This window comes from Salvelinus namaycush, chromosome 40, assembly GCF_016432855.1.
Source record: "Salvelinus namaycush isolate Seneca chromosome 40, SaNama_1.0, whole genome shotgun sequence".
Taxonomy (NCBI): domain Eukaryota; kingdom Metazoa; phylum Chordata; class Actinopteri; order Salmoniformes; family Salmonidae; genus Salvelinus; species Salvelinus namaycush.
In genome coordinates, this window is record NC_052346.1 from 6,022,086 (window position 1) to 6,075,070 (window position 52,985).

At 42.1% G+C, this 52,985-nt stretch overlaps 1 protein-coding gene across 3 annotated transcripts; it reads right to left on the reverse strand.

The window, feature by feature from the left end:
* Positions 1-7,388: 7,388 nt before the first annotated feature.
* On the reverse strand, positions 7,389-40,105 carry LOC120033302 (SH3 domain-binding protein 4-A-like). Of its 3 annotated transcripts, XM_038979581.1 has the most exons (6): positions 39,998-40,105; positions 23,750-23,963; positions 21,795-23,618; positions 21,211-21,320; positions 9,676-9,864; positions 7,389-9,383 (listed from the first exon to the last, which is right to left on the reverse strand). In XM_038979581.1, the coding sequence occupies exons 2-6, from the start codon at positions 23,871-23,873 to the stop codon at positions 9,159-9,161; spliced, it is 2,472 nt and encodes an 823-aa protein (XP_038835509.1). In that variant the 5' UTR covers positions 23,874-23,963; positions 39,998-40,105; the 3' UTR covers positions 7,389-9,158. The 3 variants fall into 3 exon arrangements, with proteins under 3 accessions (XP_038835509.1, XP_038835507.1, XP_038835508.1); XM_038979579.1 differs by having other exon boundaries at positions 21,211-23,618; XM_038979580.1 differs by having other exon boundaries at positions 21,211-23,618; positions 40,003-40,093.
* Positions 40,106-52,985: the final 12,880 nt, after the last annotated feature.

Consider the following 52,985-nt stretch of genomic DNA (forward strand, 5'->3'; position numbering starts at 1 on the left):
GAAACCGGAGTAAAATGGACACCACACACACACACACAGACACATACGCAAACATGCACACACACACAAGCACGCACGCATGCATGCACAGAAACACACACACACACAAGCTGTTGTGAAGCATGATTTGCATATCATCTTTAACCCAAAATGTAGTTAACAGGGAAAAATGTACTTTATTCTATTCTATACTATTCTATTAAATTATATTTGTTTATAGATTAAGTCAAACGGGGCAGCCTGTCACCTACACACAATTTCTTAGAGGAGCTTGAAATGGTGTGTGGATTAGAATAATATACATATTGAAATGGTGTGTGGATTAGAATAATATACATATTGAAATGGAAAGCAGAACACGCAACACATCTGAACACATGGGACCCATTCTGTTGCTAGGCACTGGCAGTTTCAAGAGCCTTGAAGTGTCCCTGAGACGAAAGGAAACGTGTCAAGGTATAGACACAAGGATACATTCAATGGAGAATAGTAACACCCAGTAGACTTAGTTTTGAGCTCAGACTTAAGCAACGATAAAGGTTAAAACCATAGAGATACAATGCAATACAATGCAATTTCATTCTGTGGCTAAAACACAGAACAGCCTATTTTTAATTTAAATTTAAATTCATACTTTTTTTAAAGGGGTGGATCAGCTTTAATATAGCGGAAAGATTGTTGCTTCCATCAATGTAGTTGTCTGCATCATTTCCAATCCCCCATATATGACATAAACATGAATATATATATATATATACACATATATACATACATACACATACATATATACAGACATGCATATACAGTACATACTTTTTTTAGAATATACCTTTATTATTCCCCGCAAACCCTGCCACCCTCCCCCCAATTGGAGTAAACTAATAAACAATAACACTTAGGCTTCTACCTTCAGTTTATACATCTTATACACATTTTACAGACACAATCTATTTTACAATAGTTATATTTTGTTTGTTTTTAGTCCTTCCTCTATTTACTACTGTATATACATTTTAAGGACCCTGTATGTTTGCATTGGTTATCTTGTTGTTATTAGTCCCACCCTTCAGCTCCATTCAACTCATCGCATCTGTCTCTTAACACCATCCATTTTGGATTTATTTTTGCCATATATTTTTCAACTGTGCTGTGATGCATCACAAAAGTACTGAACCTTTCTATTCTCATAGCTTCTACAGATTGTAAATTAAAGAGAAACATTTTTGCTAAAATAATTATTATATTATTGATTGATTGACTATGGCTTTTCAAATCACCCAGTATTTCTATCTGCAGCGTTAGTTTTAGGCAAATGTTGCAATTCTTCAACCATTCCTGGGCCTGTGACCAAAAACGAGCTACATATGGATAGTACCAAAATAAATGATCTAATGACTGCCTCCTCACAGCAGAATCTGCAGAGCTGGGAAGATTGTATCCCCCATATATATAACGTTCTATTGGTTGCAAGAAATTAGTATAATCATTTATACTGAAAAATTGTATGTTTTGGGTCCGGGTTGTTTTGCGTGTCAATTCATAAACCATGTGCCATGGAATAGGTACATCAAAAATCTCTTCAACTATTTTGCAATTTATCTTTCTTACTTTTTCCCCCTTCTACTTGCCTCTTCCATTTCTGTGGTAATTCTGCAATTAGTTGGTTGTAATTTTGGGTAGAGCAGACATTTCCATATGTCTGTGTTAGCTGCATGTGTGACATAATACCACCAGTCCTATTTATGATATAATTTACAAAAATTATACCTTTTTTAAACATTTTATCGAAAAATACTTTTTTTTTAATCAATTAGTATATTTGTTGTATTATTTGTTCTGTATTTTCAGGTGGATTAAACTGAAATTGCGACCAACTTTCTAAGGCTTGTTTAAAAAAATAACAATATTTTGGAGATTATTTCCTTTTCAAACAACCGAAAGTGAGCAGGTGTAATCTGAATAAAGGGAAAAAGGCCATTCTTGAACATGGGGTGAGACATTCCTACCAATTTACTAGAGAACCATTTCGGATTAAAGTATAACTTTTGTATGACTGATGCCTTTAGTGAGAGGTCTAATGCTTTAATATTTAATCATTTCTGCCCTCCGAATCCATATTCGTTATATAAATAGGCCCTTTTAATTTTGTCCGGCTTGCCATTCCAAATGAAATGGAATATTTTTTTGCTCATATAATTTAAGAAGCAGGTCACTAGATGTAGGCAAAACCATAAGCAAATAGGTCAACTTATTTAGAATGACTGTGTGGAAGAAATCTACTGTAGGCTAAATGAAACTCCAGTAATGTTTTTAGAAACAATTACTACAGCACTCCTAGTATAATAATCACTTTCTCATTTGCAGAGGTTAGAAGAGGGGATGGTCTAATAACCTCCTATTGATTATTTTTAATTTTTAAATGTAACCTTTATTTAACTAGGCAAGTCAGTTTAAGAACAAATTCTTATTTACAATAGCGGCCTACCCCGGCCAAATCCGGACGATGCTGGGCCAATTGTGCGCCGCCCTATGGGACTCCCAATGACGGCCGGATGTGATGCAGCCTGGATTGGAGAGAGAAATAGAGAGAGAGACAGACATAGAGAGAAAGAGAGAGGGAGAGCGAGAGATGGAGAGAGAGGGGGAGAGAGAGAGGGAGAGAGTACCAGTCTCCCTTCGCTGCTGAACCAGTGAGACCTCTAATTAAAGTGTCCCCTTTGTGCCATGGGTGTCCTGTCCTCCTCCCGTCCACCTGACTCCTACTCTCATGTGCTGACAGTATAATTTACAGAACTCTACAAGACTCCATGGGACGTTACGTGAGAAAGTGAACAGGAAAAGTAACAACAAGGCCATTTGGTATACTGCTTAGGACAGCATTTTTATATGACCAGGCCTAGAGAGTAAGACTACTATAACTATCCTACACTGGTTTCACCTGAAACTAGGTTAGCAGGCTTTTGTTTCCTGGTTAGGTTATTTATTTCCACAGATAAAATCTTTTTGAATATTGTATAAACATTGAATTGAAATCAACAGGATTTAAGATAATCACGGTGTGTAGTGTTGTAGAGTGACTAGACCCTCCCCCTCTCTCTCCCTCAGTGTCAGGCTGTTGGCAGTAGAAACTCAAGTGCTTTCCCCCTCTTCTCAGACAGAGGCAAGCTCACTCCCTTGGCAAGTGTTTATATGGAGAGGTTACCATGGAGACAGCAAATCATCAAAGCAGCACATTCAGCCAATATGTTCTCCCTCCCTATAAATTACAGTACTTTATGAGTGAACACACACACATACACTGGTACATGGACACACTGGCATACACACTATAGAGTCACATACACACGTGCATACATGCACGGACGCACACACACAGAGTCAGGGACAGAGGTGATTATTCATGATCCCAGGGAGACAGGATATGAAATCAAACAACATTTAGTAAATGGGACAAGCATTGCCCTCAGCTCACAACATCTTCCATCTGTAGACTAATGATCACATCATCCTTACCTCAAAAGGGCTTCCTCCATTATAAAACCCACTAGCCTAGGCACCTCTTTTGACTATAACAGTTAATTTACAGTTTGAGAAATTAAAGAACACATGAGGTGAAACATGGGCCTGGGAAACTAAACCCCTGCCCTGTCCCAAGCTTCAATTCCTCAGCTTATCTGAGAAAGTGACGATTGTAGGCCTGCTTTGCATTTGTACTTTGCATTTGCGTGAGGATTTCTTTCACAGCCATCCTCAATGTCCCAATACACTGTGTATGGTCTGGACTGGCCTTAATGTCTCATGGGCATTCATTGGTTTATGCATGATTCACAAGCAGAGGGTCGAACCCCAGACAATGGTGTGACCCTCTCTCTGAGCACGCACGGTGAAGGCCATTGAGCTGTAACCAGGCGACGGGCAGGGAGGAATGTTTATCGCCGTGGTGACTCATATGGAAGCAGGAAGAAGGGAACTGCAGGTGCCCCTCCATCACCATGGGGAGTCTGTCTCCGTTAGGGAGGAATAATGATCATAGATTGAGTTTAATTACAGTTTTTTAACAATCACTTTGGCACTAACTTCAGAACCTTGATGTCATTTTTCAAAACTCTCCACACAAAACTCACAACTCAAAACTCTAACACTTTTTCCAATTGCTTGGATACAATACACATAAAGCTAAGATCATTTGTTCATTGAACTAAAATCAACTGTTCAAAATGACACAACTTAACATCAAAGTATTACCATTTCAAAATGCAATTCACACATTACATCTGAAATGACTGTCTATTAACTTCATTACAATGATCTAACTATCAATTGATGCAACTGCTCAAAATGATAAGTAACTGTTGCATTACTCTTAATGCATAGTTTTATGGAAACAGACAAACAATATTCCATGTTTAGATCATGAAAGTTTCAGGATAACAAGATCCATTGACACCAATTACCGTGGAACATGAACCAATTGGACTATATTATCTATGGGTGTAATATTTCATCATCATTCTTTATCAGACACTGTTTCTATGGTCCCATGTACCACTTTTCCAGACCATGTTTTCAGATTTGACATTACTGTACACTCACCGGCCACTTCATTAGGTACACCTATCTAGTACTGGGTAGGACCTCCTTTTGCCTCCACAACAGCCTGAATTATTCACAGTGTTGTACGTTAAGCGATGCCCTCCTGCACACCACTGTTTTAAACAGCTGTTATTTGAGCATTTGTGGCCTTTCTGTTAGCTTGAATGAGTCTGGACATTCTCCTCTGACCTCTCTTATTAACAAAGTGTTTTGCCCACAGAACTGCTCACTGAATGTGTTTTGTTTATCACGCCATTCTCTGTAAACTCTAGAGACTGTAGTGCGTAAAAATCCCAGGAAGGCAGCAGTTTCTGAGATGCTGGAATCACCATGTGTGGCATCAACAATCATACCACGGTCAAAGTTGCTTAGATTACGCATCTTGTCCGTTCTAATGTTAGGTCGAACAACAACTAAAGCTCTCTACTCTATATATTCTATATATTGAGTTGCAGGCAGCCACATGATTCGCTGTTCGAATGTAACCTTCCTTGATGGGCTAAATCAGGTCTGTAGAGCTGATGGAATGACCTATGTCATTGTGTGGGATAATGTCAGGTTCCACCATGCTCAAATGGTGAAAGCATGTTTTCAGGCCCATCCACAATTTACCACCCTGTACTTACCCCCATACTCTCCTTTCCTTAACCCGATTGAGGAATTTTTCTCCACATGGAGGTGGAAGGTATATGATAGGCGCCTTCACGAACAAGCCACCCTTCTCCAGGCCATGGATGACGCATGTAATGACATCACGGCAGACCAGTGTCAGTCCTGGATTCACCATGCCCGAAGATTATTCCCAAGATGTTTGGCTAATGAAAACATCCATTGTGATGTGGATGAGAACCTGTGGCCAAATCCACAAGACAGGGTTGATGGAAATATATAAGTACAGTAATCAATCTTTTGTTTTGCTTTTTTACAGTAAACCAGGTGAGGAACACTGCAGTTGGCCTTTACTGTAACTGTTTTTTCTATTTTTGTAGCTAATTCTTTTTGCTTTGATTCAAAGAAACCTATGTTGGGATTTTATTGTATTTCATCAATAAATTTCATATTTTGTTCAATGATTCCACTGTGTCTGTAGTATTCTCTCTACTAGTCCTTTTACAGTGATGTATTTACGTGTAGTAGCATAATGAAACATGTATCACATATTTTGTACTACAATATTTAATGATTGTACGAACAACTACACAGTGAAACTATCGGTATCTTGTGTGTGGGTGATCTAAATGAATGTTCCTATGGTAATTCATGATAAATTCGTTATTTGAACCAATGATTCTGCAAGTGCAAGGTTTCTGTAAAGATATGAATGCACAATGCAATGTTTTGAAAATTGGACAGCCTGTGTTACAAGTGATGACCGTTTTGAGTTTTGTGTCGAGAGTTTTGAAAAATGACCACAAGGTTCTGAAATTAGTGCCAAAGTGATTGTTAAAAACTGTAATTAACCCCATTATTATTATATAAAGGTGTGACAGGACAGACAGCTACACAATAATAGACGTGATCTATACGTTTAGGAATGCATTGGTGTCTGGCTACTCTTCTCCATCTCCTCTTTTTTGCTCCCCCTCTTTCTCCTTCATCCTCTCTTTTGATAGATGAACCTTGAGCCTGTCCTCTCTCTGTCCAGACTGTGGAGAGGTGAGGGGGTGGCACATTTCGATCAGACCTATGGAAATCACATTGATTCAACTGCTGCAGTGCCCTTTGCTAGGCTCTAATGAGAGCTCTACCTTCAATTTTGGGCACGGAGAAAGTTTCATACATTCAAACATCCTTCTACTGAACTATGTGTAATACCTCGGCTTGGGTAGCCACTCTCATATCGCTTGAACTCAGATCAACCAAGGCCTCCCATGAACTCAAACAACTAGTGACGCAGGTCCTAATCCAGGCACTAGTCATATCCCGTCTGGACTACTGCAACTATCTGTTGGCTGGGCACCCCGCTTGTGCAATCAAACCCCTGCAACTTATCCAGAATGCCACAGCCCATCTGGCTTTCAACATTCCCAAGTTTTCCCAGGTCAAAAAATGTAAATAAAAGTTGCACTTGTCTTGCTGATAGCTTCTTTACTGAGGAAGAATTGACTTACTACGACTGTGATATGTGGTCGTCTCACCTAGCTATCTTAAGATGAATGCACCAACTGTAAGTCGCTCTGGATAAGAGCGTCTGCTAAATTACTCAAATGTCAAATGTAACGAACAGACAGTGGCTGCAACCCAATCTCACTTTTTGACGGCATAATTTGACATTTGACTTGCAATTAGACTCTGGCGCAAGTTGGACGAACGTCAAGACGGGACATTTGTTTGTGAGATCCTGTTGCATACAGTATTTAATCCATCCATATATTACAGTGATTTGTTGTTCATTGTAATATCTTTGTGTTTTCATGAATTCCAGATTGTTTTAGCTTAATTCATTAATCAGTTACCTCATTAAAAGTACCTTTTTTTATGGGAATACAAAAAAAAAAGGTGGGATTCCTTTTGCAAGTCTACAATTAATTGTGTTATTTAAATTCAGTATGAGATTGATCTCCTGAATCAGCCTGATGCAAGTGCTTAGGAATGCCTTAAATTAGAAAACAAGCCAACTGGCCACTAGCCCAATAGTCCAATACCTCCTCCTCAGAAAACACTGTAGCCTAGGCTACTCTCTCACTCCTTTGTGTAGGGCCATACTGAGACAAATCACGTTGAATAATGTCTGTGAATGTCGAATCACGGAACACAAATTCCGACCATGAACCTGCCTGACAGAAGCACTTTAGAATTGTCAGTCATTTTATTGAGTCAATACGAACCAACGGGTAAAGACAACAACCAATAGAGGCATCGATGTGCAGAACTTGTCAATCTGTACCGTCACAGACCAGTGTGACCATTTAACTACGCAAATAATACTATTAATATTTCATCTGAAATTCACAAAACATACAAAATACAGCTCTTGCACTGAAAACACACAGTAGCGTTACACGAAGAGAAAGACTATAAAGATTAAGAGCTCCGGAGTTTGAGCTTTTGATTGATATCATTGAAAATGCAAAACACAGCAACCAAAATACATTCATGAGCAAATCAAGGACAAAAAGGCTTCATTAGTTCACCAGCTTCAAAATGGCGGACCAAACAATTGAAACCATCACAGCCAATTTAATTCCTCAAAATAATTGTTCATTCCGTTACTGCCGGTTAAACAAATGAAATGAAGAGACCATGTTGTGAGGTAATTCTGCTTTTCAACTTTCAGAAAACAAAGAGAAAAGATCCTTGTTGGATACATTATGTAATTATTATTCAGCTTTTTGTGGCACGCATTTTGTCCTAAAGTGAACATAGAGGAAACTAACCAAAGGGGGGTTATTCTGAACTTATGATACTTTTGTGTAGAACAATAAGCTGTGATAGCTAGGCTAGCACCTAACTGTTTTGGCAAGCAAAAAGTACAAAGAGGAGTCAAAAAGAGATTTGAAGCACAAGAACACTTAAGGGGGATAGAAATAGAAATCCAAAGAGGTTGCGTATAATATAATGCACTTCATAAATCAAGTTTCTGTACATTTTTCATTTGAAATATATCTATATATTTAGTGGAAAAAAAGCAATAAAAACGAGTGCTATGCCACTTTCTGTAGAAAAAAAATGCGTAGCAAAAGACGATACAGATTAAAAACCCCCCTTTAGAAATTGATTGTAACATCAACCATTATGAAATCACATCGATATTGTGGCTTAATAATAATCTAGTGTAAATTCCAATAAGAGTGTTGAGTGTTTAAACCCTCTAGAGAAATAGACCTACAGTTTATATCTATGTGCTCTGTGTGAAGTGGTGGTAACTGGTTACAAACCATTGTAGTCCTGTGCAACAGGATGGGAGCAGGGTCAAGAGTTGAACGTTCAAGGTATAACAGCTACGGTCAAGGTCCGATTGGTGATTGGTCATCCTGAGGGCTGGAGGAGGCCAGTAGTAGTCCTGCTGGATCCATAGTGCCAAGCTCCAGAGACTCAGTGTGCATCCTAAATGGCACACTATTCCCTATATATCGCACTACTTTTGACCAAGTTCTTGCAAAAACTAGTGCACTACTATGTAGGGAATAGGGTGCCATTTCTGACATAGCTTCAAAAATCTCTGGGTGTGAACTCTAACTTCAAGTTAAACCAAACGTTCACCTAGTCTCCCACTGACGTCAATGCATGACTAAGTTAACATTTCACGTCAGTGGAAATTAGGAATCACCCCTCAGCTCCTGAGACTCACTACTTCCTACATAGTGCATTGCTTCTGACCAGGCTCCAGCCAAAATGTGTGGCCTACTATGCCTGCATTTACACAGGCAGCCCAATTCTGATCTTTTGTTCACTAATTGGTATTTTGACCAATCAGATCAGCTCTGAAAAAGATCTGATGTGAAAAGATCTGATGTGACTGGCCAAATGACCAATTAGTGGAAAAAATATCAGAATTGGGCTGCCTGCGTAAACGCAGGCTATTTTGGGAATAGGATACCATTTCAGACGTAGATGGTTTAAGATCAAATGGCATAGTCCCCCTGTCCTACAGGGCTGAAGGCAGAGCTACGTAACGTATCTAGGCTGTTGACCAGAATGAGCGTTCCGGTGAGGTGCTTCCAGCGCTTGGTTATGGGATTCTTCATCCGGTCCAGGCCCAGGTGCAGCTCCTGGATCACGTCCCGGTAGCTGTCCCCAATTTGAGCCGCCCAGGTCAGCAGGAAGTCATAGGCTGGCTTCCACATTGACTGTCAACATAGGATCAATCAATCAATTGACTGTCAAAGAACAAACGATCAATCAATCAATCCAATGTACTTGTAAAACCCTTTAAGATCAACAGAGGGGACAGAGAATCATTCCAAATGTGCGTCTAAGGTCAAGTCTGACTGGCTGATATAAAAGAACACTGCACACAAGAACCAGATGGCAGGGTTAGCATTTTCTCACGTCCATTTTGATTACCGGTCTGAGGCAGCCAACACCAGTCACACCCAGTAAATGTTACAGTACCTAGAAGTAATGGGCTGATAATCTCACCTCATTGTCCACCAGGCCGTTCTTGTCCCTGTGCGGAGCCTCGTATTGCTCCATCTGCTGCTTGTTCACCCGGGCCAGCTTCTCCGCCAGCTCTCTCCAGCGCGGGGCCACCTCCACGGCCGTGGTCAGCAGGACAAAGTCCATGATCAGCCTGGCCACCAGACCCTGGCAGTCCATCTTCAACAGGGCCTAGAGGAAAGGCCACACAAAGACAACTTGATTTACTAATTCAGGCTTTTAATTCCTGCTGGAGCATAGGTCGTCGACAACAGAAGACAACATTTAGCCACGACACAACAGTTCAACAACACACCCCAAGGATCAGCAAAGACACACCATTGTGTCACACGGTGTTCACCATTAAAGGGGGTAAAGACATGACTATCTAGACATAGTGAAAGGAGTGGGGAGGAACAGCATTAGGGGGCCAGGGTATTGTCTTGATACAATACATTTGCGTCTCTAACTACGGCTACACTATCCCTCCCGACTCTCTACAAAGCCTGCTGTGAACTCTGAGGGTGATTTATAGCACGATTCAGAAGAGCCTCTCTAGGTCTTACCACACAAACACACATATGTGTTGAACAAGAATAAAACCAGGAGGCCAGAGAAAATACACTAGTAGTCCCCTCCTCTCTCCACCAGAAACACCACAGACGAACAGGGGATGAAAGAAACAGAGAGACAGTTAATCAAGTCTATCAGGATCCCACGAGGAGGTGGGCTGACATACAGCATGTCTGCACTGTGTAGGCTACAACCCAGGAGGGCTATAGAATATCAAAGGATAATGGAAAGTACAACCCAGTAAAAACAATATGTTTTATGTACAGGAACTCGTGTTTTCAAGTCTGAGCCAACCAGTTTAAGCCTGCCAATAAGAGACCGCATATTTTTCACCACTAAATCTTACAAAACAGTTAATACATAAACGTTTTTTCCACTTCAAAGTCTCTTTGGAGAGTTTGCCTGCCACTTGACAGGATCTACTGAGACAGGTACACTATCTATATCTTGCACAGTACTGTATGTAAATAGAAGAGCCAGCATTTGTTTGCTTTGCAGAAAGAGAATGAGGCACACTGAGAGCTGAGTGCCTTCTGCATCCCAAATGGCACCCTATTCCCTATATCGGTGTTTCTCAACTCCAGTCCTCCAGTACCGCCAACAGCATATATTTATGTTGTAGCCCTGGACAAACACACCTCATTCAACTCATTTAGGGCTTGATGAATAGTTGAATCAGGTGTGCTTATCCAGGGTTATGTTGGGGTACTCGAGGACTGGAGTTGGGAAACATTGCCCTATATTTATTACATTTTATTTAACCTTTATTTAACTAGGCAAGTCCCCTATGGGCCGTGGCCAAAAGTAGTGCACTAAATAGGGAATAGGGTGCTACTGGGACACATGCACTGTCTTCAAAGCATTCCAGTGCTACTCCAGTCACCTCGGCCACCTGGCCTGACTCTGAACAGCACTGTTTTAATGAGCTGGCCTCTGTTCTGCACTGACTGCTGTATCAGGACTCACATTTCTGTCAAAGTTACTAAAATAGGACTGCAGCATAACGTCCACCATCACCACCACCTGTCTGGCTACTGGGCCGGCTTCTACCGCCATCTGCCAACAATGGCAACTGAGTCAACCGTGAATGACACAGTGGAGGGACTCAGTTCAATCACAGACCTAATGCTGTGTCATTCACACCATCTGACACTGGTCTGGCAGGGACAAGTAGTCAACATGGTAGCGTAGTCACTAGGCTAAGTCCCAAATGGCACGCTATACCATGTATCAGGGGTATTCAACTCTTATCCTACGAGGTTCGAAGCCTACTGGTTTTCTGTTCTACCTGATAATGAATTGTACACACCTGGTGTCCCAGATCTAAATCAGTTCCTGACTAGAGGGGAACAATGAACAAAATGGTGTGGAACTGGCTTCGAGGTCCAGAGTTGAGTTTGAGGGCCCTATACAGTGTACTACTTTTGACCAGACCCTTATGGAGTGCCCTTTGGAACGCAACTCTCGTTACCATGTCACAGTTATGTCATATAGCCTTCAACCAGCAGGAAGATTAGTTGAATCACTGTCTCTTAAAACCTCTTAACTCAACATCCATCTTCATAGTCCTTCAATCACTTCCTGTCAGGGAAACCTCAAACCGAGTGACATGTCATTTTCCCATACAGTGCTGAGGAGTTGGGTCATTTATTCCATGGCAGCAGATAAACTTTGTGATAATGTACTATGGTTTATGCAGTAGTCTTTTATGAAACCAATAGCTAGTAATGTCATATTCCATTTTCTTTATCTTCAGAGGTACTGTATAAAAAAGGAATCCAGCTCTTTTGAATGACCTCTTGCACAGTTCAGTGAGCGATCTCATTTATTTTTCAAACATTCCAGAGTGCAATGGAGCCTTATAAAAACTTCCAAATCCAAAAGGCCTTATGCCATTCACGTTTACCTCTCGTTTCAACTCTTAACCTAAACCTATGATAAAACTACGTGACTCGCTGAAATGTTCTGAAGCATATCCTGTGTGCCTGCGCACACACACACACACTCAGACAGTTTCTCATCCGTTCAGAGAGCGGCACCTGAATGCCAGTGGTAAGCAGGCTGATGAAAATGAGGAAGCTATAGTGACATCCTTCAAAATGTCTCTGTGTGTGTGTGTGTGTGTGTGTGTGTGTGTGTGTGTGTGTGTGTGTGTGTGTGTGTGTGTGTGTGTGTGTGTGTGTGTGTGTGTGTGTGGATTACTCCATCTCTTTGACTTGATCCACATGTCCACTGGGGGAAAGCCCTGACAGACATGACTGACATCTCAAAAATACCCTGTGCACCAGAGCTCTCAGAGGCAGTTATCTCTCTAAGCTCCATTCCAAATGAGCCTGTCTGGCTCTTCTCCCTGCATTTAAAAGGCAGGGAAAGGAGCGTGCACACATACACACAAACACACAGTGTCCCTGAGACTAACATCAGGGGAGAGGAGAGACAGGAGAGGGGAGAACACAGTAAGAAGGACCCAACCTCCTCATTAAAGTCAACCAGGGACTTTATAGGTGAGGAAAAAGTTATCTACATCAGCAGTCTATAAACTTCTCTGTAGTTTGAAATAGGGAAAAGTAGGCCCAACGGCGACTTTCAGTCATTCTATTTAATGGTGCGTACAGTACATAGGATGATGGCAGTGGTGACTGAAATCATTGCCATATCTGTTTGTCAAAAGTGTTTGTGCAAAGTAATTCTCAACTTGCAGTGTCTTACTACACACAAAATGTATTACATGTATTTATTGTTTAATTTTGTATTCATTTGCTAGGACTGTCTGGGAGTGGTCTGAATAAGGAGGGGAAAACAGATAACTAGCTGTTATTAGCAGAGAGATTTGGAACTCCATCCCACCAAAACAGGCTGAAATGTCAGGCGGTCTTTTCAAACTCTTCCAATAAAAGGGCATTTTGGTCATTTTCACAATTCCACAGTATTATTCCAACCTCATAGTGTGGATATATACAGTTGAAGTCGGAAGTTTACGTACACTTAGGTTGGAGTCATTAAAACTCGTTTTTCAACCACTCCACAAATGTCTTGTTAACAAACTATAGTTTTGGCAAGTCGGTTACGACATCTACTTTGTGCATGACGCAAGTCATTTTTCCAACAATTGTTTACAGACAGATTATTTCACTTATCATTCACTGTATCACAATTCTAGTGGGTCAGAAGTTTACATACACTAAGTTGACTGTGCCTTTAAACAGCTTGGAAAATTCCAGAAAATTATGTTATGGCTTTAGAAGCTTCTGATAGGCTAATTGACATCATTTGAGTCAATTGGAGGTGTACCTGTGGATGTATTTCAAGGCCTACCTTCAAACTCAGTGCCTCTTTGCTTGACATCATGGGAAAATCAAAAGAAATCAGCCAAGACCTCAGAAAAAGAATTGTAGACCTCCACAAGTCTGGTTCATCCTTGGGAGCAATTTCCAAATGCCTGAAGGTACCACGTTCATCTGTACAAACAATAGTACGCAAGTATAAACACCATCGGACCACGCAGACGTCATACCGCTCAGGAAGGAGACGCGTTCTGTCTCCTAGAGATTAACGTACTTTGGTGCGAAAAGTGCAAATCAATCCCAGAACAACAGCAAAGGACCTTGTGAAGATGCTGGAGGAAACAGGTACAAAAGTATCTATATCCACAGTAAAACAAGTCCTATATCGACATAACCTGAAAGGCCGCTCAGTAAGGAAGAAGCCACTGCTCCAAAACCACCATAAAAAAGCCAGACTACGGTTTGCAACTGCACATGGGGATAAAGATCATACTTTTTGGAGAGATGTCCTCTGGTCTGATGAAACAAAAATAGAACTGTTTGGCCATAATGACCATTGTTATGTTTGGAGGAAAAAGGGGGAGGCTTGCAAGCCGAAGTACACCATCCCAACCGTGAGGCAGTATCATGTTGTGGGGGTGCTTTGCTGCAGGAGGGACTTGTGCACTTCACAAAAAAGATGGCATTATGAGGCAGGAAAATTATGTGGATATATTGAAGCAACATCTCAAGACATCAGTCAGGAAGTTAAAGCTTGGTCACAAATGGTCTTCCAAATGGACAATGACCCCAAGCATACTTCCAAAGTTGTGGCAGATGGCTTAAGGACAACAAAGTCAAGGTATTGGAGTGGCCATCACAAAGCCCTGACCTCAATCCTATAGAAAATGTGTGGGCAGAACTGAAAAAGCGTGTGCGAGCAAGGAAGCCTACAAACCTGACTCAGTTACACCAGCTCTGTCAGGAGGAAAGGGCCAAAATTCACCCAACTTATTGTGGGAAGCTTGTGGAAGTCTACCTGAAACGTTTGACCCAAGTTAAACAATTTAAAGGCAATGCTACCAAATACTAATTGAGTGTATGTAAACTTCTGACCCACTGGGAATGTGATGAAATAAATAAAAGCTGAAATAAATCATTCTCTCTACTATTATTCAGACATTTCACATTCTTAAAATAAGGTGGTGATCCTAATTGACCTAAAACGGGCAATGTTTACTAGGATTAAATGTCAGGAATTGTGAAAAACTGAGTTTAAATGTATTTGGCTAAGGTGTATGTAAACTTCCGACTTCAACTGTATATAAAACACAGGAATATCATGTTTTTGACTAGACTGGGTCTTTTATATGTGTACTGTAGTATTACAGGGATCATTTGTAAAAGAGACCTGGGTCTCAATACGACACCCTGTGTAAATAAAGGTTAAAGAAAGAAAGAATCTAGAGGTCTCTTTCTGCTACCCATAGAGATCCTCATATGATATTCATTGATGAGAGAAAAGCAGTCCACTTGTATAGTCTAATGTCTTACCACTCTGTGGAGTCTGCAGGTGTCTCTCTCTGTCTTTCTGGTTGGCCGTTGGGATCTATTTCAGTGATGAGCAGTGGGATGGCATTTCAATTGTCCGCTACCTGAGCAACGCCATCCATCACATTGAGAATTCTCAGCGGTGTCAGTTTGCGTTGGTCGCTCAACCCCCCCTGGCCTGCGATCTGGCCTGACCAATGTCTCCTTTCCTCTCCTCACATTTCAACTGACAACACCTGTCAGACCATGCTAGCGACTCAGAAAAAAGGGAAGGCAGGCTAGTAAATCCAATAGAGCACAGCGTTGTTTAGGCTAGACAGAGCTATGGATATGGTGCTCACACCTGTGGATGAACGCTTTGTGAGGAATTTGAATCATAGGCCACTTAGCTGATAAGTGATAATCTCAGTTATCTTCTATTAAGAGACTTTTATATAATAATCAGATACACTATATATACAAAAATATGTTGACAACCCTTCAAATTAGTGGATTCGGCTATTTCAGCCACACCCGTTGCTGACCGGTGTATAAAAACGAGCACACAGCCATGCAATCTCCATACACAAACATTGTCAGTAGAATGGCCCGTACTGAAGAGCTCAGTGACTTTCAACGTGGCCCCGTCATAGGATATCACCTTTCCAACAAATCAGTTTGTGTCACGTTCTGACCTTAGTTCTTTTGTATTTTCTTTGTTTTAGTATGGTCAGGGCGTGAGTTGGGTGGGTTATCTATGTTTTGGGTTTCTATGTTGGGTTTTTCGTTTGGCCTGATATGGTTCTCAATCAGAGGCAGGTGTTAGTCATTGTCTCTGATTGGGAACCATATTTAGGTAGCCTGTTTTCTGTTGTGTTTTGTGGGTGGTTGTCTTCTGTGTCTGTTTGTTCACGTTACGGGACTGTTTCGGTTTTCTATTCTATTCACTTTGTTATTTTTGTATTGTTGTCGTGTTCAGGATTATTAAATATAATGGACACTTACCACGCTGCGCATTGGTCCGACCTTTCTTACTCCTCGTCAGATGAGGAGGACGAATTCCGTTACAGTTTGTCAAATTTCTGCCCTGCTAGAGCTATCCTGGTCAACTGTAAATGCTGTTATTGTGAAGTGGATAGGTCTAGGAGCAACAACGGCTCAGCCACGAAGAGGTAGGCCACACAAGCTCACAGAACGGGACCTCTGAGTGCTGAAGCGCGTAGCGTGTAAAAATCATCTGTCCTCAGTTAAAACACTCACTACCGGGTTCCAAACTGCCTCTGGAAGCAACGTCAGCACAAGAGCTGTTCGTCGGGAGCTTCATGAAATGGGTTTCCATGGCTGAGCAGCCGTATACACGCCTAAGATCACCATGTACAATGGAAAGTGTTGGTGTAAAGCTCCAGCCATTGGACTCTGGAGCAGTGGAAAAGTTCTCTGGAGTGATGAATCATGCTTCACCATCTGGCAGTCCGACGGGCAAATATGGGTTTGGCGGATGCCAGGAGAACACTACCTGCCTGAGTGCATGGTGCCAACTGTAAAATTTAGTGGAGGAGGAATAATGTTCTGGAGCTGTTTTTCATGGTTCAGGCTAGGCCACTTAGTTCCAGTGAAGGGAAATCTTAACGCTACAGCATACATTGACATTCTAGACGATTCTGTGCTTCCAACTTTGTGGCAACAGTTTGGGGAAGGCCCTTTCCTGTTTCAGAATGGCAATGCCCTCGTGCACAAAGCGAAATCCACAGAAATGGTTTGTTGAGATCGGTCTGGAAGAACTTGACTGGCCTGCACAGAGCCCTGACCTCATTCTCATCGAACACTTTTGGGATGAATTGGAACGTTGAGTTCAAACTAGAGGTCGACCGATTAATCGGAATGGCCGATTAATCGGGGCCGATTTCAAGTTTTCATAACAATCTGAAATCGGTATTTTTGGGCGTCGATTTGCCGAATTATTATTATTATTATTTATTTTTTTACACCTTTATTTAATCTTTATTTAACTAGGCAAGTCAGTTAAGAACACATTCTTATTTTCAATGACGGCCTAGGAACGTTCTGCCTCGTTTAGGGGCAGAACGACAGATTTTTAACCTTGTCAGCTCGGGGATCCAATCTTGCATTGATTACATTGCACTCCACGAGGAGCCTGCCTGTTAGCGAATGCAGTAAGCTAAGGTAAGTTGCTAGCTAGCGTTAAACTTGTCTTATAAAAAACAATCAATCAATGACTGTCATTGCTCCAATGTGTACTTAACCATAAACATCAATGCCTTTCTTAAAATCAATACACAAGTATATATTTTTAAACCTGCATATTTAGCTAAAAGAAATCCAGGTTAGCAGGCAATATTAACCAGGTGAAATTGTGTCATTTCTCTTGCGTTCATTGCACGCAGAGTCAGGGTATATGCAACAGTTTGGGCCGCCTGGCTCTTTGCGAACTAATTTGCCAGAACTTTACGTAATTATGACAACATTGAAGGTTGTGCAATGTAACAGGAATATTTAGACTCATGGATGCCACCCGTTAGATAAAATACGGAACGGAATAAACGTTTTGTTTTCGAGGTGATAGTTTCCGGATTAGTCAAAGGTATATGGTTTAGAGAGAAATAGTCGACGTGTTATAATTCCTGTAATAACTTGCGGCTGAATTTGAAAGGGGTTCCTTCGTTATTTTACCGTTCATGTCTTCCATAGAGAATGTCTTGATCTACTTCAAATAAGGTCTGTGTTTCGTGCAGGCTTAAACCGCCTCGACGTTTTGATACCCGTGGAAATCTCACTAGGATAAGGTAACGTTTGTCAACATATTTTCATAAATCCACTCTACACATTTTTTTATCTTCGCTTATATTTAGCCAATATTGATCAGAGTTACCTTATCCTATGGATATCTACAGTTATAAAATTGGCACGGTGATGTAAGCCTACATGAAACACAGACCTTATTTTAAGTGAATCTAAAAATATCCTATGGAATAAATGAAGGAACCGCTTTTCAGATTTTGCTAGGTGTCATGGGAATTATGACTCACACTTTGGTTGTCAATTCTTACCATGCCCATTATTAAAATAGGATTTCCTGCATATAGAAATTAAAGTTTTTGTTTTCAACATTCATCACAGGTAACTTAAACTCTATTTTTATTCAAACAGTTGAGACTATTTGTCTCCTAAGCAGACTCTTCAGTATCATTGTCACTTCAGAGCTGTGTGTGTGTGTGTGTATTTATGTATTATATTAAGTTAAAATAAAATTGTTCATTGTTCATTCAGTATTGTTGCAATTGTCATTATTACAAAAATGTGTGTGTGTGTATGATATATATATACGTACATATATATATATATATATTTTTTTTTTTTATAAATCGGCCGATTAATCGGTATCGGCTTTTTTGTCCTCCAATAATCGTTATCGGTATCGGCATTGAAAAATCATAATCGGTCGACCTCTAGTTCAAACATCAGTGCCCGACCTCAATAATGCTCTTGTGGCTGAATGGAAGCAAGTCCCCGCAGCAATATTCCAACATCTAGTGGAAAGCCTTCCCAGAAGAGTGGAGGCTGTTATAGTAGCAAAGGGGGAACCAACTCCATATTAATGCTCATGACTTTGGAAGGAGATGTTTGATGCTTTTGGTCATGTAGTGTATTTTTTGTTGTTGTGTTAATTCAGACAAGCATATGACCTAACCACGGTTCTGTTCTGTCTAACGATGCCTACTAACTGAGCTTTAAAGCTTCTTAGTTTAGTTCTTGCACACACGTTTTGATTAACACTTTTAGTCCAGAGAAGTAATTACTACTGTGTGAGAATAAGGTCACCAAAAGGGCAAATTACTACCTTTGAGGCAAGGCCACAGAACCACAGAATGACCACAGAACAACAGAAAGACCACATAACTCTCACTACACTCACCATAGACTCTCACTATAATGACATAATGTGCTTCAATATTGTCAAACCTTTGTGCAACCATCTCCCCCAAAACCTATATACAGATCTCGTATCTTAATTTGAGCCAGTTTCACATCGCAGATAAATAATCTTGTAGCAACAGGATATGTCAATTCTTATGTGGAATATAATTAATGAAAAAAATGTATAGGATCAAGGAAATGACTAACTTTAGAAGCCTTTTTAAACCTTGAATACATTACACGTTTTCATTTCTTCTTGCTATGCAGGAAAATTCCTGCAACAACAGGAGGATCAAAGTAAGACACGGCATCTGTAGACTACAACACAGCAATATCAATGGTCCTCAAGATCCTTCTCTAATGTACAGTATTTCAGGGATCAGTATGGACCAACAGTTGTGTCACTGATGTTATATCTGGTGTGTCTTGGCCTGATCAGGATAGGCAACAGCACTCTGTTTCTACTGTGGCTAGAAGGCGATCAGGACTGGCTGGAATGAAAAGATAAGACATGGATCTAATTCAAAGACCGCTTCCAGGCCACCATTAGCAGAGATGCCAACAACCAGATGCCTCCAGGTTTCAGGGATACAGCTCATTCAACCTAGCTTCCTTTTCCACTGAAAACCGGATGTGGGAACTCCACTCGTGTGTTTTCTTTTACGCTTGCTATGTTAGGTTACTCCCAGGCTAGTGGGCACATTAAACAGATCTGTTTGTCCACCATAAATAATGTGTGTGTGTGTGTGTGTGTGTGTGTGTGTGTGTGTGTGTGTGTGTGTGTGTGTGTGTGTGTGTGTGTGTGTGTGTGTGTGTGTGTGTGTGTGTGTGTGTGTGTGTGTGTGTGTGAGAGGAGGGGTAGTACGAGGGCTTTGGGCATGGTTCATTGCTTTCTGGGACCAATCCATCGTCATCCCTTTGTCTACTCAGCTTATCATGCCTGATGGCAGAAAAATGGTTGCTTGTTTGAATTCTAGTCTGCCTTTGATCAGAATACCATTGAAAGGCATAGACACCTGATATATTTCATGCCAAAATAAACTGATATATGCTAGCTCTTACTGATCAAATGTTTCCAAAAGCAAGCATTGTGAAAACGACATCAACCTCACTTTCACAGACAGATCCAATTTCTCCACAGATCCAAATTCAAGCAACGGTTGCCTGTTTGTGACTGATGCAATGTGGGCTATAGTTACATTACCAAGCACTTCTGTCAAAAACTTTAAAAGGACAAGGGTGACTGGAGAGAGAGAGAGAGAGAGAGAGAGAGAGAGAGAGAGAGAGAGAGAGAGAGAGAGAGAGAGAGAGAGAGAGAGAGAGAGAGAGAGAGAGAGAGAGAGAGAGAGAGAGAGAGAGAGAGAGAGAGAGAGAGAGAGAGAGAGAGAGAGAGAGAGAGAGAGAGAGAGAGAGAATATGCTTGTCTGAATTAACACAACAACAAAAAATACACTACATGACCAAAAGTATCAAACATCTCCTTCCAAAGTCATGAGCATTAATATGGAGTTGGTTCCCCCTTTGCTACTATAACAGCCTCCACTCTTCTGGAGAGAGGAGGCTGAGAGAGGGAAGTGGGAGGCATGTTGAGTCAACACTTTCTGTCACAACAGCAACTCTGCCTGCTTTGAGGAGAATCTCTCAGGATATTGTCGCCTCTGTTTGTGAGTTGCACTGAAGGAGGTGGTGTAGCTGTGTTTTTGTGCATTGTAAGTCACACCACACTTATTCTCCCAACCAGTAGGCCTACTCTTAAGGCACCCTGAGGCGATAAGGGAAAACTGCTTACCACATGTGACTGAATAAGCTGAGTACAGTAACATATCAGCCCCCCCATCTCACAGTACATCACAGCCCATTGCCTCTGACAGAATGGGAACACCATGTCAACATCTGCTGCTGATGGAAAATAGGGAATAAACACAGAAGCGCTACCCATTTCCAGGTGAAAGTGGAATTTCCTATTTTTTAGCTTTTGATAAGGTTTCTGTATTGAACCATACATTTGAATCGCTTCTACAACCTAAGAGGTACAATGTGCACGATGAGGGGTTTCCACACACACACACACACACACACACACACACACACACACACACACACACACACACACACACACACACACACACACACACACACACACACACACACACACACACACACACACACACACACACACACATCAGAGAGAGAGAGAGAGAGACAGAGAGACAAACACACACACACACAAACGTACTGTCATGAGTTCCTTCTGGAAGGTCTTTCTCTCCTTGATGTCCACGTTAGTGCAGTCCTCCTTGAGCTTCTCCAGAACCGACGCAACCTTCTCAGGCTCGTTGTCCAGTTCTGTCCGACAGAAATAAGACAAAGGTAAGTTCCCATATCCCAGTGCATCTGCAAAGGCCTTCCAGTTCCCTATATTCTCCATGAGTACCGTCCTCACAGAGGCGTAGATGTACGTGAGAAATTTGCAAGGCTTCAGAATCTCCTCCACTAGCACGGTAGTCGTGAGGTCCGGACCACAGAAATAAATAGGCTTGACTTTCCCCAAAACCAGAACGTTTTTCGCATGAACAAGCCCGGTCTTTCCCTGATAATATCCAATATACCACTCTTTGGTCCACAGTTGTCCTCGTAGTTTGATTTTCTCCTCACTCAGCAAGGCGATCACGTCTCCCTTCTTGTATTCCAACAGGTATGTGCTCTTGTTTTGCCTGATCACAGTTTTGAGCAACTTGCCAAACTTCAGGTTGGTGATGCAGCGCTCCTGAAACTGTGGATATTTGGCAGTGATGGCCAGAGGTGACAGAAGAATCTTACCTACCACCTCTTTCTTCTTCAGGAACCTCCTGTGGCCGGTGTTCCGCGCTCCACTCTTCGGAGGCGGTTGCGGTGTTTGGACACAGAACTGAGCCAGGATACAGTCCAGGCCGTCTTTGACCTGAACCTGCAAGGTGAAGTCTGAGATGTCTTCAGGGTTGTTGGATGTGATCATGTAAATGAGTCGGCTAACCTTCCCCAGTTTGACCTGGGAACCCCGAATAATTCTGGCTTGCTCATTAGCCTTGATCATATAGGTAGACATGTTGGAGTATAGACCAACCTGGAGGTCCTGGGGCCGTCCCAGGAAAAACTGATGCTTCCCCCACAGCGTGAGCGCCACTGGAGGGGTGGAGTGGGCCTGCTTCCCCACCTCACTCACCAGTAGGGTGTTAGGGGCACAGTCATGCCCAAATAGGGCCACGACCGTCTTGAACGAAGGATGGATGTGCTTGGGCCCATAGACACCCAGGGTGACTTTCTTCAACACATTGTCCCATACAGTTGTATTAAGGTTGACGTGCTGGGCCTGCACCACTACTACCACGTACATACACGGCTCCAAGTTATCCAACTGGACTTGTACTGTGTCCTTGTATAGGTAGGCATGTGGGATGATTATATAGGGTCCCTCCTTGCAGTCACTCCGGACGCAGAGCACCTCGGCTACCTGACCGCTGTCTTTCTTCACCGTCACGGACACAGTCATCTCCAGAGTGATGAAGGACTTGGTCTCCATGTTGGACAGTTTGATTTCCACCACTGGGCTAACCGTGGAGCAGTGGTCATTGTTCAGCTCCAGTGGAGGGTCCAGTAGGGCCTTCATGGAGATCTGCTGGGTGTCTTCAGGACCCACGTGTCCCTCAGGGACATGGACGCTGATCTGGGTGTCTGGGAGCTGAACGGCCCCTCCACGACTGTCTAGTTTACAGACAATGTTGGTCTCCACCGGCTGAGTCTGTCCCCAACCAGGGCTCTGCCCCAGAGAGTCCAGGTCATGGCAAGATCTGGCCAGCTTCCGATGGTTTAGCCACGCAGTCCTGAAATCCTCCCTGCTCTGAAACTGCTCTGGCGAGGGAGCCTTGAGGCCAGTGAAGAACCCGGAAGAAGGCAAAGGGGGGTTGGATTGCGTCTGTAGGACGGACAACTCCGATAAACTGTACGATCGCTTGCTCCTGAAGAATGGGTTATCCCTTCGTAGTGTCTGTAAAACCTGTTGGTCCTGGTTGGGGCTGGTGGATGTCATCATGTCAAAGATGTTGCAGTTACTGAAGCCATTGATCATGGTGGTGCTGGAGGTAGAGTTAGGTACCGAGGGGGAGACTGGGGATTCCAGGGAGTCAAAGACCAGCAGGTCCGTGGACCTTCCCCTCTCATTACAGTTCTGGTCCAGAGAACCACGTAGATGAGCACTGTTGATGAAGGGGTTGGTGGAGGAGGTATGGAGGGAGAAGGGGTTGCTGTTAAAATAAGGCGAATAAGGAGTGGTCTTAACGGATACCCCTGTCCACTCCCCTAGGAGATCCAGCTCCTTAGCCACTTCGTCTGTACACTCCCCTAGATTGTCTATCATGCCACTATCACTGAGCGATGAGTTTCTACAGTTGATGGGCTGGACGTATGCTGAGGGGATGTAGCCCATCTCTGTGTTGTTGTGGGCATACCACCACTCTCCACCCGACGTGTCCATCACATAAAGCCGGTCACCTTTGGAAAACTTTAACGTGGTAAAGCTAGACGGGCAGTAATCTTTGATGGCGACTACTTCACGAGCAGTTACGAGGGACTCTGAATTGTCCAGCCGTAAGGCACTGGAAGAAGGCACTGGATGAAAAGAAAAAGAAGATCAAAAATTCACATAAACATTCTCAATTCATCCTCAATTCACATTTAAATCAGTATATCTTTAAATGCTGAATAACTGTCTGGTACATTAGTCAGTATTGAATCCTGACCTTTGACATCTGTGAGGCTAGCCTCAGAGAGCCCTTCGTTGAGATCAATGAGCGTGCCCTCTGATTTGCAGCGAGGGAGAACATGATTACTGTTGGTCACTCTGATGATCCGGTGGGCCGCCATCTTGGTGCGAATTGCCCGAGTTGCAGTCGCACTACCACTCTTCCATTTCTCCAATGATGATATTCAGTCTTTGGCAGCTCTCCATTGTATCTATACGAAAGGAAACAAAAAAGAGAACATCTTCATTAGCTGTGACTGATCCATTCTTGTAAGAGCCATAAATGATCAAATCATCACAGTTTACAACATGGTTTGATTCAGTAAGAAGTGGGGACAGTCTTGGCTAGGGACTAAAATGAATGGGATTCCAGTAGATGCCAAATAATATCCAGTGAAGAGAATAAACATTCTGAGCAGTGCACCCTGCCTTGGAACAGTTTAACATCTTATGACACTCATAACCCACTGTTCACACACTGGTTGAATCAACATTATTTCAAAGTCATTTCAACGAAATGACATTGAACCAATGTGGAATAGACGTTGAATTGACGTCTGTGCCCAGTCGGTCTTCTGCTATCTTAACACCTTTCCAATTACTTTACAGTCATTGGTGTCCTCAATATGCCTGAATTGGCTAATTCTGAGTTCTGTATCTGTGTGCAGTTGAGGATGATAATTGCATATTTTCCATCTCCATTCTGTTGCTTTGCGAAGCATAAATCCTCAGGGAGGGACACTGAATCACATGGAGGATAAACAGGAAATCATGGACCATTCCCTTCTTAAATCTTCTCAGATGTACAATATTCAGTAAAAACCTAAGTGCAGACTAGATACAGTGCCTTGCAAAAGTATTCTCCCCCTTGGCATTTTTCCTATTTTGGTGCATTACAACCTGTAATTTAAATGGATATATACACTGCTCAAAAAAATAAAGGGAACACTTAAACAACACAATGTAACTCCAAGTCAATCACACTTCTGTGAAATCAAACTGTCCACTTAGGAAGCAACACTGATTGACAATAAATTGCACATGCTGTTGTGCAAATGGAATAGACAAAAGGTGGAAATTATAGGCAATTAGCAAGACACCCCCAATAAAGGAGTGATTCTGCAGGTGGTGACCACAGACCACTTCTCAGTTCCTATGCTTCCTGGCTGATGTTTTGGTCACTTTTGAATGCTGGCGGTGCTCTCTCTCTAGTGGTAGCATGAGACGGAGTCTACAACCCACACAAGTGGCTCAGGTAGTGCAGCTCATCCATGATGGCACATCAATGCGAGCTGTGGCAAGAAGGTTTGCTGTGTCTGTCAGCGTAGTGTCCAGAGCATGGAGGCGCTACCAGGAGACAGGCCAGTACATCAGGAGACGTGGAGGAGGCCGTAGGAGGGCAACAACCCAGCAGCAGGACCGCTACCTCCGCCTTTGTGCAAGGAATAGCACTGCCAGAGCCCTGCAAAATGACCTCCAGCAGGCCACAAATGTGCATGTGTCTGCTCAAACGGTCAGAAACAGACTCCATGAGGGTGGTATGAGGGCCCGACGTCCACAGGTGGGGGTTGTGCTTACAGCCCAACACCGTGCAGGACGTTTGGCATTTGCCAGAGAACACCAATATTGGCAAATTCGCCACTGGCGCCCTGTGCTCTTCACAGATGACAGCAGGTTCACACTGAGCACATGAGCACATGTGACAGACGTGACAGAGTCTGGAGACGCCGTGGAGAACGTTCTGCTGCCTGCAACATCCTCCAGCATGACCGGTTTGGCGGTGGGTCAGTCATGGTGTGGGGTGGCATTTCTTTGTGGGGCCGGACAGCCCTCCATGTGCTCGCCAGAGGTAGCCTGACTGCCATTAGGTACCGAGATGAGATCCTCAGACCCCTTGTGAGACCATATGCTGACACATGCACATTTGTGGCCTGCTGGAGGTCATTTTGCAGGGCTCTGGCAGTGCACCTCCTTGCACAAAGGCGGAGGTAGCGGTCCTGCTGCTGGGTTGTTGCCCTCCTACGGCCTCCTCCACGTCTCCTGATGTACTGGCCTGTCTCCTGGTAGCGCCTCCATGCTCTGGACACTACGCTGACAGACACAGCAAACCTTTTTGCCACAGCTCGCATTGATGTGCCATCCTGGATGAACTGCACTACCTGAGCCACTTGTGTGGGTTGTAGACTCCGTCTCATGCTACCACTAGAGTGAGAGCACCGCCAGCATTCAAAAGTGACCAAAACATCAGCCAGGAAGCATAGGAACTGAGAAGTGGTCTGTGGTCACCACCTGCAGAATCACTCCTTTTTTGGGGGTGTCTTGCTAATTGCCTATAATTTCCACCTTTTGTCTATTCCATTTGCACAACAGCATGTGAAATTTATTGTCAATCAGTGTTGCTTCCTAATTGGACAGTTTGATTTCACAGAAGTGTGATTGACTTGGAGTTACATTGTGTTGTTTAAGTGTTCCCTTTATTTTTTTGAGCAGTGTATTTGGATTTCATGTAATGGACATACACAAAATAGTCCAAATTGGTGAAATGAAATGAAATTTTAGAAAATTATAAAAAATATAAAAAAGGAAAAGTGGTGCATATGTATTCACCCCCTTCACTATGAAGCCCCTAAATAAGATCTGGTGCAACCAATTGCCTTCAGAAGTCACATAATTAGTTAAATAAAGTCCACCTGTGTGCAATCTATGTGTCACATGATCTGTCACATGATCTCAGTATATATACACCTGTTCTGAAAGGCCCCAGAGTCTGCAACACCACTAAGCAAAGGGCACCACCAAGCAAGCGACACTATGAAGACCAAGGAGCTCTCCAAACAGGGCAGGGACAAAGTTGTGTTGAAGTACAGATCAGGGTTGGGTTATAAAAAAAATATCTGAAACTTTGATCATTCCACGGAGCACCATTAAATCCATAATAAGAAAATGGAATGAATATGGCACCGCCCCAAACCTGCCAAGAGAGGGCCGCCCACCCAAACTCACAGACCAGGCAAGGAGGGCATTAATCATTAGAGGCAACAAAGAGACCAAAGATAACCCTGAAGGAGCTGCAAAGCTCCACAGCAGAGATTGTAGTATCTGTCCATAGGACCACTTTAAGCCGTACATTCCACAGAGCTGGGCTTTACGGAAGAGTGGCCAGAAAAAAATAAGCAAACATGTTTGGTGTTCGCCAAAAGGCATGTGGGAGACTCCCCAAACATATGGAAGAAGGTACTCTGGTCAGATGAGACTAAAATTGAGCTTTTTGGCCATCAAGGAAAACGCTATGTCTGGCGCAAACCCAACACCTCTCATCACCCCGAGAACACCATCCCCACAGTGAAGCATGGTGGTGTCAGCATCATGCTGTGGGGATGTTTTTCATCGGCAGGAAAAAGGCCATGGTGGCGAAGTAAATACAATATAGCAAGTAAAACACTGGAATGGTAGATTTGCAGTGGAAGAATGTGCAAAGTAGAAATAGAAATAATGGGGTGCAAAGGAGTAAAATAAATAAATACAGTAGGGGAAGAGGGTAGTTGTTTGGGCTAAATTATAGATAGGCTATGTACAGGTGCAGTAATCTGTGAGCTGCTCTGACAGCTGGTGCTTAAAGCTAGTGAGGGAGATAAGTGTTTCCAGCTTCAGAGATTTTTGCAGTTTGTTCCAGTCATTGGCAGCAGAGAACTGGAAGGAAAGATGACCAAAGGAGGAATTGGCTTTGGGCGTGACCAGTGAGATATACCTGCTGGAGCGTGTGCTACGAGTGGGTGCTGCTATGGTGATCAGTGAGCTAGATAAGGCGGGGCTTTACCTAGCAGAGACTTATAGATGACCTGGAACCAGTGGGTTTGGCGACGAATATGAAGTGTGGGCCAACCAATGAGAGCGTACAGGTCGCAATGGTGGGTAGTGTATGGGGCTTTGGTGACAAAATGGATGGCACTGTGATAGACTGCATCCAGTTTGTTGAGTAGAGTGTTGGAGGCTACTTTATAGATGACATCCCCGAAGTCGAGGATCGGTAGGATAGTCAGTTTTACGAGGGTATGTTTGGCAGCATGAGTGAAGGATGCTTTGTTGCGATATAGGAAGCCGATTCTAGATTTAATTTAGGATTGGAGATGCTTAATGAGAGTCTGGAAGGAGAGTTTACAGTCTAACCAGACACCTAGGTATTTGTAGTTGTCCACGTATTCTAAGTCAGAGCCGTCCAGAGTAGTGATGCTGGACGGGCGAGCAGGTGCGGGCAGTGATCGGTTGAATAGCATGCATTGAGTGGGTTAAGGGAAAACATTTAAATATCTTGGAATGGCCTAGTCAAAACCCAATCCAATTGAGAGTCTGTGGTATGACTTAAAGTTTGCTGTACACCAGCGGAACCCATCCAACTTGACGGAGCTGGAGCAGTTTTGCCTTGAAGTATGGGCAAAAATCCCAGTGGCTAGATGTGCCAAGCTTATAGAAACATACCCCAAGAGACTTGCAGCTGTAATTGCTGCAAAAGGTGGCTCTACAAAGTATTGACATTGGGGGGGTGAATAGTTATGCACGCTCAGGTTTTCTGTTTTTTTGTGTTTGTTTCACAAGAAAAATATTTTGCATCTTCAAAGTGGTAGGCATGTTGTGTAAATCAAATGATACATCCCCGCTCCAAAATATATTTTAATTCCAGGGTGCAAGGCAAGAAAATAGGAAAAATGCCAGGTCAGATAGGTTCCTTCCTTGACATAGCTACTGTCTTGACAAGAATTTGGACATGACTTAGTGTCATTTGACTTCATTTCACATGTAACATTTAAAATGTATGTCATGTGTATAGCGCAAGCAAATATCGCACAGCTGAGTACCATGTCACACAGCTTCCGCTACTTACAACAAACTAGCTCAAAGACCTCTCTCATGATTTCACATTTAGCCAATCCATCATTCAAAACACACTGTCAGTCGAGCTCAGGAGGAGAGTACTTTTATTTGAGTGAGACCGTATTCTTGATTCCAGCATTTTCTCTCGCACAGGAAGCAGGAGGGGGTAGCGAGCTACACTACACCTCAATGCAGTGAACCGTACAGCCCTGGCCTAAAAGCGAAAAGGAGACACTAAAGTCCCCAGAGATGTCAGGAAGAGATTTCACACCCACTCTCAATCCTTGAGGAAAATATGTGGCTCAATGTAACCTGTTAGTTTCTCCTTCCCCTTGCCAGGGAGCTAGCTAGGCTCGGGGGACAGTGACAGTCCATGGATGTGGGGATCAATAACGCTCGACTGACAAAAAGACTGGCATTCACTTCGATGCTACAGCGGGGTCAGATTGCTGCCGATGTTCTGCACCAAGCTAAATAGCAGATCCTTCCTGAGATGAATCCACAGATACCACAGCCAGACATGATGAACTGGAACCGGAAGCCACTTCTCCTTGTCACTGAGTCTCTGAAGATGCTAGATTGAGAGTCTCTCTAGATGCTATCAATCTTCAATTCAGTTCATGCCTGTGGGTGCAGCATAATCCAAACTTTCCCAATCAGGCTAATTACGTTGTCAAACGTAAGGATGTTAATCACGATATAAAATGTAATAAAATATCCAAATTATTTATGAGACTCAGAGTTTTCCCTTCAATACATTCCGAAAGGCCTCATTTCCGTCAATACGTTCTGAAAGGCCTCATCTAATCTAGCCGACAAAGTGGAAAGGGTATATTGTTTCAGCAAACCGTTCCTTAAACACACGCGAGGGAGCTGCGACTTTAACACGCTTAATTAACTCCACAGCAATTTTCTCTAATCCCTGATTGACTTTCTACTTTAATTACCTTTTCCAAGTATGTTCTCAGAGATTGTCTTTCCCCCGTTTTTATAGCAACGTCATTAAGCGTATGCCTACTGCTTTGGCTCCTAGAAATATCTGCGGTCATTATAGGAATGAGAAGCCTGTCAAAAAGACGCAGTCTATGTAAAAACAACCATTCACGGCAGGCCTTCTCAATAACAGTTACAGTACGCACAATTTCAACCGACGTGTAACAACTGTTTATATTTTTATATATATTATATGTTTATATATTCTAATGTTTAGATATATTTCATCTATAAACTAACATTAACAGTTTCTAAACTATTTATAACCTCGTTTAGTATTTGTTTGTATATCTTCACCTTAATGTAAAGTGTTACCTGATTTTCTTACACTATGTTGACTGATTCATGCCAAAGTTATCATTCTGTCCTGTTTCACTGACAAGCGAATTACTTTGTCAAAAGCAAGGCTGTGAATCCCGATACAAAAAGTAGCAAAAGATATGAATTATTTACGAGACTCTTAGACGATGTGAATGATGAGTCTGTAGGTTCCTTTAATTTGAGACCACAGAGAGCTAATTGTTGAAGTAAATCAGAACTGGGTTTAGTTCCTAGCCGAGGGATGAGAGTATACTGCAGTAAAACAGTCAGGACTTATACTTCTTTCAACATAGACCATTAGACCTTAGTCAGCATAGACCTATTGTTCTAATGTTATAACCAAGAGTACTATGTTATTGGTATCCACTTTGGTGTGGAGAAGATCTCTGCACAAGAAGACATGGGTATGGTAGTCAACCTCAAAATAATTTGCATTCATTAGCATTAGTTCATTCATTAATTGGTGTTAAAGCATCCATTATCTCGCTAGAAACAACTAACAAGAGAACTATAGGAGCCTGATATTGAAGTCATGCCTTAGGCGAGGGAAGGATAAATGAGCTCTTAAAGAAAGCAGCCTTCCGGGAAGCTCAAACGCTGATTATTAAATTAATTTCCAACACAGTGACACAACATCATAATTAAACTGAAGTTATTTCTCAGCTAATGGAACTAAGTGGCGCTTTCTGACACTAATGGGCTTCAGACTGTTTCACTGTGTCTGTGTGTCAGAGAGAGAGAGAGAGAGAGAGAGAGAGAGAGAGAGAGAGAGAGAGACAGAGAGAGAGAGAGAGAGAGAGAGAGAGAGAGAGAGAGAGAGAGAGAGAGAGAGAGAGAGAGAGAGAGCGAGAGAGAGAGAGAGAGAATGTGTGTGTATGCAGGCTGTAATAGCTAGGGCTAGGCCTATATCTCACGAGAATACATTAGATAAATAGAAATGAATTCTTCCCTAACTCTGCATTTAATGTCTCTCCTCATAACAGAGGTGCTAGGTGTTTTATCAAAAGGATTAGTAAGCAAGATACTTGTGTTTAGCCCAACCATTAATTATGAAATGGAAAGTTGGAAAACAAGGTTATTTTTCAGCCTTAGCTTAGCTAGCTCCTGAGGGAAAAAGGCTTCCAGCATTACCAAAACCACCAGATGAACAAAACCAATTTTGGAGGTACTTTTGTTCCAATATTTTGAGATGTGTATGGTTGCTAGCACAATATTCTCCCCCTGTCGGGTATGTGACTTCTAAAATTGATGTGAACCACAATGTGTGTGTATGCTCTCGTGTATGTGTATGCTTTGTGTGTGTGGAAATGGCCCACACTGTGATTGATCACATACTCTCATTGCCCTTGTTCCTCCATATTTTAGTCCAGTCCTCTGGCACAGCCAGGCCTCGTTAATATGATGCCAGCCTCTGAGCGGGAGCAGGGTTAAAGAGAGGTTGACTGGTGAGTGACCCAGCCAGCATGACAGAGACTGAAACCTCATCATTATACTGTACTAGAGGTCGACCGATTATGATTTTTCAACACCGATACCGATTATTGGAGGACCAAAAAGCCGATACCGATTAATCGGCCGAATTCTAAAATGTATTTATTTATTTGTAATAATGACAATTACAACAATACTGAATTAACACTTTTAGTTTAACTTAATATAATACATCAATAAAATCAATTTAGCCTCAAATAAATAATCAAACATGTTCAATTTGGTTTAAATAATGCAAAAACAAAGTGTTGGAGAAGAAAATAAAAGTGCAATATGTGCCATGTAAACATGCTAACGTTTAAGTTCCTTGCTCAGAACATGAGAACATATGAAAGCTGGTGGTTCCTTTTAACATGAGTCTTCAATATTCCCAGGTAAGAAGTTTTAGGTTGTAGTTATTATAGGAATTATAGGACTATTTCTCTCTATACCATTTGTATTTCATATACCTTTGACTATTGGATGTTCTTATAGGCACTTTAGTATTGCCAGTGTAACAGTATAGCTTCCGTCCCTCTCCTCGCCCCTACCTGGGCTCGAACCAGGAACACATCGACAACAGCTATCCTCGAAGCATCGTTACCCATCGCTCCACAAAAGCCGTGGCCCTTGCAGAGCAAGGGCAACAACTACTTCAAGGTCTCAGAGCGAGTGACGTCACCGATTGAAACGCTATTAGCGCACACCCCGCTAACTAGCTCGGGAGTTTATAGGCTTGAAGTCATAAACAGCTCAATGCTTGAAGCACAGAGAAGAGCTGCTGGCTAACGCACGAAAGTGCTGTTTGATTTAATGCTTACAAGCCTGCTGCTGCCTACCACCGCTCAGTCAGACTGCTCTATCAAATATCAAATCATATACTTAATTATAACATAATAACACACAGAAATACGAGCCTTAGGTCATTAATATGGTCAAATCCGGAAACTATCATTTCGAAAACAAAACGTTTATTCTTTCAGTGAAATACGGAACCGTTCCGTATTTTATCTAACGGGTGGCATCCATAAGTCTAAATAGTCCTGTTACATTGCACAACCTTCAATGTTATGTCATAATTACGTAAAATTCTGGCAAATTAGTTTGCAATGAGCCAGGCGGCCCAAACTGTTGCATATACCCTGACTATGAGTGCAATGAACGCAAGATAAGTGACACAATTTCCCCAGTTTAATATTGCCTGCTAACCTGGATTTCTTTTAACTAAATATGCAGGTTTAATAAAATATACTTCTGTGTATTGATTTTAAGAAAGGCATTGATGTTTATGGTAAGGTACATTCGTGCAACGATTGTGCTTTTTTCACAAATGTGCTTTTGTAACGGATGTGAAATGGCTAGCTAGTTAGCGGGTACGCGCTAGTAGCGTTTCAATCAGTTACGTCACTTGCTCTGAAACCTATTAGTAGTGTTGCCCCTTGCTCTGCAAAGGCCACGGCCCTTGCAGAGCAAGGGGCAACACTACTAATAGGTTTCAGAGCAAGTGACGTAACTGATTGAAACGCTACTAGCGCGTACCCGCTAACTAGCTAGCCATTTCACATCCGTTACACTTTTGTTCAATCATCCCCCGTTTGGCGAAGTTGGCTGTTTTTGTTAGGAATAAATAGTCTTCACACAGTTCGCAACGAGTCAAGCGGCCCAAACTGCTGCATATACACTGACTCTGTTGCACAGAACGCAAGAGAAGTGACACAATTTCCCTAGTTAAAAGAAATTAATGTTAGCAGGCAATATTAACTAAATATGCAGGTTTAAAAATATATACTTGTGTATTGACTGACATTGGTGCAACGACAGGGCTTTTTTCGCGAATGTGCTTGTTAAATCACCCGTTTGGCGACGTAGGCTATGATTCAATGATAAATTAACAGGCACCACATCGATTATATGCAACGCAGGACAAGCTAGATAAACTAGTAATATCATCAACCATGTGTAGTTCACTAGTGATTATGTTAAGATTGATTGTTTTTTATGAGATACGTTTAATGCTAGCTAGCACCTTACCTTGGCTCCTTGCTGCACTCGCATAACAGGTTGTCAGCCTGCCACGCAGTCTCCTCGTGGAGTGCAATGTAATCGGCCATGATTGGTGTCCAAAAATGCTGATTACCGATTGTTATGAAAACTTGAAATCGGCCCTAATTAATCGGCCATTCCGATTAATCGGTCGACCTCTATACTGTACTGCACCAGACAAGCTAGCAGAGAAGGGAGACAAGCTTCCTAGGAAACTCCAATGAGACAGTAATGGGTAATAGAAATGAATGGCTGTTTGTGCCCCTTCCCCTTCCAAACATCTCCCTCCATTATATTCCACTCTGTGTACCAAACATTGAAAATCATGTACAGTAGACATTGTCTTGACAATTGTGTCCCCTATCACTCACCTTAAACAGGTAAATATCTGGGATTTGATTTATGTTTTGAGATGTTTATTTAGAGGTTATTTGGCTGTAGCTTGGTAACTAATAATTTGTGATGGGGGAAAAATCTATGCAGTTACATATGGGGATATTATTTATATCGTGTGGTACTGTTTGGACAATTTTTGCGCTAGTTGGCTGTGCCTGTCCTGCACCAAAAAATATTTCATTCATAGCTTGTTCTCCATCTTCTTTTTAAACAGGAAGACCATTTGTTTCCAGCACTTTTATTTCCATGACAGATCAAAACGTGTTTTCTCATGGCTCTCTCTTGTCCCTCTGCAGCAGACATATGTTTGGAACATCAAATCACAATAAAATGATAGAATCGAATCACAATACATATAGAATCGCAATACATATCTTGTCAGCACAAAAGTATTGTGTTAATGTCATATTGTGAGGTCCCTAGCAATTCCCAGCCCTAATAATACTAATATATATTGGTCCTGTTTCACACATGTACAAGTGTGTATTGTACACCTGTAAAATGGAAATGTGCATATCTCAACTCCCCCTGAGAGTGGGGTCACAGCCAGGGTCAGTGTCACTCCCTGACCTTAGATATCTCTGTTTTTCTATATATTTTGGTTAGGTCAGGGTGTGACTAGGGTGGGTACTCTAGTTTTTGTATGTCTAGGGTGGCCTGATATGGTTCCCAATCAGAGACAGCTGTTTATCGTTATCTCTGATTGGGGATCATATTTAGGTAGCCATTTTCCTCATTTGTGTTGTGGGATCTTGTCTATGTTTAGTTGCCTGTCTGCACTATTTGTATAGCTTCACGTTTCGTTAGTTGATTTTCTTGTTTTTGTTCAGTGTTCATTCATTAAAGAGAATGTACGCATACCACGCTGCACCTTGGTCTCTCTCATACGACGATCGTGACAGTCAGCCATTATCAGCAGCGCCCCTGAAGAAATTAGGATGAAGTGCATTGCTCAAGAGCACATCAACAGATTTTTCACCTTGAGCATTCAAACTAGCTACCTTTCAGTTACCAGCCAAACGCTCTAACCGCTAGGCTACCTGCAACCTTTAATGGGGAGGCTGGATTGAGGCTTTTGAGGACTATGACACCGTTTGCTCTTCACAGCTCTGAGATGGCAGGAGAAAAAGTGAAGAGGAGAAGAGGAAGATCATTTGAATGTTAAAATCACCTTTATTAGGAGGTCAAACTCCCTACCGACTGTCCAAAATATATATTTTTTTACGCGCTAGGATAATTTGTCATACCTTTTCCCTGAGAGTATTAAACAAGACCTGACCAAGGCCCCTTTCCCCCTCTCATGTAGGAATAACCCCAGTTTATGTATTTTGTCTTTCAAAACTCTGTCCAGACCAGGGTCATTCTGAGTGAGCAGTTTTAGCGCAATAGAGTTCATATCTTGCTCAAGTGATCTCAGTTCCTGTTTACATACACACGTAAGGGTAAATCAACGAGGGGCTATGCGCTATAGGGAAAATAATAACCGACGTGGAAGGTACTTTCCACGATGTGCTAGGGAGTTGCATTACTTTCCAAGGAATGCTAAAAATGTGTTAATTTGCGGGTACAAATGTATTCAACATCCACTGAAATAGCTTGCAAGTTTACTAGATAACTACAGTATTTGTTTTGGTAATGAAACAAATAGACTTGCTAGTTTTGCTAACCAAACTACCTTGCTAATATGGAAATCGATTTCAACAATGCCAATGATGTTTTCCAATCTACTTTTGCTTTCAAAAGCAGCGCAAACATAGAACATTTAAAAATTAAGTATAGCCATTGAATTCTCCCGTTATGATATACAGTGTGTTACAGGGAAATAGTGCAAAATATTGCCTTCAAGCCAATCAGAAACAAGTATTCAACACTGCCATGGTATAAAGAGATGTATACAGTGCATTCGAAAGTATTCAGACCCCTTGAATTTTCCCACATTTTTTTTCGTTACAGCCTTATTCTAAAATGAATTTCATTTAAAAATAAATCTCATCAATCTACACAAAATAAATATAAAAGAATATAATGACGAAGTGAAAACAGCTTTTTAGACATTTTAGCAAATGTATTAAAAACAAAAAAGTATTCAGACCCTTTTCTATGAGACTCGAAATTCAGGTGCATCCTGTTTCCATTGATCATCCTTGAGATGTTTCTACAACTTGATTGGAGTCCACCTGTGGTAAATTCAATTGATTAAACATGATTTTGAAAGGCACACACCTGTCTATAAAAGGTCCCACAGTTGACAGTGCATGTCAGAGCAAAAACCAAGCCAAGAGGTTGAAGGAATCGTCCGTAGAGCTTCGAGACAGGATTGTGTCGAGGCACATATCTGGGGAAGGGTACCAAAACATTTCTGCAGCAATGAAGGTCCCCAAGAACACAGTGGCCTCCATGATTCTTAAATGTCAGACGTTTGGAACCAGCAAGACTCTTCCTAGAGCTGGCCGCCCGGCCAAACTGAGAAATCTGGGGAGAAGGGCCTTGGTCAGGGAGGTGACCAAGAACCCAATGGTCAGTCTGACAGAGCTCCACAGTTCCTCTGTGGAGATGGAAGAACCTTCCAGAAGGACAACCATCTCTACAGCACTCCACCAATCAGGCCATTATGGTAGAGTGGCCAGACGGAAGCCACTCCTTAGTAAAAGGCATGACAGCCCGACTGGGAGACCAGTCAGGATCGAGGGAAAGATGAACGGAGCAAAGTACAGAGAGATCCTTGATGAAAACCTGCTCCAGAGCGCTTAGGACATCAGACTGGGGTGAAAGTTCACCTTCCAACAGGACAACGACCCTAAGCACGTGCCAAGACAACACAAGAGTGGCTTCGGTACAAGTCTCTGAATGTCCTTGAGTGGCCCAGCCAGAGCCAGGACTTGAACGCAATCGAACATCTCTGGACAGACGTGAAAATAACTGTGCAGTGACACTTCACATCCAACTTGACAGAGGTTGAGAGGATCTGCAGAGAAGAATGGGAGAACCTCCCCAAATACAGGTGTGCCAAGCTTGTAGCGTCATACTCAAGAAGACTCAAGGCTGCAATCACTGCCAAAGGTGTTTCAGCAAAGTACTGAGTAAATGGTCTGAATACTTATGTAAATGTGATATTTCAGTTTATATTTTTTATACTTTTGCAAAAATTTCTAAAAACTTGTTTTTGCTATGTCATTATGAGGAATTGTGTGTAGATTGAGGAGAACAAATAAACATTTAATCCATTTTAGAATAAGGCTGTGACGTAACAAAATGTGGAAAAAGTCAATGGGCCTGAATACTTTCCGAATGCACTGTACTGTTGTCAAAACACACATATTTGGGCTTTTTCTCCAACCATTGTCTTAAAGGCCCAGAGCAGTCAAAAACATGATTTTTCTGTTTTATATATATACTGTATGTGCACACTATGAGGTTAGAATAATACTGTGAAATTGTGAAAATTATGACAATGCCCTTTTAGTGTAAGAGTTTCTTTCTGACCATTTTAATTGTTACCCGGAAATTATTTGATATTGAGACAAAAAAACGGCTGCATCTGACCTTTAATGTCTCAAAGTGACAAAATGCTGATCTGTAAAACCCATAGGAGTAATGGCACACTGCATAATTCTACCACTGTAGTGGTCAGATACATACAGCATGGCTAACCTTGCTACACTGACCTTACCATCACCGCCCTTAACCCATGTGTACTGCCTAACTTTTGTGTGTGTGACCCTCCACACATCAGACAGCTTCAACTCAGTTAGTAGACTAGACAGACAGGTGACTGACTGACTGTAGGTTATGGCTCCTCCTCACCAGTGCGAACAACAGTGAAATCCACAGTACAGTTCCAGTCCCCTCCCAAAAGTATACACCTCTCCTATCCTGGTCACACTGTCGTAAAGTTTCCTTTATTTGATCAAAGACAGCAATATGCCCTGTACCAGTAGAACAACGATATTAAGCTTTTTCTGTCTTACTTCTGAAACCAAAGCCCTCTTTTTCCTATGTCTCCCCCCATTAATTAAGAAGAGGAAGAGAAGAAGAGAAGAAAACATGAAGGAAGAGATGCAGTAAAGGAGAGAAGAAGAGAGGAGGACAAGACAAGACGAGAGCAAGACAAGAGGAGATGCTTCTCTGATGGGAAACAGACCAACTACAGGCAGGTCTCCGGTCTACTACAGTAGAGCACCTCTCAGCCCACATTCCTGCTGTAACGTAGAATCCCCCAACCCTCTGGTTTAAATCATCTCAGCCAGGAAATGAAATGGTGTCTGTCTGATGTCACACAGCAAGACGGCAGAGCTAAGCTGCATTCAACAGCCTTTAATAAAGTCATGAGAGTCATGAAAGGTGTAGTTACTATGTTCTTATGATCATTTCTTTTTGCATCCGTCACGGGTTTAACAACATAGATTCTGGATCGCTTTGAAATCATGGGGTGCAAGATATTTCATTTAATGAATAATAACTATGCTTGGGAAGGACCGGCCTATGACATAGTCTGATACATTCATTTGAGTCAAAGGCCCACAATGTTGAGTGACAACAGTAAAGGGTAGGCGTGAGGGGCATGTCAAATGTGAGTGAGAGCTGCATGTTCTCCAACACTTCCTGAGCCTTTGGTTTGTGTCCCAAATGACACCCTATTCCCTATAAAGTGCAGAGTCAAAAGTAGTGCACTATATTGGGAATAGGGTGCTATTTGGGATACACCCTGATGGATAAGGTCATCTGATAAGCCTGAAATCCCCTCACTACCCAGGCAGGCCGCTACCCACGTCCCTGTCTCAGTCCCAAGCCCTGATCCACTTCTAATGCAGTTTGAGAGAAGCAATAAGGGCCTCCCAATACCAACAACAATGCTGTTCTGTTGCCACACACACAACACACACACAAACACAAACAAACAAACACACACACAATAACATACAATAACACACACACACTATGAATATGTAATTACCAAAATAATACTGAGGACAAATGGCCTGGCTTCAAAACCATTTTCGGGGAAAAAACGGTATCAAATTTGAAAGACTCCAATAGCGTAACCCTTTTCCTCAGTCGAATGACTAGTGTTATTCATATTTTTCAGAATTCCATAATTAATAAACATACTTTTTTTAAACAGACTTTTTTTGTTATATTTCTGTCTTCTGTGATGTATATAAAGTGTAATATTGGGATGCAAACTATAACCATGTGTGTGAGGTGTGTACTTTTGTTTCAAAGTAGATTTGTTTAAGACTACCAAGAATCGCTCTGTGTGACCCTGATTTAGCCCACTGCAGTAAAAGGTTAATGAATGTTACAACATGGAAAATTACATCATTCATTACTTTCTATTTCTCCTTGAATTGAATGTGTGATATTTAGGAGCATATCCCTTCATTATGACAACAGACATGATATATGATTTGCTAATAAAGAATGGAGGAAGAGGAGAATAGGTAACAAGAGAAAGAAGAGTATGATGATGATGATGGTTTCTATAGTTCTATATTTTTATACTATGTTATAGTAGTAATAGTATAAAGGTGATGTTGATTTTCTTATTTCATTTATTTAACTAGGCAAGTCAGTTAATAACAAATTATTATTTACAGTGACGGCCTACCCCGGCCCAACCTTAACCTGGAGGACACTGAGCCAATTGTGCTACAACCTATGGGAGTTGTGATACAGCCTGGAATCTAACCAGGGTCTGTAGCGACGCCTCTAGCACTGAGATGCAGTTCCTTAGACCGCTGCGCCACTCGGCATGATGCTTCTGGTGAAAATGTATTATTTGGTAACACTCCAAACATTACAGGGAACCCCATATTGTTTCATAGCAACAGCTCTTGTGGTAGTAGGCTACACATGGTCAACGGTGTGGTATGAAGTGTCAGTTACCGCTGTTTGCCACATTCAACAAAGAGAGTTTCAGAAAAGACTATTCAGGGGTATGGTAAAGACTTTTAAATTAATTGCGCATTATTACAACCATTTATACATTATGTAACGGATACGACAAGTAAGGCATGACTTCAGAAAGTATTGGAAACCCAATAACGATGACTTGTGTGCTTCATCATTTAATCGGTTATCATAAATAGGCCTACTGTATCTTGACATCTCTCTCGTTTAACGAAATGTAAAATAGTTTAGAAGCTTGACATACCTTACCAGGGTTTGTGAACACCTAATCAAAATATTGACCGGATTCCAAAACGTATCGGAAACTTCGGGAAAGGGCTTCGGACGTTGCTCTTTTCCAGCTCCCTTAGATGAGTGCTCGTTCTGTAAAAAAGCGCTCTGCTCTAAGAGATTGGTGACGTCATCGACGGGGAGGAGACTGGAAACGGAGGCTAAACGAATGAATCAACATTTAATTGTACAGTCTCTGAGTCTGTAATGATGATGATTAGAGCTATAAATAAGTTACAACGTTATGCTCAATGTCATCATTGATCCTAATATCGTTAATGCTGTGTAACTATTTTTGTGTATCAACTTTATAATAACGCATTGTTCCTATGAGGCGAGAAGAGAGAGATAGAGAGACTAATATAATTTTCTCTTTGGAATCTTGTGTGGTTTTGGTGGTTGATAATCCTTATTAATTTCAATTCATTATAGGGATTCTCTGGTAGATTTGTGTACCTTTAGTGTAAGTAGTGAAAGTAGCGCTCACAAGCAAAAAGCTGTCCCATTAAAATTGCTTGCTACATCACATACAGTGCCTTCAGAAAGTACTCACACCCCTTGGCTTATTCAACATGTTGCTGTGTTGCAGCCTGAATTTAAAATGGATTAAATCACAATACCAAATAATGTCAAAAAGAAAACTTGTTTTTATTTACATAAGTATTCACACCCATGATTCAAATACATGTAGGAAGAACCTTTGGCAGTGATTATAACTGTGAGTCTTTCTGGGTGAGTCTCTAAGAGCTTTGTACACCTGGATTATACAATATTTATCACATTATTATTTCAGAAATTCTTCAAGCTCTGTCAAGTTGATTGTTGATCACTGCTAGACAGCCATTTTCAAGTCTTGGCATAGATTTTCAAGCCAATTTAAGTCAAAACCGTAACTGGGCCACTCAGGAACATTCAATGCTGTCTTGGTAAGCAATTCCAGTGTATATTTGGCCTTGTGTTTTAGGTTATTGTCCTGCTGAAAGGGGAATTTGTCTCCCAGTGTCTGTTGGAAAGCAGACTAAATAAGGTTTTCCTCTAGTATTTTGCCTGTGCTTAGCTCTATTCCATTTATTTTTATTCCTAGTCCTTGCCGATGACAAGCATAAACATAACATGATGCAGCCACCACCATGCTTGAAAATATAAAGAGTGGTACTCAGTGATGTGTTGTGTGTGATTTGCCCCAAACTTAACGCTTTGTATTCAGGACAAAAAGTGCATTTCTTTGACACATATTTTGCAGTATTCCTTATGTCCCTTGTTGAAAACAGGATGCATGTTTTGGATTTTTCCTTCTTTTCACTCTGTAATTTTGATTAGTATTGTGGAGTAACTACAATGTTGTTGATCCATCCTCAGTTTTCTCCTATCACAGCCATTAAACTGTGTAACAGTTTTAAAGTCACCATTGGCCTCATGGTGAAATCCCTGAGTAGTTTCCTTCCTCTCCGGCAACTGAGTTACTAAGGACACCTGTATCTTTGTAGTGACCGGGTGTATTTATACACCATCCAGTGTGTAATTAATAACTTCAGCTTGCTCAAAGGGATATTCAATGTCTTTGTTCTTCTTTTTTTCACGCATCTACCAATAGGTGCCCTTCTTTTTGAGGCATTGGAAAACCTTTCTGGTGTTTGTGGTTGAATCTGTGTTTGAAATTCACTGCTCGACTGAGGAACCTTACATATAATTGTATGAGTGGGGTACAGAGATGAGGTAGTGATTCAAAAATCATATTAAACACTATTATTATTGCACACAGTGAGTCTATGCAACTTATTATGTGACTTGTTAAGCACATTTTTACTCCTGAACTTATTTAGGCTTGCCATAACAAAGTGGTTGAATCCTTATTGACTCAAGACATTTCAGCTTTTCAATTTCAATACATTTGTTTTAAAAAACGTTGACATTAGGGAGTATTTTGTGTAGGCCAGTGACACAAAATCTCAGTTTAATCAATTTTAAATTCAGGATCTAACACAACAAAACGTAGAAAAAGTCAAGGGGTGTGAACACTTTCTGAAGGCGCTGTATGTGCAGATATGTCCACCATGTTATTGCTTTCTCTCTCGCTCTGCTGTGGGTGCATCATGTGCATCTTGCTAACTGTCATTCATATGGCGAGGAGCTGAAGCTCATTGGTTAAACTCGAATTGCTACGGGCTGGCCAGCTTGGGGTTAAAATGTAGTGAAAATGGCGCAGCACAGCTTCCAGAAAATCATTGCTTTCAAACTAGGGATTTTGTGGCAAATTGAGGTAAAACAGTACTTCTGTTCATAGATTAGGGATGTATGAACCACACATTGAAACATCCAGCCCAAAGCGGGAGGTTTAAAAAATACTTGGTGTACTACTCACCAAAGTCCTAGAGCATGTCTTTTAGTACAGCCTACCATAACTGTCTGAGGTTAAGGCCTTCCTCCAGCTAACAGAAGTTATGCCCAAGTCACCTAACTTCAGCTCCCTGGAATGTGGAATGTGAGCAGCACTGACTCAGACTCTACTTGGTTGTACATTCACTACCATATCTGGCACTTTGTTAGAGGGTGTCAAGTTTTTGGTTGTTGTCTTCTGGAAAGAGTTGTAGACAACGTTGGGTAGGTTACTCACTGGGAAACAAATACACAATAGCAGACAACAGAACTTAGATTTCAGGATACATTAAGCCAAACAACTTCATAGAAAGCAGAGGAGAGCAAGACCGTGTATTTATTATTTGGATCCCCTTAGCTGTTACAGTCGCAACATCTACAAACGACGAGCTTCCTTCCTCGCAGGCTGGAGTTGAAAAATTGCCGATCTAGAAAGAAAGCATCTGTCAAGTCAGTGGACTGTGGGGAGCATAACTTAGATATGGAAGGTACAGTAACGTGTACTTTTCTCAGAGCCAGAGGATAAAAAAGAAAAGGAAAAATTAATCGTAACTGCTCTCTCCTACCGTTTCATCTCCCTGTCAGAAGGCTATCGACTGTATGATGGATCTCCATGCAGAACTCCATAGCAACAGTAGACTCCAAACCGTATTGTCTCCAAGTGATAGATCCAATGTAATACTTCGATATTGAGGCTGTACTTTACTTTTTGCTGTCACCTTGACTCTGAGAGCCAAGCACTATGACATATGACCCCTGGTTAAAAGGTCTAAAGCTTTAACAAGAGCAAGGGACTGTGTTTCATTTGAAAACAGCATAACATCTTTGTAAAAGCAGAATATTTCAGTCATTCCGTTGGAAGAGATGACTGTTCCGAAGAGAGCCAAGAACTTGAGAGGAACCAACATCTTCCTCAACAAGGATTTCTCTGAAGCTGTGTGCCAGAGGCAGAAACAACAGCTATGAAAGATGCCAGAGAACACAGGGACATTGCTTACATCTGCTATGACAAGCTCATTGTCCACCCTCCCTCCCAAAAGCCTGGGATGACTGAGAGAGGCAAGCTTCCTGGTCAGTAGCTTCAACCCAACATCACACACACACACACCAACTGACAAGTATCTGATTGACTAACTCTATTAGCCAAACAATGTCTTTATTTTTATTTGATTGATTTGTTGTCCAATAATCTACCCAGGAAAGGGCTAAGAATAACCCATATTAATAGATGTAGCCTTAGTAATAAAGTTAATGAAATCAATAACTTGCTAACATGGGATATGGGGGGAGGTGTTGCTGTATATATGTTCAGAGCCATATTCCTGTAAAGCTTAGAGAGGATATCATGTCAAATGTTTTTGAAGGGTTGTGGTTTCAAGTTCACCTGCCTCATCTAAAGCCTATTTTTGGGGTGCTGCTATAGGCCACCAAGTGCTAACATTCAGTATTTGGATAATACTGTATATGTGCAATGCTTGATAATGTGTGATGATGTTAACAGAGAGGTCTATTTTCTGGGTGACCTAAACATTGACTGGTTAGCAACTAACTGTCCTCTCAAGAGGAAGCTTCTAACTGTGACTAATGACTGTAATATGACCCAGGTTATCCCTCAACCAACTAGAGTGCATACCAGTAGTGTATTGATCATCTCTTCACTAATGCTGAAGAGCTTTACTCCAGAGCAATATCAGGTCCCACTGGCTGTAGTGACCATAACATTGTGGCAATAACAAGGAAAGTCATAGTGCCAAGGTTGGGCATAAAGTCATTTTTGTTTGGGATAGGGGGCAGTATTTTGACGTCCGGATGAAAAGCGTTCCCAAAGTAAACTGCCTGTTACTCAGGCCCAGAAGCTAGGATATGCATGTAATTGGTGGATTTGGATAGAAAACACTCTAAAGTTTCTAAAACTGTTAAAATGATGTCTGTGAGTATAACACAACTGATATGGCAGGTGAAACCCCGAGGAAAAATCATCCCCCCCCAAAAGAAATTCAGCTTACCACTATTTTCAATGGCTATCACTTTTATTATAAGGCGAAGTCCTCCCAGATTGCAATTCCTAGGGCTTCCACTAAATATCAACAGTCTTTAGAAAGAGTTTCAGGCTGGTTTTTGGAAAAATGACGCAGAAATTTTAGTTTTTCTAGGTGGCTCCCATTTTGGCTGTAGTGTTTCCAAGTGCGTGGAAGAGAGCGCAATAACGATTCTCCGTCTTAAATTTGATCATTTATTTGCATATTATAAATGTTGTTTGACTTGTTTTGAAAAGTTTATTAGTAACGTTTGGGATTTATTTTGTATGCATTTTGATGGAGGGAAACTGGGTGGATTATTGACTGAAGCGCGCCAGCTAAACTGAGGTTTTATGGATATAAAGAAGGACATTATCGAACAAAAGGACCATTTGTGATGTAACTGGGACCTTTTGGAGTGCCAACAGAAGAAGATCATCAAAGGTAAGGCTTTTATTATATCGCTATTTCTGACTTTCGTGTCGCACCTGCCTGGTTGAAATATGTTTTCAATGGTTTTGTATGCGGGGTGCTGTCCTCAGATAATCGCATGGTTTGCTTTCACCGTAAAGCCTTTTTGAAATCTGCGGCTGGATTAACAAGAAGGAAGCTTTATTTTGATGTATTACACTTGTGATTTTATGAAAGTTAAATATTTATAATACTGTAGTTTGAATTTCGCGCTCTGCAATTTCACCGGATGTTGTCGAGGTGTCCCGCTAGCGTCACGCCTTTCCCAAAGTTAACACCCAGAGTTGTCTGTATTGTAGAACTGCCGGTCATTATGTGTCTACCTGTCCTTTAAATAGACCAGGCTCATCAGTAGGTACGAATACTCTGGTGGGCCATATGGAGAATTTTTCTTCTCCCCTTACACGCACCCCTCTCCATGCCATCCTGCTGTGGGGCGACCAGTCTAAATCTCTCTGGGTTCTCATCGACTCTGGAGTCGACGAGAGTTTCATGGACGCCACCCTGGTGTCTGAGCTGGGCATCCCCACTCAGCCCCTCTCCAGTCCCCTGGACGTTAAAGCACTGGATGGGCTCTCTGTAGGCAGGGTTACCCACAATACTACTCCTATCCACCTGCGTGTGTCCGGTAACCACAGTGAGTCTATACAGTTTATGCACATCAAGTCTCCTCAGGTTCCTGTGGTATTGGGGTTTTCTTGGCTCCAGTGCCACAATCCCCTTATCAACTGGACTGCTGGTACTATTGTGGGCTGGAGCCTGTTCTGCCAGGCCCATTGCCTGAAGTCGGCACAGCCTGCCCCGGGATGTCTTCCTGTGGGCTCGGAAGAAGCCTCGGACCTCTCCGCTGCCCGCTCCCAGGTCCTGGAAAGCCCTTCTTTTAATTTTTTGTATTTTATTTTATCTTTATTTATACAGGTTTTTTCTCATTGAGAAAAAAAATCTATTTTCCAAGAGAGACCTGGTCCAATAGCAGCAGAGGGAACAACGTTTCAGACAAAACAACTTACAAACACTAACACAACATTAAACAAAACTATAAACACACATACAGTACAACAAAAACATTTTACAATAAAAACACAAACGTCTTGACTAAAAACAGCTGGCCTAAAAACAATTACACTCTTCTATGATATATACATTGATCAAGTGTTCAAACTCCACCAACGAAACTACTTCTTACATCAACTGATGTCACAAAGTGCTGTACAGAAACCCAGCCTAAAACCCCAAACAGCAAGCAATGCAGGTGTAGAAACACGGTGGCTAGGAAAAACTCCCTAGAAAGGCCGGAACCTAGGAAGAAACCTATGAGGGTGGCCAGTCCTCTTCTGGCTGTGCCGGGTGGAGATTATAACGGAACATGACCAAGATGTTCAAATGTTCATAGATGACCAGCAGGGTCAAATAATAATAATCACAGTGGTTGTAGAGGGTGCAACAGGTCAGCACCTCAGGAGTAAATGTCAGTTGGCTTTTCATAGCCAATCATTCAGAGTATCTCTATCGCACCTGCTGTCTCTAGAGAGTTGAAAACAGCACGCCCAGTGAACAGGTCAGGGTTCCATAGCCGCAGGCAGAAGAGTTGAAACTGGAGCAGCAGCACGACCACAGCAAGGTGTCATCGGGCCAGGTAGTCCTGAGGGCTCCTAGGGCTCTGAGAGAAAGAAAGAGAGAGAGAGAGAGAGAGAGAGGGAGAGAGAGAGAGAGAGAGAGAGAGGGAGAGAGAGAGAGAGAGAGAGAGAGAGAGAGAGAAAGAGAGAGAAAGAGAGAGAAAAAGAGAGAGAGAATTAGAGAGAGCATACTTAAATTCACACAGGACACCGGATAAGACTGGAGAAATACTCCAGATTTAACAGACTGACCCTAGCCCCACGACACATAAACTATTGCCGTATAAATACTGGAGGCTGAGACAGGAGGGGGCGGGAGACACTGTGGCCCCGTCCGACGATACCCCCGGACAGGGCCAAACAGGCAGGATATAACCCCACCCACTTTGCCAAAGCACAGCCCCCACACCACTAGAGGGATATCTAAATAAATGGATAATAAGTGTCACGCCTGCTCCCGCTCTCCCTCCCTGGTGCGCGAAGGCGCCAGGCTCCCCAGCATTATGCACTCCTTCCACCATCAGTACGCACACCTGCCTTTCCTCGTCACGCGCATCAGCGTTTTATTGGACTCACCTGGACTCAATCACCTGTTTATTACCTCCCCATCTCTGTTCCCCGCTGCTGCATTAATTGGCATTTGTCCTTGTATACCCGTATGCTGACGCTGCTCCTGTCTTGTTCTCTGTCTATTCCTAATTAAATGTCAACTCCCCGTACCTGCTTCTCTACTCCGGCGTCGGTTCTTACAGGATGCAGCAGCCATCATATGAAACATCGGGGAGTGCTGGCGTTCCGTTTGGTGGTGACGTCAGGTTCTGGGGCCGACATCGATGGAACCAGGGGTAGCCAAGCCAGCTCGTCCCCTTATGCCGTAGTTTGTGCATCTCAATTGTCAGTAGAAACCACATTTGTTTAAGCAAGTTCGCCATATCAGCTATGTTTTTTCAAAAGGCAGTAAATGAGGCTGAATTAACTGTTTCGCTGCCAGACAAGGCTCCGCTGAAAGCCAGGTGTAGCAGTGGTAAGGTGTTGGGACTGATGTTGGGGCCTTAACAGTTTGTGGGCACAGTATAGTGCAATTAATGTATTGTTTAGTGTTTTGTTGAGTAGTGGCTTTTCTGGCATGCATCCCACATGTATCCCCCCCCCCCACCAAGATAGCTAGTCATCTTTTGATGGTCATATCAACATGCTGTAGGTTTGAAAGCAAAACAGCAATAGCACTTGTACTATTTAATAAAAATGCCTGTTCATAGGATTCTACTGTTACTGGACTAGATGAACACCAGTCTATCATATGTGTTTACTGTAACACACACTGAGTGGGATGGCAGCTCTCTGGGCTGGCTGTGGAGTGAGCCAAGAGAAAAGCTCCTTTGAAGTCCAATCCATGCTCTTCTGGTTCCCATGGTACTAGATAGAACAAATGGCCCACAAAATAGATACCCAAGCACTAATTGACCAACACCATGGAAGTGTTGGTCTGCTCAACCAATCTACCCCGGCACTGTATCCTTTTTGTACAAGTGCAATTGCTGTTATGCTATCAAACATACAGCATGTGGATATGTTAACCAAACGATGACTAACATCATTTGATGTAACAACTGCCATGAGTTGAGTACATGTATTTACAGTGTATACTGCCCAGATAGACTACACTGCTTCCCACATCTGTCTGTCTCCTACATAATCATGAGAACATGTCGTTGAGGGGGAATCATAAATGCAAGATAAAAAAATCCCCATCAAAATCCTTCAGTTTAAGCTGACGATATCTGGTGTTTTGCATATCAGTACACATGGTGTGCGTTTGTGAGGCCGGTTGAAAGTACTGCAGAATTCTCTAAAACAACGTTAGAGTCGGCTTATGGTAGAGAAATGAACATTCAATTCTCTGGCAACAGCAGACATCTGTGGCATTGTGTTGTGTGAAAAAACGACACATTTTAGAGTGGCCTTTTATTGTCCCCAGGACAATCCCTAGCACAAGGTGCACCTGTGTAATGATCATGTTCTTTAATCAGCTTCTTGTTATGCCACACCTGTCAGGCTGATGGATTATCTTGGCAAAGGAGAAATGCTCACTAACAGAGATCATGTCAATCAACCTGTATGCCTTCTCTTCATTAGCTAGGGCAGGCAGGCAGCTAGGCCTTCAAATGGATTAGTCATACAGTCAATCGTATGATATTTATGAGCATTTATCACCATATCAATTAGGGTTCACCCCATGGTATTCATCACACGTAGGACAACAACAAAACGTAGCTTATTTGCTCAAGTGGACAAGATAAGGCATGTGCATCGGCTCATTTAATTGGCTCAGTGGACACACACACACACACACACACACACACACACACACACACACACACACACACACACACACACACACACACACACACACACACACACACACACACACACACACACACACACACACACACACACACACACACACACACACACACACACACAAGCACAGGTTAAAAGATTAAATGCAATAAGATAGGGCTACCACTTTGGGTTTTAACCCACATCAATCAATTCAGATGGAGTGCAAACTTTCTATGACTGAGCTGCAGTAAGTGTCTGCCTAGAGCCACAATTATGTCTCTCGTTCCAAATGCTACCGCTTTTACTGTAGAGAGGACTGCTATGATTTGACGAGCTGTGCTGACTCATTAGACAGTCCATAAAATCCATATTTTATTGCTGGGAGAAAAGTCAGGTCTTCTTTTAAATCGACCAAAAGAATAAAGTTCATCATGCATAGTAATATTGCAGTGTTCAGATCAGAGAAAATGTTCAGTGGCAGGACTGAGCGGAAGTAATCTGATCTGTTGAAGGGAAGTTAATTCAGTAGGTACATTTCCTAGTCTGTATCTGAGCAATGCCCCACTAATCTAATCGCTAATCCACAGATAACCATCTGCCTTTGTTGCATTATTCTTTTAAAGAAAGTGCTAGAAAGTGCTACAAGCCAACCCTGCTAGCAACACACAACGCTGTCACGACGTTGCAAATAGGTGGTGAGGAGGTCATGACCATTACAGTGTGACAACTTTGGAGCAACCTAACTTTGTTATTAGGTACTTTACCTGGAAATCATAAGGCCCAGATTCAGTTACACTCTGGTTACCCAGAGGTCACAGGGTTCGGCACCCTCTATCTCCATGGCAACCCACCCGGCCAATTGAATCATTCCGGGACTATGCCCTCTTCCCCCTTCCACCAGATATCCTGCAGGTACCTTCGAGACGATAAACGTGTAAGTTATGATATTTATAGTGTCACTGGAGACAAACAATCTGGTAAATAACAGAATAAAGATAAAGAGGAAGGTATATCTAGCGAAATAGATTTTCATTCAGCACGTCATGAGGTGAAAATAAAACTGGGTGTTGGATAAAACGTTCATGTGTTCAGATCTTTATGATCTATATCGGTGTTACCGGATGATAGTAAAGTTTGTCCCCATACATCTGCACTTAACACATAACTTAGCCTTAATTCCAAATGGCAGGTTGATTGATGTCCTCTAATTCCCACTGATGGAATAAACACCCAGCCTAGTCACTGTCCATGTGTTGGAGCTGCATGCTCTCCCATGGCACTGACTCTCTAGTGGCAGCGGTGAGTAATGTGTTATCTTAGTGAGAGGTCAGCTGGACAGATACTCCTTTGTGTGTGTGTTTGTGTGTTTGTGTGTGTGTGTGTGTGTGTGTGTGTGTGTGTGTGTGTGTGTGTGTGTGTGTGTGTGTGTGTGTGTGTGTGTGTGTGTGTGTGTGTGTGTGTGTGTGTGTGTGTGTGTGTGTGTGTATGTGTGTGTGAGAGTGTGTGTGTGTGTGTGTGTGTGTGTGTGTGTGTGTGTGTGTGTGTGTGTGTGTGTGTGTGTGTGTGTGTGTGTGTGTGAGAGTGTGTGTGTGTGTGTGTGTGTGTGTGTGTGTGTGTGTGTGTGTGTGTGTGTGTGTGTGTGTGTGTGTGTGTGTGTGTGTGTGTGTGTGTGTGTGTGTGTGTGTGTGTGTGTGTGTGTGTGCACAGTACACCTACCCATCCCCAGAGGATATTTACATCTTATGTGTCTGGGGCTTTGGCTCTGGCCGATGCCCTTTAAGAATGATCATCCCTAGTTAATGAAGTTGGCAGGATACAGAGGTGTAGGTTTTATAATCAAGGCAAATGTTTTCAATTTGCTCTCCGGTCTGAATTAATCTAGATGGACAGAATTTATCCCATAGCTAGACTCTGCAGTGAATCAATAAATCAATAAAATGTATTTATGAAGCCCTTTTTGCATTAGGAGTTGTTACAAAGGGTTTATATAGAAACCCAGCCTAAAACCCCAAAGAGGAAGTAATCCAGATGTAGAAGCATGGTGACTAGGAAAAACTCCCTAGAACGGCACAAACCTAGGTAGAAACCTAGAGAGGAACCAGGCTCTGAGGGGTGGCAAGTCTCTTTTGGCTGTGCCAGGTGGAGATTGCAAGAGTACATGGCCATTTATGACAGATCATTCCTCAAGATGTTTTAGCACTCATAGACAAACAGCAGGGTCAAAATATAATCACAGTGGTTATAGAGGGTGCAACAGGTCAACCCCTTTAGGAGTAAATGTCAGTTGGCTTTTCATAGCCAAGCATTTAGAGGTTGAGACAGCAGGTGCGGGAGAGAGAGAGAGAGAGAGAGAGAGAGAGAGAGAGAGAGAGAGAGAGAGAGAGAGAGAGAGAGAGAGAGAGAGAGGGAGGAATTTATTTATTCTCAGCCCGGAGTCCCGTCGTCAACTCTTTCACCTGCCCGCCCAACAGTCCTGTCAGGTCATTGGATATGATATGTTCAGATGATTGTTCAGGATTGGGTGGATTTTTCTCTGAGCTCAGCTGAAATCATCTAGAAAAACTCAAACTCAACCTCCTACCAATAACATTTTCCAGATCAAGGGAAAGATGAACGGAGCAAAGTGCAGAGAGATCCCTGATGAAAACATGCGCTCAGTACCTCAGACTGGGGCGACCCTAAGCAAACAGCCAAGACAACGCAGGAGTGGCTTCGGGACAAGTCTCTGAATGTCCTTGAGTGGCCCAGCCAGAGTCCGGACTTGAACCCAATCGAACATCTCTGGAGAGACCTGAAAATAGCTGTGCAACGATGCTCCCCATCCAACCTGGCAGAGCTTGAGAGAATTTGCAGAGAAGAATGGGAGAAACTCCCCAAATACAGGTGTGTCAAGCTTGTAGTGTTATACCCAAGAAGACTTGAGGCTGTAATCACTGCCAGAGGTGTTTCAACAAAGTACTGAGTAAAGGGTCTGAATACTTATGTAAATGTGATATGAAAATAAATCTAAAATACAGTTTTTGCTTTGTCATTACAGAGTATTGTGTGTAGATTGATGAGGGGAAAAAAACATTTAATCCGTTTAAGAATAAGGCTGAATACTTTCTGAATGCAGTATTACCATGGATGACTAATATAATAATAAAGAAATAATCACCTTTAACGCACTTTAATTATTATACTCATAGTGTTAAGTAGCCTTTTTACAGAATGGAATTACAGAATTTGAAATTCCACATGTGGGAACATTGCTACAGCAACATGTTAACATCAGCTTTTCACATAAGGTATGAGGAGAATAACACTTTTTCACCCCCACATGTGAACTTGCAATTCCACATGTGAAAGTGAGATTTTTACATGTGGAGTTTTCTTACATGTGAAACTGCAAATGTGATCGTCACGTGTTCATTTTCACATCTGTCCTCTAGCGGAACCAGTGGACATTACAGACTTATTATAGAGACTGAAATGATGCAAGTGAAAACTACCACACCCTTCAAAAAGGTTACATGGCCATTTCCTCCCGTCCAATTGCTCAGCTCTAAAATGAGTGTGTGTGTGTGTGTGTGTGTGTGTGTCTGTGTATGTGTGTGTCTGTGTCTGTCTGTGTGTGTGTGTGTGTGTGTGTGTGTGTGTGTGTGTGTGTGTGTGTGTGTGTGTGTGTGTGTGTGTGTGTGTGTGTGTGTGTGTGTGTGTGTGTGTGTGTGTGTGTGTGTGTGTGTGTGTGTCTGTGTGTGTGTCCAACATGATTGGAGTGTAGTAGAGAGAGGCCAGTAATGAATTGGACTGTATAATAGGACAGAGTTACTGTAGGGGTACCACCCCCATACATTACTGTGAATTATATTCCCTCATATGGTTCAGGAGGGAAAGCAGTACTAGCAGCAAATGAGCTCTGTAGATCTGCATAGGCTTTTGACTAAGCATCATTTTAAAGCTAAACTAATGCTGAATTGATAGTAATTTATCAGGCGTCATTGTAAATTCTTGGCATATCTATTGTGTAACAAAACCAAGCAATTCTACCATTAGATTTTGTCTTACAGTACTGTAGCTGTATTCTAATTTATTCAAAACAATTTCAAAGAGGCTTCTGGCTGTTGGTAATAGTGCACCTAATCAAGGTGTTCTCTGC

Bases quoted from the DNA above. Each gene is read 5' to 3' on its own strand.
- LOC120033302 (XM_038979579.1), bottom strand. From the start codon at position 23,873: ATGGCGGCCCACCGGATCATCAGAGTGACCAACAGTAATCATGTTCTC. The intron at 9,865-21,210 runs GTACGTTTGTGT...CCTTTCCTCTAG, and splicing joins TCCAGAAGGAACTCATGACA to GCCCTGTTGAAGATGGACTG. The intron at 9,384-9,675 runs GTGAGATTATCA...CTATGTTGACAG, and splicing joins ACGGCCTGGTGGACAATGAG to TCAATGTGGAAGCCAGCCTA.